Raw genomic sequence first — 72,089 nt, 5'->3', positions numbered from 1 at the left:
TAAAAAGAAAGCAAACCTTTCTGATTAGACCTCCCAACCCCTCCAACAAGGACAACATCTTAGAATGCTGATGCTTATGCTCAGCAACATTGTTCTCTAATGCATCTGGATAGCAGCTGGGATTTTTCACCAAGTCTGGGCTGGATTACTTCATGCTTAGAAAAGCTGCTAAATAACTTAGTGGTCACAGTGAATGGAAGATAAAGATGTAAGATTGTTTTCATTATTATTATAGATCTGTAAAGAGTAAGAGTCAGTGAATGTGCCTTTTACAAATTTATGACATGGACAAGTGACATAGACAAGGGACGACCTGAGAGCTCTGTTTATGAGATCCGTGCCTGGCAAAAGTGCCTGTACATGTACAGCATCTAGGGTATATGCACAAAACATGTGGCCATTGGAGCAGCGACATAGGTATAGATTTTTTTTTATTGAGTAGGTTTGGTGACTGAGGGCTTTCTGGCTGTTCCATTCCATGCATTGTTTCAAGCAAACTGGACATGTAATGGGAACCCGAGGAAACCCCCCCCCCTTACCTATGTCCCTGCATTGGGGGCAGGGCCAGTTGGCAGATTCTGCTCCTGCCCTACATGCGCTGATCACTTACTAACTAGTCATCCAGTCTAATAGGCCAATAAGACTCAGGCCTTCTATACAAGTTGTATACAATTTATCTTGCCATGAAGTGGTACATTGTTTGTTTTTTCCTTTTAATTCTGCCTGTTTTCTCTTTCATTTGGTTCTGGAAGCATTTTCCCCTCATTTTTCTTTCGCTATTTTCCTGAGCCATTTTTCCCATCGATTTCCAAGCCAGCTTCCTTTGAGAGCATGATCATGTTGAAACGGTCTTTATTTCTCCACCCTGAGTATTACAGCACCAGAGAATGGCAGGATGCTTGGGTTCTAAGAAAAAAACCCCTTCCTTGTACTGCAGTCATTTCTAGCCACAAATGGAGACTAAGGAAACAACTGTGAAATGTAGAGGCTTTGGTCTAAGGTCTGTCAAGCTAGTAATCATTAGTAGTACTTACCCTTCCTAAAGGGACTTGCTGTGATACAGATGTATGACATAGTTGGCTCTGATGGTGCCAAGAAAATAGGCAAAGCTAATGATCCTGTGATCTGAACCAAGAGAGGTAGACTTAAGGATCTAACACTATGCAATACTTGAGTTTTGTGATCAGATCTCCTGACTGATAATTTAGCTGCAGAAAGCAGCTCTCTGTGTGTACATGTGTTTGTGTGGGTATGGGTATGGGGAAGGTAAAAGGGTACCTGAGTCCTTCTGTGCCATTTTCCTATTTTTGCTGACTGTCCTGTGCTCCCCTATGCCCTTTTCTTGGTGGAATGAGAAAAACAGGGGAGAAAAACAAAGATGCTTAAACCAGTCTAGGGGGATCATTTTTGATAGGAGGAAATGATGTGTATGAGAGGGGGAGAGTCAACTTCTCTTTTGTCAGCTGTGTTTTTCAACTGAAATATGTGATGGAGATCCATGATCAGACCACCAGCCTCATATGTATTTTGACGCAGAGCAAAAAAAATCCACTTGAACTTCCCCATCAAGCTATTTCACCAATCGACTTATGCCTGTATAGCAAAAGAAATGCTACAAATTATGCATTACTGTGTGCCAGTGGTTCTATTAATTCTTAAAGGCCAATTTTTACCAGCTTCTTTATTTAGCTAATTGGAGTGTATGTTACAAGCTTTGATAATGCAGAAATTTAAGGGTAGACAAGGAAGTTTGTGTCTCTTTTTTGAGAGTGGTTTTTAAGCCTTCATGGGAAAAATTAAACATCTGCCAATGTGAGAACTCTTGACAGCTAAGACCCACCTTGGTCAGGGCTTCCAACATTTGTAGTACCTCTTATCTCCTATTTGTTATTATGTATTATTTTATAAAATTTGATATCCTTCCCTATCCCAGCACAAGACCTGTCTCAGGGTGGCTAGCATTAAAATCAATTCATACAAATATCACAACAATGTCATACATCTGGTTAAAAAACTATTCCCCCAGATGGCATTCCTCAGACTTATTAAAACAATTATCCAATTCCCACTCCTGCCTTCCTAATTTGGATTTATCTTAAATAAAAATAAAGGAAGGGGGGGAAAGGCCCAGGTGGGGGAGGCCAGCAATGTTTGAAATTAAACTGTAGCCATGACAGTAGTCATATCTGCATCTTCCCCTTTGTGTTTGCATTCAAAAAATGCACATATATACATTGTCTGGTACAAACTGTTGCCCCTCTCTAATGAATGAGCAGTATGTGTTGATATAATATCAAGTAGCAGATTAGTGGTGTCCGGGGACAGAGGGTACCCCCCACTGTCCCTAGGCAGATACATCCCTGCACCATGGTGTCTCTGAGTCAGCATGTGGGCCTTTGGCTAGAGTTCAAAATATCAGAGAAGTTATTTGGGATGTCTGGGACAGTCATTCCACCAAGAAAAGGGCATAGGGAAGCACAGGACAGTCAGCAAAAATAGGAAAATCATAATAAATATGAAACAGTGTTAGATCAACAGAGTATTAACTCAGTGTATAAGTCTGCTTCCAAACAGGTGTGTTTCTCCCCCCCCCCCCCCCCCGAGCACAACAATTTGCTCTGGGGGCCTTTCACATGACTTCCTTTTACTGCTGTCCCCTCTTGGTTTTTTCCTCGCTCTGCGGCAGATTTCCCTAAACTTGTAATGATAGATCTTTCCTGAAAGATTGTGATCAAAGTTGGTTTGGGGAAAGCGTGGATGGAAAGATATGTATTTCTTTACCTCCCAGCTCACATTTGGCACCATTTCCCCTCTCTGCTGCAGGCAGGCTTTTTGATGGCTATTGTTTATTTATTTATTGTCAGTCAAGTCACAGACAACTTACGGCAACCCAGTAGGGGTCTCAAGGCAAGAGACTTTAAGAAGTGGATTGCCATTGCCTGCCTCCAGGTTATGACCCTAGTAAGTTTCCCATTCAAATTCTAGTCAAGCCAACCCTGTTTGTGTTCTGAGAGATGATAGCAGGCTAGCCTGGGATTATCCAGGTTGGGACATGTTTATTGCTAGTAGATATTCCTACCTGGTGTGTGTGTAAAGTGTTGTCAAGTCACAGCCAGAAGAAGAAGAAGAAGAAGAAGAAGAAGAAGAAGAAGAAGAAGAAGAGTTGGATTTATATCGCCCCTTTCTCTCCTGCAAGGAGACTCAAAGGGGCTTACAATCTCCTTGCCCTTCCCCCCTCACAACAAACACCCTGTGAGGTAGGTGAGGCTGAAAGAGCTCCGAAGGACTGTGACTAGCTGAAGGTCACCCAGTTGGCATGTGTTAGAGTGCACAGGCTAATCTGAATTCTCCAGATAAGCCTCCACAGCTCAAGCGGCAAAGAGGGGAATCAAACCCGTTTTCTCCATGTTAGAGTACTCCTGCTCCATTACGCCACTGCTCAGGCGATCCCAGCAAGTGGCTTTCAAAGCAGGTGAGAGTTTGCTAGAAACTTTCCATTCATTCTTTGAGGACAACTAGGTGTACCATTGCGTTGTGGTGGTTTGCCATTGCCTTCTTCTGCAGAGTCTTCCTTGGAGGTCTCCCTTCCATGTACTGACCCTGGTTGGCTTACAAGATCTGTTCAGATCAGGCTATGCCATGCTGCCTTCCCTCTGGAGGCCCATTATCCATTTCTTCTTTATCCCAGGGCTGTTTGCTGCAGAGTGAGATTTCTTCTTGACTGCTTAGTTAACGTTTGAGCCTCATTTTGAAAAATTAAGAATGATGACTTTTCTTCCTGCTCCTGAAATTTACATTTTGATCAAAATGCTCCGATGAAGTACATTAGGTGAGAGACTTATGAAAGAAGGAAACAGCATCAATCGTTCAATCTAGTTCTGGCATAAAAGCGGTTAAAGAGATAATCTTCAGGCTTTCTCACACAAAGAAAAAGTGGGTTTTCTGATCCATAAAGGATCAGGCTGCAGGGAACCCCATCAGACTCCTTGGCATGAAATTACACAGCAGCAGGGGCTCCATTCCTCCCGTTGTACAACATTAGGGAGATGAATTAGAACTTGACATTCATAGTCTTAACAGGCCCATAGGCAGTCTTAGAAAGGAAAGGCCAATCACAAGAAAGAACTTTTAGCTACTGGCTCTGGGAGGTTACCTAAGGCATCCTGCTCCTGTTGCTTCAGTATGGAACGGGTGCCTGAAACCAGGAGCTGTGTGCCTGGATAATGTGCTTGTGCCAATACAAGTGTTTAAATTCAGTTATAAAAGCAGAAGCACATTCACACCACTCTGCTTTCTAGACACACACCCCCTCCCGAGGCGTATCTAGGGAAAATGTAGGCTGGTGCAAAATCTGAGTTTTCCACCCCCTCCAGATTGGGGGGCCGCCCTCCCCCATGATGACCAAACAATATTTTTTTGAAGTCAGTGTATGGACCTGGGGGGAAGGAGGAGGGGTGTGAGGGGCAATTTTCCGCCCCTTACGTGACCAAATGGCCGCAGTCCAGGGACATTTGACCCCATATGTCCCCTTAGGCAGTATGCCCCTGGACCCCCCCCCCCCAAATATAACAGGACCATTGTACCATGTGGGATCATATGAAGCTAGTGGAAGTTGGTATGAATCCCATTTCAAACAAGCCTTGCAAAAATATCTCTATTATCAGTGTTTTTCCAATAGTGAAATGTCAAGATGGAGACAGAGCAATGTCTGACTAGCCCAGAAAGTGCAGTTTTGTGGAGAAAAGTCAGCCGAGTTCCCCACCACCACCACCACCTCCATCTCTGTGAATCTTAGCACACACCTAACCTTTCCTAGATATTCTGCATCTTTTTTCACATTAGAAGTATCAGTGGAGTCCCTTCCCATCTGCATTTCCAAAGGATGGGTTCTGCAAAGTCCTCTAAGGAGCTCATTCTTCCTTCAGATGTTTACTAAAAAGCCAAGCTTTTTATGGTATGACCATAGCAACTGGATTTTCTCCTTTCTAGGATCCAACCAAGTCATTTGTTGTATTAAGCAATTTAATACAATTTACATTCCAAAATGGTATATCATAAATCCCAAACTGCTATAACCACTGCTGCATCATTTAGTAAGGCAACCTAGGTCAAAGCTCCAACCTTCTACTTCTTTTTTCCTGTTCTAAAATATTATATTTCCCAGAAGGCTCTGTTGTTTATAGCCATTGCTATATGTAAAACTATTACATTTGCCCCTTTCTCAAGAAACTCTAATATTTCTAAAACTTGCTTATCTAATAATACAACAACAATATTTATACATATCTGTATGTACATGTCTACCACTGTCATATATAACACAGGTAGCTAAATATAATAAAAACAGGCTAATAAAATAAGACAACTGTGAAATATTACATAGTCTCAATTCCATACCAGTGGTCATCTGATTCTGGTAGCTCTTTCAGGCCCAAGTTCTGATGGCTCATTTTTCAGACCCAGCAGTGGGGTGAAGTCATCTATCAGAGGCTGATGATCTAACCCAGTTCCATCTAGTGTATGATAAACTACTGTAGGATAGAAGATCTTTTTTCCCCCTCAACACTTCTGTGGACAGATTCTGGGTTTTCTTACCCTAACAAGAGAACATAGTCAAATTTTGGTTCCTTTACCCTTGATAGTTGTCTATAAAAGCTTCGTATTTTTCTTCCCCCCCCCCCCCCCCGCAAGATTCTTTCACATTAGGTTCTAATAGTGCGACAGGCCTTGATTTGAGAAGTTCAGCAACATACAGTAGGGTATACTTTTGAACTTTGACATATGTGGAAGAATCTTAAGGAGTTAACTTTGCACATTTGGTGGGGAAAAGTAGACATTTTAATTGTGCAATCCAAAGGGAGGGGCAGAATTTGCATTGGAAGAGGCAGAAGGGTTGTGCTGGCCCCCGTGTCACCAGCATTATGCAAAGTGGAACAGATGCTGATGCAGAGAGATTTGCCCCCAGCATCAGGGCACTGCGATGCAGGAACCAGGAAGTGTTCTCCAGCGCATGGAGAGCACAGCGCAGGAGGAATCAAGGGCTTATCTGCTCTAAGGCAACTGTATATCTGGACTTACTGGTTCTTCCTATGGAATTCATGTTTTTAAATGTCTGATTGTATGTTCTATACATTTTCTATATATTGTCTTGAATGTCGTTCAACAGTTCGATAGTCTATAGTGATTCTAAATGTTCGTTATTAATATTGAACCAATTTTTGTTGACTTATTAAATTGAGCACAATATTATCGGTTGGCATTGTAATTTTGAGAGCCAAAGTGTAGTAGGTATTGTATTGTTTGATTTCTCTGTTTTTTTTAGGGTTGCCAGCTCCAGATTGGTAAATACCTGGAGATTTGGGGATAGAGCCTGAGGAGGGTGGAATTTTAGGAGGGGAGAACTTCAGTGGGGCATAATTCCATAGAGCCGTTTTCTCCAGGCGAACTGATCTGTTTGGAGATCAGTTGTAATTCCAGGAGATCTCCAGCTTCCACCTGGAGGCTGGCAATCCTAATGTTTATTAAAACCATCCTTATTTTCTGATCCTGCAATCTTAGGCCCTTTCCGCACACGCAAAATAATGCGTTTTCAAACCACTTTCACAACTGTTTGCAAGTGGATTTTGCCATTCCGCACGGCTTCAAAGAGCACTGAAAGCAGTCTGAAAGTGCATTATTTTGCATGTGCGGAATGAGCCCATGTCTTTGAAGCAGACACATATATATTGCTTTATAAAAATATTCTGCTGCTAAAATGAAAGCAACTCTTAACTGAATAAACAAAACCTGTGAGAGAGACTGTAAAACTCATCAGAATAATGATACAACTACCCTGCTCAGATGAAAACCTAAAGTGACCTTTTAAAAACGCATCAAGCTTTTCATCTGCTACCTAAGCTGAATCTGGCAGTGAATATTGGGTTTCAAATACAGGAAGCAGTGTAGATGGAAGATCACGCTGTAAAGCTTTGCCTGACCTCTGTTTTTGTGGCTGAATGTTTTCCAAGTGGATTCTATTATTAAACAATGAGGAAGATTTGGGCTTGAAAAAGTATGGCCGTTTCCGCACGGCCCTTAAATGGCGCCCTGGGGACGGGATAAACGCAGTCCCCAGGGAGCCATTCGCACAGGCGGCGCTGCTGCTAAGCAGCAGCGCCAACCTGGCGTCGCTCCCCCTCCTCCAGGGCGGCGTCAAGCCGCCCTGAAAAACAACCCTTTAAAGGGTTGTTTTTCCCTCAACAGCGTGTTCCCGGCGGCGCGGTGCGAACAGCACCGCCTGGAATACTGTTTCCCTCCCGTCCGACTCACTGTGTCCCGCCCGTCGGCCTGCTGGCCGTCGAAGCCCGCATACGCTGTCCTCCGACCCCTGGAGGTCAGGGAGCGGGCGAAACTTCGATAACCAATAGGCAACGGCTTAGTGACTCTTGAAATCCAGACGAAGAACGAAGCAGCTCCATGCGGAGCCGCCTGCCGCCTGCCGGCCTCTCCAGAGGCCGTTCGCATGCTTGCATGCAAACGGCCTCCGCCTCCACGCCGGCAGAATTCTTGCCGGCGTGGAGGCGCCTCAATGGCCGTGCGGAAACGGCCTTTGAGAGAAACCCTGTTAGAGTTAGAGCCTGCAGACTTCTGGGAAGGGGCTGTTTCTCTGGGGCTCACTTCAGTCCCCATAAGGACAGCACTAGCACAAGAAAGCTGAGGAGAGACAATAGCTTAATCACATGACCACTCAGTGCCTCTGAACTGCTTCGCTACCAAAAGATAGGTCAGAAGCTATGTGCCACTTGGCCTGGATAGGGAACCTTTCCTAATAAGGAGAATTACAACTGTCATTGCTCAGAAGAGTTTTCCTTGGAGGGTCCCCCTCCCCTTGAGTTGCTGTAGTTTCTATAAAGACATCTGCAGGAATATCAGAGAGCCATTTTAATGTCAAATATCTGACTTTCTTACCTGTTCCATCATTTAATGATAAATGTGTTATAAAGTCATTTTTTTTGCACCGGTAAATTTCTTTGAAGCCCACCTGATCAAAAGATAAAAATCTCTTAAACAATATCTAACCTGAGCTTTAGATAACCCTTGTAAGGTCTGCTACTAGGTCTATTATAATAAATGCTGTATGTTGGCTACATTTATACAGTTTGTAACTTAGGACTATTCTTTTTCAACTTGCTTCAATGTCTCCTTTATGCATTCAACAGTTGAAAAAGAGAATAATCAGGCAGGTCTAGAAACACCTGAAAGGTTTTCTGGATCCAATGTAAATTTTGTAATCAACTCTCACCCATGTTCTGTGGGCCTGACCTGTGAAAAACACTCTGAGCTCTTAGAAGGATTGAATAAAAAGTTAGAAAAGTTCAAAGGTATGATAGAGGAGGGAAGCACCAGAACAAGGGCATGATGACCTATATGTCTGTAACCTAGCATTGCCAACTTATATTTGGCAAGGCTCCTGTGCCTATAAGAGCAATATGACAAGCTTCACCTGCTGAATCTCTGCTTTAATCTGTGTACAGAAAATGTCACCTAGTGGATTTTTGCTTGTCACACATGTATTAAAAGTCCAAAGGATCTGGCTAGAAGTTGGCATCCCTCCCAATGGAGCTGTGCATACTAATACAAGCAATAGTAATGTAACCTTGGAGAGCCCAAAAAGTTGCTGGGGAAGGAAGGAAAGCTTTGGAATGCACTAAGCACCTCTATCTTTTTATTAGCTTCACCACTCACCCTCTTTCCCACAGCTGTGTGAAATGAGTATTTCCCTGCTGCCATCTGATGGTTATCTGCCCATTCATTCTGTTTGGAGGCTTTGCTTGTATGACAGGTGGAAGAAAACAGCACAGAACAGAGAGGCCAAGCAATGGGGCGGGGGGGGGGGGGGGGAGAGTGCTGGGAATAGGATTAGGATCATATTCTGCTGGTGCTTGTCAGCCTTTGAATAGGGTTTGTGTTCCTTTTGTCTTGATGGTATTTTGCCTTTTGCCCTCTTTTACATATGATACAGGAACACAGGAGTGGAGTCGAAGGCCCATTATGCAAGGAGCACTCTCCTTGAGGCTCTTCACTCTACAGTGGGTCGTAGTGAGGTTTCCTTGTGTTTCTCTGTTTATATGTGAGGGAGTACCCAATGCCTGCTGCATGGCAGCCCTTTAGTTTTTAAAGTCATTTTATTGAGCCATCACTACTGCAATGGTTCATTAGTGTTAATTGGGGGGGGGGGGTTAATAGAAAAGCTGGCCATCATTCCCCTGGAAATGCCTTCAAAGGGTGAGTGGGGGAAGATGGAGAGGAGTGGAAACCCGGAAGCCAGGGAAAACATCAGTGTTTGCCTGCTTTCTGGGACCTGTCACACCATAAGAATGAAAACTGTAATGAAAACTCTGCCCCAAAGGACATGTACCCTCACTGCTGTGTCAGAGCACCAGTGTATAATTGGCCATATACTCAGGAGCCAGGTGAACTGTGGCTTTGTGATTAGAAAGGAGCCATAGCAAGAAATCTTCAGCTTGACCAGTGTTCAGAATGTCCCCATGAGCAATGCCCTACATACTTTACATAAAACAGGGTCCTTTCAACCAGTACAATCCTGTGCCTAATTATTCAAAAGTATACCCTGTTTTGCTAAAAGGGCTTATGCCCTAGTAAGTGAATGACATCATGCTTAGTATGAAAGGAGCAGCACTCGGGACCCAGGCTTGGGACTTTATCACCCAAATAGCAGAATGCAGCAAACGAACAGGAAGAACAAACAAGGAAAGCCATACCAGAGATGATTTCATGGGACAGAGTACCTTTGGAGTAATGCCTACGGGTAGTTCAGGCATGTGGGCTCGTTACACACACCACTGAGGAAGGACCCTTCACCACAGCTCAAATACCCACACAGTCACCAACCAAATGCAGAATAAATTTCCTTCTTGAGCTCAAATAAATAGCCATGTAAAGAACAACTTCATTGGACATGTCTCCCGCCCTCAAAACAAAATGAAACAATAAACAAAACTGTGGTCCATTTTATATTCCAGATATCTCTTAGGAAAAGGAAGAACAAGTCAAAACTTTGACCATAGAAGAACAATGTGGGTTAAAACACCTTCTTGGTTTTCATTATTCTATCCCATAGATTGCTCCTGTTTAGTATGAAACTGAAGTGATCCTATTTTCCTATAGACAATTGCACTCTTGATGAGGAGTAATGTGCTTCTTTATGCAGTTTCCAAATGGTCAGAGAATTAGGAATATCTGCTCCCTAGTCATGAACTTCCCAAGCAAACCTGCAGTCTTCTGCTGAAATGTTCAGAAAGTAAATATTGTGATTGTATAATGACCCAATGTAGATCTCACTAGAAGAAGAGTCAATAAATGAGAGGGTATCTGTATGGCATGTGGCATACCTGTGGTTGGTGTGATTTTAAAAGTTGGTATTGTATTGGGTGGAGAGGGCTAAGCAAGTTCAGTACTTGGAAAGGAGACCACCAGGGTGTAACAGACTTCCCTCTGTGATACATCTCTGAAGATGCCAGCCACAAATGCAGGTGAAATGTCAGGAACAAGATCTATCGGACCATGGCCACACAGCCCAGAAAACCCACAACAACCAGTAATAAATACAGTTTATTTGGGAAATCTTTTCTGTTTTCGAAACAGTATTTTATTCAAGATTCCCCCCTCCTGAGATTCCTCTAGTCTTTGCTGTGTGCTGCAGATTTTAACCCATTACTTTGTGGTCTTTGTTGAATCTTAAAGAACCATCATTTTAATTTGGGTGTGACCACATCAGCCAATTTTCCCATTTCCCCCTATGATAATTTCCTATTGCTTGATTGCATAGTTTATGTCCAATATTAGGAAGTCTGTAACTGTTAGCAGTTGCATTCATTGCAGGTGTGCAAGAAACACACATGTTGCTATTCCTGAGAAAAAATATCACTTATACTTGTTTGGGACAGAATATAGTGCTAAACATTACCACACTGACTTTCAAAAACATTTCTCCACAGCCCGCAATCTGATTGCCACCATGGAAAGATTCTTTTTTCTTTCCCCACTTCCCTGATGGCTGTGTGTAGAGGTAATGCAGTGTGAAGCAGCTTTCATTGATGCTAAATTTTAGTCACTGCAAAGACTGCAGATTATGACTTTTTAAAACAGAAATGGTGTCACAACCATCCCTTTACTTGGGGTGGGTGATAATACTGTGGAGATGCTTTGAGGATTGAAGAATCAGGTAGGATTTAAAATAAACATTTTTTAAAAAAACAACTACTCTAAGGTGGTATTTATCTTGGACAAGCACATCAAGAAGGCTGCTGAGGGTATGCATTCCCACTGCAGCACTAGCATTAGAGAGACTCTTCCCTGTTAGTACTTCTGGAGCAGAAGACTGACCATATCTTGGTGGAGGAGGATAAAGAAAGAAGCCATCCATTGTAGTGAAGAACAGATGTGAGAGTAGGAAGAAATGTAGCTTGTGATAAAAAGATTAGTCTAGCTTTGTAAGTGCACCAGCTGCACCTCTTTCTTCAGAGTACCCATCAGTTTGCATTTGGTATAATTCATCTGTTTCTACTCTTCTATCTGAGCTGCCAGAAGTGAATCTCACCACAAAGTATTTTCTTGGTATTTTAGTATCTGTCATTCAAGAACGAGGTATTGAAGTGTATTTTGAATATTGGATTGGCTTGCTTGTACATTGTTACTGTGCCATAAAAAAGATTTGTGTGCAAGACCATGGGGCATTTAAAGAAAAGGTCTTTGTAGAACTGGCTGTGAACACAATGGTGAAAGTGCATGCATCATTCCCAAATACCTCTGATCTTGTTTGTAATCTTGCTCATGCTTGTTTTCTAGCAGTGTAACGCACAGAGTTCAGTGGGGTTATGTACAAGGCTTTGCGAGAGCATATATTATATCAGATTCTAAACACATGCTTAAACATGGTGTTGCTTTGTCCAATTATCTGTAAAATCAGGCAAGAGATATTAAACAAAATAATAGATTATATGCTTGGCTTTAAATTGGATGCTTTTTATTTTATTTTACTAGAATTTATTCAATCTGACAAACCATGATGCTTAGAATATAATGGTGGCATAATCATAGCCTCAGGCTGTCATTCCTCAGTGTAATGGGATACTTATTCATCTAAGACAGGGACAGGTCTGTCCTTGGTTTTCATTTTACAAGATTACTTGTATTTCTGTCTCATTTGGCATAGGCAATAACCTGTCATAAAGCAGATTCCATGAATCTGCAGCCTTTTGTGTTTGGAACTGTTTAGTGTCCCACAAAACTACTCTCCATAGATTAGGCATACAAAGGAAGAGTTACACAAAATAATGTTGTACAGTTCTTCAAAGATCTATTAGGAGCAAAATATTTGATACATGCCAATCCTACTGATATTTGTGCTAGAGGTTTCATGAATTTAGATTTGCAAAAGTGGGGGGGGGCCTTGCAAGGACTTGTGGGGGACAAGTCCTCTTTCCTTTCACTGAAAACCCTCTTAGCCTCTCTCCTCTTAATGCTTCCTTCTCTCCATCCCACTCAACCTGTCTTTATCTGCTCCCCTGTCTTCAGATTTCCTTCCTTCCCTCGCCCTGGCAGCCTCTCCATGAGAAAGCTCTGGCTGAACCGAGCTGTGCAGTGCCAACTGCTGAGCCAGGCCCAATTGTGCAATGTGCCTTACTTTCCCCTGTATCCTCTTCCCCATGTTACTTGATCTTTCTTTCATCCTGGCAACCCCCATATCTTCATCTTTCTTTCTTTGCTTGCTTCTTCCCTTCTCATCCACCAACCAACTTGTTTTTATCTGCTCCTATCTTTGGATGTATTTATTACTGATTTTACTTAATTTATACCTCACCTTTCTCCACAATGAGGATCTGGAGTAGCTTACATCAATCTCCTCTCATCCATTTTATCCTCACAACAACCCTAGGAGGAAGGTGAGGCTGAGTGTATGTGTGTGAGTGCAAGAGCATTCCTAGGGGTGGAGCTAATGTTAGTTGGCTTCCACCGACATTCCAGCTTGGGAACACCAGCCCCTGGACCTGCAGACTTATGCCACACAAAAGTGCGGGGAAAGCCTGTGTTGCCAATAGGGCAATTTGGGCAGCAGGAGGGTTTTTTGTTTTCTCTCCCTTGTGTACCACCTGAAGCTTCTTTGCCACATCCAGCCACTGCAGTGCTCCCCCATGACTGGATTGCAGTTAGTGTCTCACAAAGTCTGACAGTCAATAAACATCATTAATTCAAGATATGTACAGTATTTAAAATATATAATGTTTTGTGGTGGTTATGGGTTTTACATATAAGTTAGGAGAAATTGAATAAAAGCATCTCAGGTCTGGGAAATGCCAAAATACTATGAAAAAGAGATTTAATACAGCACCAGTCCTCTGATGTTTGTGGCACATTTTATCAAGTTTCCTATAACTTCCAATTACATCGTTTGCCAAGTAATGTCAAGCAGAGTGTACACAGAAGGCAATAAATACTTATTTACTTCCATCACTTGCCCATTAGACTTCTATTTCTTTGTATGTTTGCATGTTTACCTTTATGGAAACTCTTCAGATCTGTTGTTAGTTTGAAGTTATGACTTGTTCAGATCCATTTTCTTCTCGTTCCTCAGAACACCATTTTCTCTCTCTGCACCTGGTTTGTCAAGGTAACCATGGCTTTGGTAGATATATGGGTAGCTTCACTGGCCACTGTGAAAAGAAGCTGGATTGTTGCTTCAGAGATGAAATGATACTTACTGGAAGCCAATGCATTTTACTGCATAAGACTTCACAAAAGTGTTATGGCTCCTCTTGCCGATAATATTGTTTCATGATCTGTGTTTTCTGGGGTTTCAACTGGCTGTGTCCTGGGTGAACTCAACTAATAGGGAAAGAGATAACTGGGAGTATAACAGCCTCATTGCTCATGAAGGAGAACTCAGTTTAGCCTTGATCACTTTTTTATTATTATCCGAACAGGAAAGCAGGCAATAATTTTACACAAATTAAGACGCACACAAATTGAGTACATGGCATCATGCTGCAGCCTGTTTCAAATGAATACAATTGTATTTATTTTTAAACTATCAGAATAAATAAATATTATACATGTTTGCATTGCCAGATAGTGAATTCTACAGCACAAGACTGTCACATTACAGCTTAATTTTTACAGTAAATTGTATGGTACATAGCTTTGACCCTCCCCCCTCCCCAAGTCATTTGTTCCATTTCATGAAATGGCAGACATGCATGTTTGTGGTTGGAAATGCATTGGTAAGTTTGTCAACTTGAGGCTGGAAAATCCCTGGAGATATGGAGGTAGAGCTTGGGGTGTGCCATCAGTGGTGTATAATGCCATAGAATCTATACTCCAAAGCAGCCATTTTCTTCAGGGCACCCAGTCTCTGTAGACTGGAGATAAATTGTCATTCTAGGAGATCACCAGGCCCAACCTGGGTGTTGGAAACCGTACTGCTGGTCAAGTTGAATTAACCCAAAAGTGGCATAACACAACAGATTCTAAAATGTAATTAACTCTGCAGGAGAAATCCAGTCTTATTAATCTTACTTCTAATTGCCTAACAACAGTTTCACAAGCCAGAGAGGACCATAAGGTATGATACTTTGTTCATTGTTCATGATGGATTATATTACAGCATATCTCTACAGGAGATGATCACACTCACCTTTTGTATTGTACCCCAAGGGATATAGAGCTGTCAGTACCAGTAAGCATTACAATTTTCCCCTTTGCCCACAGAAAAGAGATCCTTATAGGTAATTGTTCTACTAAATTCTGTGAACTTTTCTTCACAAATATCCAGACCAGAGCTTGTTGCTTTTCCTCTTTATATAAAATAGCTGTATCAATCAGTTTATTTTAGTAGCCATTGTGAAATGGTGCACCACAACTATGCCTCACATAGTTCTCAGGCTGCTCTGCATGTCTTCCACAGGCCTTTTCCCCTGGAAGAAGAAGTTTTTGGGTTTTGTTTTGTTTTATTAGTGAGCCACAACTATAAATACAGTAAAAGCCCAATTTAGTTACTGTGAGTTACTCTTGGGGTTTGTTATCCAACACCTTTAGAAGCATGCAAAAAAAAAAAAGCTTGTGTGAAAAATTCAGTCCCAAATGACTGGTTGATTCCCCCTCTCACAAATAAATCTGAAATAAATATGTTATATCACGTTTGGTAGAATACCCTTGAATCTTTTATATTCATATTTTCTTTCTTTCAGGGTTTCCCTTTTTTCATTTTTCCTTAATGAGAGTTTTTGGACTTTTTGTTCATTTTGGTTAAATATACCTTTAGATACGAGAGAGGATAGTTGAGTCAAGCAATAGTTTCAGTAAGATTTGCAAACTATATGCAGAAGAATGACTGTTATTATTTTTGCTATTGAACAAGGAACTAAAAATGTGAAATTTAAATCTGCGTGGGCTGATAAGAATTCCAGTGCTACAAATAAATGGCTGTAATTTTTTTTGAATTGTTCCAATATAAATAATCAGCAATGGATTGTGGGAAAGGGAAACAATTTTGAAATTCTGCTGACTACCAAAGTCTCCCCCTCCAGAATTTTATAAGCTCTTTTTTCCCTTTAACTGATTCTCAATATCTCTCAGTATTGCATACCTTCTGGAGCAAACGCAGACAGTTTGGGAGGGGTTTTTTTTGGTTGATTACAAAGGCCATTTACACACAATGCTTCTGCATGCAGCAAGCGTATCTTCTTGTCAGGGCAGATTTTCAATTACACAACATATTCACTACATTATCCAGGTGCGATTTTCATTTATGCAGTGCTCCCAATGCCACTGTGGGAAAGCATGAATCTTCCCAATTTGGACAAACTGTGACCTTTTCCTCCAACTGGCCAGGAATCTGAGCCTTCACATGTGCACCATGCCTGCCTTGGGTTTGTTTTACTTCTTCCTCCCCACTTTTTCCCTCCCATGATGCCCTTTCCCTCCACCAAGAAAGGAGGTGGCATTACTTGGCTCTCCTCACACTCATGCACTGGCAACCAACACAAGGGTGTAGCTTCAGAGTTGTGTTCACTCAACTGCATGCATTTTTTTTAAAAAAAATGCCCCTATGATCAACATCACGGGGACTAGGCGGAAACCTGGGCCATCAAAAGCCGAATCCTCTGCAGAGTGTAATTGTCACCCTGTGGCAGATGTGTTCAATTCTGGTCGCCACATCTCAAAAAGGATATCGAAGAGATAGAAAAAGTGCAGAGAAGGGCAACAAGGATGATTGAGGGACTGGCTCACCTTCCTTATGAAAAGAGGCTGCAGCATTTGGGACTCTTTAGTTTGGAGAGGAGACGTCTGAGGGGGGATATGATTGAAGTCAATTATGCATGGGGTAGAAGATGTTGACAGAGAGAAATTTTTCTCTCTTTCTCACAATACTAGAACCAGGGGTATACATTGAAAATGCTGGGAGGAAGAATTAGGACTAATAAAATGAAACATTTTTTCACGCAATGTGTGATTGGTGTTTGGAATATGCTGCCACAGGAGATGGTGATGGCCACTAACCTGGATAACTTTAAAAGGGGCTTGGACAGATTTGTGGAGAAGTTGATTTATGGCTACCAATTTTGACCCTCCTTGCTCTGAGATTGCAAATGCCTAAGCAGACCAGGTGTTCGGGAGCAGCAGCAGCAGAAGGCCAATGCTTTCACATCCTGCATGTGAGCTCCCAAAGGCATCTGGTGGGCCACTGCGAGTAGCAGAGTGCTGGACTAGATGGACTCTGGTCTGATCCAGCTGGCTCTTTCTTATGTTCTTATGTCTGGGAAAAGGTGAGGGAAAAGCAGGGAAAGGGGAGTGGGTAATTGATCTCATGATGTCAGATCAAAATACTACAAACTTGCAGGGAGTCTTTAGTGCATAAATGGCCAGTCTTTTTGGGGGGTAGGGGTAAACCTAAAGAATCCTTTGAGTCAGTATAAATTCATTTGATTCTCAGGCAGTGCTGACCTTTCCTGTAATCAACTGAGATGCTGTGTAAACAGCCCTGATTGTAGTTGACCATCACTATGTTCCATTAATTGTTACTACAATTAAGAAATATTCTTGCACCATCAGTTCAGTTTTTAAGTAAGGAATAATACAAAAAGAAATGATTTAGTGAGCTGTGTGGAACTTCAATGTCCTGAAATCACAGTTAATATTTTTAAAATAAAGAGCACCATATACTGGTAGACAGTTTTAAACTATGTATAAACATGAGTGGAAACCTAGATGTGTATTTTGACCTAAAAAGCAGCTGGGTGGTGGGAGGCAATATGAATCAAAAACCCAGCATTAGGAAAAGGGGAAAAGGGTTAATTTTTCCTTCCTAAATAATTTTTTCTTGTCAAAACTCTACTCTTGGCTGTTTAAAACTTTGAAAAGGAAAAAAAAGACATATTTCTCTTTTATTTCTGCCTTTTCCCCATTTCCAACGAAGAAAACACTGTGAGGTCCAGAATTAAGTCTCATCTTTTCCCTGTGTGGCTACCTTCTAGGGCCGAAAGACAAGCCTGGAGTTCCAGTCTGAGAACTGTTGTTATGTGTGGCTTATACTAAGACTATTCATAAAAGTCTAGTAAAATGTACATTTTTCACAAGCTTGCTAGTGAATATAGGAACATAAGAAAATCTGTTCACACAGTGGCCAACATGGTGCCTCTAGGAAGTCCACAAACAAGAGGACTGCAGTAGCATTATCCTGCTGGTGTTCCACAGTACGTAATGTAATAGACATGTTCCTCTAACACTGGAGAGAATTGCAATGCCTTATTACTAACATCTATTTTTACTAGTTGCCATGGATAGCCCTGTCCTCCACAAATATGCCCACTTCCCTCTCAAAGCCTTCCAAGTTGGCAACCATCACTGCATCCTGGGGCAGAGATTTAGACAGCTAGACTTACAGTTACAGCGAATACCCTAAGGTGGTAGGTATATGATTTTTTTAAAGAAAACAAACCAAAGCCTTGGTACTGCAGCAGCTGTGTTTTCATGTATCTTTCCATTTAGTATCTATAATAATTTAAGGGTGGCCAAATTGGTTGCATGATGCTTTTGGTTGCCCTATGATAGTTGAGTATCACCACAATCACTTAGTTGCATCAACATAAATCTGAAAATGTATAATACCATTTAGCTGAGATTTTTCTCTTCTTGAAAGCTCTATTGTAAGCAATTATGGTAGTATGAAAGATAAATATTTTTTAAAAAATATTCAGGGTTATTAATTATGAAATATGAGCTTTGACTCTGAAAGAAGCTTTGACTGAAAGGAGCGGCAGTGGTGTAGGAAGTTAAGAGCTTGTGTATCTAATCTTGAGGAACCGGGTTTGATTCACCGCTCTGCCGCCTGAGCTGTGGAGGCTTATCTGGGGAATTCAGATTAGCCTGTAGACTCCCATACACGCCAGCTGGATGACCTTGGGCTAGTCACAGCTTCTCAGAGCTCTCTCAGCCCCACCTACCTCACAAGGAGATTGTAAGCCCCTTTGAGTCTCCTGCAGGAGAGAAAGGGGGGATATAAATCCAAACTCTTCTTCTTCTTCTTAATTACAAGTTTTCAAGATGTCAGTTTCATTTTAACTTTTTAAACAATCATTTCACCTAGGTCTTTTTACTATTGTTTAAGAAGAAAGATAGAGGCTAATTTTTTCTCTCCCAGAAGACTAAATAATGTATTGTTGGACTGACAGGAAAAAATATTTTGTTAACATTGTACTGGGTTATGAACTACAGAGAACCATGTTCTAAAGTATGAAAAACTAAAAAATTAAACTTTGGCATCTATTCCATATGTAATAAATTTTGATGGATTGATAATGACTGGATCAGCTGTCAGATCCTAACCCTGTTCTTTGCTCAAGGCCCCACAGGCGATCTTATTCATCTGGTTCTTCCTGCTGCCACATGGTTGTGTGAGCATGTTGACATATGCAGAGTTACTGAGTCCACTGACTTCTGCATCTTAGAACTGGGCTAGACCAGCTCTATGTCCTCCCCTTATCTTCTAATATACTGAATTGGCAGCATAACACCAGAAGAGGAACCGGGAGTTTGACTGTTGTTGCATGTTCTGGTTAGGTCACCCATCACTGATGCCATGCAGTGGCATGGGCTTTTTAAAAAGTTTTCAAATCCAGTCAAAATGTACTTCAGCACTGGGACATTCAATCATTGGATTGGGACACACATCCCATTTTTCCCTTGAGGGCATTTGTGTAATGTAGGCATATACCAAGCCAAATTTCTGTGTTTTGGGAATGAAGATTCACTTTGGGTCTTAGCTTTTATTAGAATCTTTATAGGTTGACTCAGCCTTTTCTGGTGCTAAACTCTGAAGTATGCAGATTGTTCTCAGAGACACTTGCTAAGCATAACCCAATCAGGCCTTGGAGGAGTTTATACTTTTCAAATACTAGCCGAGCCTTGTGATTCTGGTTGATTCATTTGGATCTGAGTCCTTGTACTTGTATTTATTTTATTTTTTAAGTAAACTGAGTGAACAGCTTGGGATTTTGATCTGAAACTGAGCATAATTTTCCATGGGAAAGCCTTTGTTTCTCATTCTGTTTTAAATCTATCACTCTGCTCTTCAAAGAATTGTAACAGCTGGCATAGCAACATGTTAAGGCAATACACAATTTTTTAATTATAATTCATTATCCAAATTAGTCCCCAATGCTTTATGCAAAATTTATAAATAACTGTGTGAAAAGAGAATTAAAAGGAGTTAAACTGGATTAGAATCTTTGGGAATTTATTTTTAGAAAGAAATTCCAGTACTTTCATACATTGTCTTTCACACATTCCATTTGAAGAAGTGTTCTAGAAGGTAACGACTATCCAACTAGAAGTGCTTAAACGGGAACTAAATCTTATTTATCTCTTGTTATAACATTGGGAAGTTACAGATAATTTGGTGAAAATATAGTATGGGGAAGGGGCAGGATCTTTTTCTGTAACATCACACGTGGAACATTGACTACACAAAACCAGCTTGACAAGGAGTTTGGCTTTTGTCTGTTTACAGTGTTGATTCTGTTTCTATCTACTAGATAATTATGAAGGTAAAAGTAAAAGGAAGGGGAAGTGCTTCATAATTCTGCATAGGGCACAGTGACATTAACACACAATTGAAAGAATGTTTTCCAACATTATACAAAATATATACAGTAAGCAGGAACTTCTCTTTCCACCCCCATCCCAGAGAAACAAAGTAGTCAACACATTTTTTGTAGCATAATCTAAATAATATTTTGGATATTACATAGTAGACTCACAGTTTTGATGAGGATTTCACATTTTAAACTTCTCTTTTCTGCAAGTGATTTTAAGTGGGTCAGTGGGAAACAGACAGAAGCAATACCTGAAAACCAGAGCTACATAAGATAGAAAGAATTCAAAGTTTCCCCATATGAGTGCCTTAACACAGTACAAAATGAGGGCTGTATCACAAGGCAAGGACATGACATATTGTGTTGTGGTCATCCATTGGTTCAGCTTTTACACATTTCTGGCCTTGTGCTCAGTTTGGTAAAGTGTCCAGTCCCAGAGAGGCAGCGTGTTGCTTTGCTCTCAGCCGGAGGTTCTCAATGCTCGTTGTTTTACTGTTCAGGCTTGGAAGAGAGGATGAAGCCTGCAGGATAGGAGAGGACCACACTTGCTGAGCATGGGAGAGTGACTGGTAGTAAGACTGGCAGTGCAGGGAGCTTAGAGGTGCCATATTGACATTCATGCCCAAATAAGGCATGGTAGACGGGTTCCCCATTTCAAAAGAGGAGTAATGGACCAAGTTGTTTGTGGCTGCCATGTGTTGACGGAATTGCTCTTGCAGGCGGAAGAGGCTGAGGGGCGATGAAGAGTAGGAGTGAGTCTGAGACATACTACTGCTGGAAGATGGTGTGGCTGTGACACTGACAGGAGAATCTGCATAAAAATAAAGTTAATAGCAATTATTTGTTATGGAAAGTAAGCTCATAACTAGGCAGAATGAGTTCATTTGCACTGCAAAAGACAAACACACAACTTACCCTAATTAAAAGCCATTTTGATACCCATAGAAATACCTGAAATACTCAAGGGGCAAAAGATAAATCAGTCACTTGCTATTATACTCCATTCATACTTAGGCCCTTTCCGCATGGGCCAAAAACGACGGCCTGGGGGCGGTGAAAACGCCGCCCCCAGGCTGCCGTTCGCACAGGCGGCGCTGCTGCAACGCAGCAGCGCTGACCTCACTGCGCTTCCCCTCCCCTAGGGCGGCGTCAGGCCGCCCTAAACAACAACCCTTTAAAGGGTTGTTGTTGGGGGGAAAGCGTCTTCCCGGCGGCGCGGTGCAAACCATCACCGCCCGAACTCGCTTATCTCCCTGCCCGTCCCACTCACCTTGTCCCCGTCAAATTAGCCTGCTGGCGGTGAAGCCCATGCCTTTGTCCTCCGACCCTGGAGGTTGGAGGGGCAGCGATGAAGCTTCGGCGACCAGCATATTAAGATAGGTCAGGAAGAACGAAGCGACTCCGTCGCGGAGCCGCCTGCCATTACCGACCTCTGCTGAGGCAGCCCGCATCTTTGATGCATCGCGAGCGGCCTCGCCTCCATGCGGTGAATTCCTGCGGCGTGAGGACAGGGAGGCCGTCGCGAGCTTGACCATAGTGATTTCCAAAGCTGCCTCAAAGACATTTTTTCACAAGAGACATAAATTCTTTCTTGCTTACATTTGTCAGCAAAATGTTCACTGACAAACATGACACAAATAGTGAGAGATGGGTTCAAAGGTGCATTTCACTTTGATGTGCAAAAACTAAAGTCTTTCACTTCTCAGATGATGGGAATGGTTTCTTCTGAAACAAGGAACTTTCTACTCATGCACTTGTGGAATACTCTTCAGTAAAGGTACCTGAACTACTGCAGGTTAGATTGCATCATAATCACCAGCTGTATATATATGCCACTGATTTAGTAATGCCTGGATTGAGTATTCACCCAGCCATTTGTAGGAGTTGACTGTAGAATGTAGAACAATAGGTTTTTGTGCATGAGTATTGTTTAATGTATGCATGGTTTAACAAAAAACCAAGGGAACTGTATTTTCCCCATAAAAGTAGTTTGCATCTTTCTTTAAACTGCCCCCCATCACTTTTTTTCCTACTGAGGGGAGCACACAACTCCTAGGTTCATTTTGAACTATAAACCTTCCCCTTAGTTTCCAGGTATTTTACAGGTAGCAAATGTACATGCTTTGAGGTCATGCTTTGTGGTTCATAAGGAGATTATTGAGATCACTTAGGCTGGATTAATATATAAACAACTAAGAAGATTTGTTTATTTATAGGTTGGTTTTAAAAGAACAGACCAGCAGCACACATCTCCCGGTAGACAAAGTAGAAGCCTGGTTGAGGCACAAATTTTTTTAAACTGGTTATGATTTCACAGAATAGTTAGACTTTTCTGTAATGCTTTCAGGCTCAAACGGACTTTTATTGACCAGCCACTAAATTGGATCTTCTCTCAAAGACAGAATTCCATCCACACCAGCCTCCCCTTTCCCCAGATTCAGGCTAAATTATACAAGGTCTGCTCATCACCACAGACAGGCCTCACATGTGTGTACTCTGAAGCCCATTCTACACAGCACAAATAAGATATCTGGGGGACATCTTAAAAAAAGAGGACATCTGGGGGACATCTTAATTTCACTCTCCACACTCAAAATAAGACATCATGGGGACATCTTTAAAAAGTCACCTCTCATTTGTTTTCCAGACAGCACAGGTGATAGAGGAGGGAAGAGCCTTTTTCCCACCTGACCAGTAAGCTGTCTGGTCAGTTTCACTCTCTGCTTGTAACCCAAAATTTTGTGTGCTGTTGAATTCTTCCTGCCTCCATTTGCTGAAGGTTGCCCCAGGATATTTGTTCTATAGGCTCCAATCCTTGGTGCCCTTTTAGCCTTTCTGATGGCATTAGCCTTTCATTCTATTTTAAGGTGACCAGATTGTCACCTTTCTAAACCGGGACCAGGGTGGGTGGGCGCGAGCACGAACAGGCGGCTGCAGGAGCGCACTGCCTTTTGGGGTGCTCCCCGGTTTCCCGCCCTGTGGCAGCCTTCCAAAAATCGGGACAGTAAAAAAACCAGCGGGACGCAGGACAAATTGGTTTAAGGCAGGACTGTCCCGCCAAAAGTGGGACGTATGGTCACCTTGTTCTATTTACAATTTGTATGCTGTTATTGTATTTCTGTTGTATTGTTTTTTGCCTTCTGTTGTGCTCTTGCTTTGGATATATGTATCTCCCCATACTCTCTAATATATGTTGATGCAGTAGCCAATTGTTTCTGGTGTTGTTTGTTGTTAATAGGTATTTATAATGGAGGCTGCTGGGTCCTGAAATTTAGGTTATGCTTTAGGTTATGCTTGAGCCTGAGTACCCTTAAAGCTGATCCAGAAACCTCATAGAAAAGTAAGTGGATATTGGTCCTCACCAGCTTTGGGGCTTGCCCTCTTGCTGTTCAAAGTCTTTTCAGCTCCAGGGCTCTTGTCTGGTTTATTCTCTTCCAATGAGATTTTGAACTCTTCCTCTCGATCTGTCTGATCCTCAGCTGCTGATTCACTTGCTGATTGCTCTGACAGAGTCAGGTTGAGCTCTGTATTCACCTCACTTGGAAGGCTGACAGGCTTGTCTGCCTCAGGAGTTGGAGTCTGTGTTTCTAATATGGGGGCATCTGCTTTGCTATCACTGTGGTTGACTTCAGAATCTTTCTGTTTCTGTAGCTGCTCCTTTTGTAGGCTGCGTTGCTTCTTCCGGAACTTAGCTCTTCGGTTTTTAAACCAAACCTTCATTCATCAGAGAAAGAAGAAAAAAACAGATTAAAAATCATCCAGCATCCCATAATGATATAGGTTAGGATTATTAAGGCCAGGATGAAAAGTGATGCAACAGTAAGCACTTCCATCATAATCAATATACCTTACTCATCTCCTTGTTTAAAAAAATGGCCCAATGGAACTCTATGGCTACTTGGGAGCTTTGTAATTTTATGGGAAACCGATAGCAAATATCAATCCTACATTGGGAAAATATCCCTGTAGTTTGTTCCTAATCATGTTTTGGACCCATGTTTAAAGCGCTTTTGAGAGGAAGGGCTCTCTGATGGCATATTTTGAATATGAAACTCTACCCAAACAAACATATGATTATATTTGCAGCATAGCCTGTAATAATAGGTATCAGTTCAAATTCCAACAGTTTATTGGACCAGAAGAAATATGTCCACAGAAGATTAGTTTATAGATCTGTCATCAATTTTAGCTTGACTTAATAAAAGCCCTGGGGAACACAGTCAATGCTGTGGTGTCTGAACTGAAGGGGTTTAACCCTTACCCTGGCACTTACTGATAAAATTGTGCCCTTTCTTGAAACTCTCTCCCACAGGTATCTGCAAATACCTCCCCACATTCCCTAGCTATCATATATCAATAAAAACATTATGGAGATCCATTATTAAATTTTTCATGTGGCTTGTCTAATCTGTTCCCAAGAAGCTTCTTGGGAAAATGGCATGACCAAATCAAAGCAAATGAATGGCATTCGTATCTCAATCTTACTGTGATATGAGGACATAGGCTACACTCTTCAATACATTTACTTTGAAGCCATGTCAACGCTCCATGAAAAACAACGCAATAATTTGGATAGTGGTGCCATCAGACTGTTATGACAGCTTTCATGATGTATGCAAACCAAACTCCATGCATTTAAGTATCATATGAGCACCAGCAGAAACAGGTGTTATTGGCACTACCTTGCACAAAAATGTAAATTTGGACAAACTACACTGCTGCACACAGATAGACTATGATACCCCATCAGAATGTATTTAGTAGTGGTATCAATATATTTGGATGTACTTTATAATTTTATGTGATTCTGAAAAATATGCATAACATACACAACACAAAAGTAAAGTGGGAAGAAAATGTACATGGGCTATCCAGGAAAAGGCCCTTACCATTAGGTTCAAAATACTAACATGTAGACTAAGAGCAGAGTTGAAGGCAAAAGTTTTAAGTGTAACAAAAATAATTTGAACAGACTTTTTTACATTCAGTATCATTCTTTTCATGACAATGAGTTTTCAAATCACTGCCATCATGTTGAAGATGTCGTTCTTCACCCTATGACAATTAGCTTAAAATTACAAATGTAATTGATATTTGTTGTGATGGGTTTTCTGGGCTGTGTGGCCGTGTTCTGGTGGATCTTGTTCCTAACGTTTCGCCTGCATCTGTGGCTGACATCTTCAGAGGTGGTATCACAGAGGGAAATCTGTTACAGTGTGTAACAGACTTCTCTCTGTGATACACCTCCGAAGATGCCAGCCACAGATGTAGATGAAACGTCAGGGACAAGATCCACCAGACCATGGCTACACAACCCGGAAAACCCACCACAACTAGTTGAATCCGGCCGTGAAAGGCTTTGGCAATACGTTAATTGATATGTCTGGAAATCAACACATAAAGTAATATTTTTAAAAAACCAGTTAGCTTGAAACATCTTGATTTAAGAGTACCTGTACTCTAGCTTCTGGCAGATTGGTACACATTGCCAGCCTTTCCCTCATCACCACATCTGGATAGTGGGTCTTCTGGAAAGTCTTCTCCAGAGCTTCCAGTTGTTGGGCTGTGAAGGCTGTGCGGCTCCTTCTCTGTTTGCGATGCTGGGAGCCATAACGGGCCTCCAAAATGATGTCTTGAAACGTACAGCCGTTGGAAGACAAGAGAAGTGGCCAATTTAATTAGTGTAATTTGTGTGTTTTATACAAAATAAAGCAAGTGAGCAGCTAACAAAGTAATAAAACAACAATGTGAAAACGTCTAGCCCTGAGATTTGAAATAGTTCTATGCAGGCCTCTCCTATTAGTTTGACTTGTAGGAGAGGTACTGGAATGCAGCATTTCCAAAAGATCTCTTAATGCCTCCATTTTCTAATATAGGAAAAGAGAAATAAACAGCAATTACAGAATTTTCTGAACATGACTATTTGTTTTCAAATTATGTAATTGTTTAACTGTACTGTTTAATTTTTTTAAGCCCCACTACATTTCAGTTTCCGCTGTTAACAAACAACCATTATGTCAGTACCACAGTTGTCCTTCAAAATAGAAATATAATAGGAAGTTGGGTCTGGGGTAAATGAGAATAACACAGCTTTTATTTTTGAGACTGTTCCTGCTCTTCTTTTTCTGAGGGCCAATGGCACATAAAAGGCTGCATCTACAAGGTAAGGATTCATCATGTTGCTCTCATCACAGCAGCAAATGCAGAGGCAATGAAGTTAGTTACATTGGTAATGGAGTTTCCACACAGGAGTCTTCTGCATACTTCATGCCAACAATCCCTTGCGGCTGCCATTTTCCCCGCTATACTGCTTTTGAGGGTCTTTTAAAAAAAAAACCCTCAATAATTGTTTTAACAATTATGCATTTTCTTTTTTTAAGAAGCCCTTGAGTGGCTTTGTGGGAAAAGTTGTTGCCATGAGGTGTTGATAGCAGGAAAATGGCACCAGTCCCTTCAAACTGTGCACCTTCTGTCTGATCACCATAACACACTTAGACAACATTAGTAGTGTGGGTTTGGAAATGGCATGCTGAGTATGGGGAAAACCTAGAGACAGGTTGTTTAGAGGACAGCAGCATGTGCTCAAGAAAAGATTTTGATATATTTTAGTTGCCCAAGCATTCTGGTCCCTTCTATTATTTTTGATTAATCCTTTTAACTTCAGATATTTTCTATTTTAATGTGAGTTGTTTTACCTTGCCAGTATCCTACGAAAGGCTATGTCTGCTGCTCATATTATTGTAAGTCTTATGGCAGATTTATTGTTTTTAATTATTAGTATTTGTTTTAATGCTATGAACCAAGCATTTTAATGGAAAGAACAAATAATATATAACTAAATCTAAACAATGGTAAGGTGATAATGTATGATGTATTAGCTAAGCACATGTTTAACACACAGCATGTCTCAGATTCAGTTCTTGGCATCTCCAGTCAAAAGGATCTTGGGGAAAAAAATCTTCTTTGCCTGAGACCCTGGAGAGCTGCTGCCAGCTACAGCATAGACAGTACTGATCTGGATTGGCTGATCAGTGGTGGGATTCAGCAGGTTCGCAGGTTCGCACCACTTTGGTAGAACCGGTTGTTAAAATGGTGCTTGTAAACAACTGGTTTTTAAATTATTTGAATCCCACCACCGGAACCAGTTGTTGAACTATTTGAATTCCACCACTGAGGCTAATGGTATGACTTGAGGCAGCTGTATATATGTTGAATAAGTAGTCAATTGAAAAGTGATGGAGGGGTTGATTTTGGAATAAAGAAGTTTTAACTTGAGTATCTGCTGTTCTTTGAATAATATATGATGCATTTCATAGTTGCATGTTCAAATGTAAACATGCAGCATGATTATAACATCTACTGTTGGTGCTTTCATTTGAAATTTTGCACCTGTGGACAAATCTTCAGATTGAAAATGGTGTTTCAACTTTAGAGCACTGGCTTTCAAGAGGGTCGTTATTACAGTATTGTTATTCTGGCATAGAACCCCTTGAACTGGGACTTACAGATTCATGTCTAATTCTGTCAACTACAGCTGGCTATTGTGAAATATGTTGGGGAAGAAAAATATCTAACTGCAAGATTACAGTTTAGATATGTCCAGTATTGATTCATTAAGTTTGACTGGCTCGTGTTAAAACCTACATATTTGGCAGAACTTCCATTGTGCACGTGCCTGTTCATGCAACTGGGTATACTATTTTTGCTCTGATTCCAGACTTTATTTCCAGAACCTCTGAAACCCAGTGCTAGGAAGTAGCACCGGGGAAGGCCTTGGCATTTAAGACCTCCAGGGCAAAAAAGTAGCTGGCCAATCTGGGAAACAGGATGCTGGATTTGATGGACCAAATGGACCACTAGACTGATCTAGCAGAGCTCTTTTGATGTGTCAGGCTGTAGAGATTTTTAAAATAACTGCAACCAGCTATGCTCACAATTCCATTTTAACAGCATTCAGACTGCAGTTCTGACCATTCTCCAAATGCAAATACAAAATCCACTAGTTCTTACCAGCCAGTCTCTCTGCCAGTGTGAGGGCATGCACAGAAGGTCTATAGTCTGGGGCATGCTGAGCTTGCTGTGCTGCTTGTTGGTGAAGGTTATACATGGCACTGAGAGAATTCATGGCATGCAGAGAGTAGCCATTCACTCCATAGTGCTGCATGATGGCATAAGATCTGCAAGAGAAAGAGAAGAGGCCGTAAACATTATGGTTACAGTAAAACAAATAATCTTTTTGAAGTAAGATTGATCCCACATGGACTGTAAAAAGGTGTATCCATCCATTCTTTCAATTCAAGGAGTGAATAATTACTGCATCTGTTTATTTAGTGCAATGTCTGCTTTTCACTTTGTGTCCAGGTAAGCTCTGGAGAGTGCTGATTTTATACTTAATACTGGAGTCTACTTGTCAAGGTTTCAGTTGCATTTCTTTAACTGTAATAACTACCTCTGTATTATCATTCTGTTAGCAAGCAACACACTCAAAATGCTGAATATATTAGAAATTGGTAGTGACAAAACACATCTGCATACATGCAGTTTCTAATTTTGGTCTAATGACTTCTAAGAGACATATTTTGAAGATGAGTTTTCAAAAAGTCTTTAATAGCATATGTCACAAGGCCATATGGCAGCAACTGGCTTCCCTGGCTTGATTATAACCAGGCCACCAACCATTTCTACACTTAATGTGAAATGGTTCTTGTTATATATAACTTTCCTGAGCTCACCATTTGTTTTGAATTGATACATGTGGTTGATTATTGCTGAGATACTAATCTTCTAAAGTTCAATGTTTATGTTTTTGTTTGTCATTATAGCCTATGGGTTTGATAAATTAAGGCATTGAACAAGCTAATGTAAAACTGGAATAGTTATTTTCCTCGGTCAAATACTGCATCTCAAACACTGAGACTCTCAAACTGGCTCTTACTAGGTGCTGTCTTCAGAAGAAAAAGAAGAGTTTGGATTTATATCCCCCCTTTCTCTCCTGTAGGAGACTCAAAGGAGCTTACAATCTCCTTGCCCTTCCCCCCTCACAACAAACACACTGTGAGGTAGGTGGGTCTGAGAGAGCTCCGAAAAGCTGTGACTAGCCCAAGGTCACCCAGCTGGTGTGTGTGGGAGTGCACAAGCTAATCTGAATTCCCCAGATAAGCCTCCATAGCTCAAGCGGCAGAGCGGGGAATCAAACTCGGTTCCTCCAGATTAGAATGCACCTGCTCCTAACCACTACACCACTGCTGCTTCAGAAGCAAAGGTGACATATTTTATTTCTTCCTAAGAACCGTGGAAGTTGAGGTATAGACATATGATTGCTAAATAATGGATCCAATAAATTCTAAACTAAACGCATAAATAACCTTGAATAAAATAAAAGATGTGTAATAAAAAATAACAACATACAAAAACTGTCCTGTCAATTATTAAAAGCATGGTAAAAGTGCTCAAGAAAACAACAGATGAAAAATGAAAGAAAAATGTTTCTGGAACCAAACGGAGGGGGAAAATGTGTAGAATTAAAAGAAAATGTGTAGCATTTGGTGGCAAGGTACATTGTAAACCATCTGTGCAGAAAAGGCCATAGTCTAATCTAATCTCACTAAATTTCAAACAAAACAAAGTGGTTCAGTTTAAAGACCACTGAAGATTTACAGGCCACTTAAGCTGGTGCCCCTCTGTGCAGGTCGCCACTATTTTCTATAGAGAAAATAGGGCCTTGCAGAAAAGCACTAGAACTGGTATAAACACCCCACCCCACAAACCCTGTTTTCTTTATATACTGTTACTGTGACTAACAATACGAAAGAAAATTACCATTCCACTGAAAACTGTGCATTCAACATCCTTCCTAGTGGTAGTTCATGGTCTCCTTTTACAAAGTAAGGAAGACTTCCTTTGCAGCAAACTATCCCCCTCCCCCATCAGTGCAATCTTTAAAATAGTTTGAATTAAAAAAACAATAAAGCATGGGTGCATGCAATTTCATGTGAAATTTCTTTGAGACCCATGTCTATGCTGAGCTTCTATTGTAGGGATACCTTAATTACTAAAATTTGTTTTGGAATCTCTCATTCTTTTGGAAGGTCGTCCAGCTTTGATCAGCCCTGTGTCTTAAAAATTCCTTTTCTGTGGCTTTTCTTCAATGGTGATTGGCTAGGGATGCTCCTGATCCATTTGGATCCACAAGGATCCAATTGAAAGGAGAAGTGCCACTGGTCAGGAAATCAAGAGAATCAAAGAAAAACAAGATGTCTGCTGCTGCTGGCGATGGTGAGCACCTGAACACAAAAAACATTGTAGATTTGGGGTGGAGGAGATCTTTATAATGCCTAAGAATCCCAGATTTTTATTTACTGTTCTAGAAAGCATGGTAACATCTCAGAATAGCTGTTTTAGTATGTATTGTTTGGTTTGGGAATTTTAGGATACACACCTACAGAAGATATAGCTGATTCCAATGTAAGAAAAATACATGCAAACTGTTTCATACAATATACACAGAATTCAAATATCAACAAAATGAATTGTGTATATAATGCTGATCAATGTCTAATAAATGTTCCTTGAAAGGCTCATTTTCAATAACCTAAACATACAAATGAAATAATCTTTATTTTAATTGATCTTAATTTTAATATTTATTGCTTATATTAAAAATTGACTAAAATATATTTACCAAGCTAAAAATATGGTCAACTGGCCATAACTTTGTTAATCTATTCATTTGATAGCTTGGTAATAGCACCTACTGAATTCTTAGATAACAAAGAAATAAAACTGCTCAGCAAAATTACTTCTGAAACCTTTAAAATATAGTAAAAATAGTAAATCCCATGGAGATTTTGCTGTCTCAATATATTTTAAAAACCTTTAGCAAGTTAAAAGATATCAACTCACTATCAGAGGTATATCAGTTCGGTAGTGGAATCTTTCAGACTGTTAGAAATTGATCAGGAACAACCTCATATTTTGTTTGAAAGTCAAATCTATAGAATGGGCTACAAGAAACAAGTTCACAGTTTTTGAGTAGTAGACACATGGGAGACAACACGGCCCTCTTCTTCTCTTTTAAGATGATATTGAAAATACACCATGATAGTATTACAGCATCTCTGTTATGTTGCTGTTTCAGAGGTGCCTTAATTACCTAGCTAACATCTAAAATAAATTTCTGCAGTACACTTTGCATGATGCTGCCCTTGAAAAGTATTTTTTTGGGAAATAAGTCCCAGATTGGTACAAGAACATTGTAATACGGGATGTTGACCGGTCCATGAGGGACATGGTTTCACTCAGGCAGCCCCCATCTGTACTGGCTTCTACTTTGTTTCCAAGCCTAATTCAATATGCTAGTATTGATTTTTAAAAACATTATCTGGTTTGGGACTAGCATACTTAAAGGATTGCCTACTCCCTTACAAATATAATTTCTGAGATCATCTTCTGAGGTTCTGCTTTGGGTGCCCCCACCTTCTGACATGGGAAAGTGGCAATTGAAGGGAAGGTTTTCTTGCTTGTGGCACCAAGACTAAGAATAAATCTTAGCAGAGGTGGACAGTCTCATAAGCAGAGGTGTACCGCCCATGGAGACATGGAGTAACCCATGTCCCCAGGCGCACGCCATTTCATCACATGGGAGGGTGCTGGGCACTGGCCGGGTCCCCGCACCTGGCCTCTCCCATGGCACAGTGACCCAGCCGGTGCCCAGCGGCTCCTCCCAGCCAGGGCACTGCTAGCTGGCTGAGCTGCTTGCCGCAGCCACAGGCTAGCTCCCCCTGGGAGGCTGAGGAGGGCAAGAGCCAGCCTGCAACTGTGGCGTCCACCTGAGCCACTGAGCCCTGCCCCCTGGTCTCCCTGCAGGTCGGGGGAAGGGCTCAGCAGCGGGTGGCAGGCCGACACCGTACCCCAGGAGCCAGCCAGCCTCTGCGAAGCCTGTCCAAGCCACCCCCAAGCCCTGCCCCCTGAGCCCTGCCCTTCCCCAGCCTCCCTGCTGGCTCCCATAAGTGGGACATGGAGGGGGCGCATGGGGAGCTGGTCATGCCCCCGGGCGCCATTTAGGCCCAGTATGCCACTGCTCATAAGCAATAAGCAAAAGTATGTTCTGAGTACACATTTTGTTGGACACCTGGAAGTACTGGTGATGTGTCAGGATGCACAAAGAAATTAACTTTCTTTGGAAGTTTTGAAAAGGAAAATGCATATCTTGGGGACTATTTACATCTAGTAAACTGCTGTTTTGGGGATTAAAGATAATCCTTGAGTTCCATTCAAGTTCTAGGATGCTATGACAAAAAAAATAAAGAGAGCAGTTTTTAAAATTGTAACTACAAATACGTTGTGATTAAGACAGCCTTTTAATCTTAAAATATCTCTGTTAACCAACTCACTTTTAAAACTGACAGTCCTCTTAGCAGAATGTCTTGCTAAAAGAATGCCAGAACGGCACTTTTTTGTGGTTTAGAAATCTGATTGTTATTGATAACTGAGTTTAATAATGAACAGCATAGATCTATTCATCTGGGAGATACAGGCTAACGGAAGCACACACAAGCACAGTTAGTTTCCCATTTACCTCCCTGCATGTTCCAAATAGAATAAATTAAATATTTAAAAGACACTATGCAGCAATTTTCTTTTGTAAATGGTAGAAGCCATTTGTCAAGCTGCAGCAGTGTTTTGCAAGCTGTCGAATTGTGCTTACATTGGTTAAAATAATCTTTATATTTCATTAAGCAACCAAATAAGCTGATCTTCCCCACTGGCTGTATAGATGGCTTTAATTTTCAAAATCTGCAAATGCATCTTTTATGTCGTTTGGTGGCTGGAGGGCATTGGTAATGCTGCCGCCAATTGGAGAATAAGCAGCAGCATTTGATTAGGTGGTTTATTTTATAAATTAACATTGTGCAGTGAAAAGAGCATATCTTAAGTTGTCCTTGATACGGTGGGGGATTGAACTTTCACCTCCGCTATTAATAATGGTTCCTGTATGCACTTTGCTGCAGACTTCAGAGTGGTGAGAAGAACCAAAGGAGCACAGGAACTGAAGCACCTGCGATTAGCACAAAGTGAGATTAGGATTAATAATGTGATGCTTAATGAATGCTCAGATTTTCCACGAACTGAAGTAACCAAGTCCTTTTATACACACACACACACACACACACACACACACACACACACGTATATATATGTATATATGTGTATATATGTATATATATGTATATACATACACACATATATATACATATATACGTATATACATATATACGCGTATATACGTATATACGTATACACGTATATACACATACACACATACACACATACATACATACATACATACATATATGCAAAAACCTGTACTTAGATAGGACTTTTTTTGGTAAAAAGATATCATTGTGGAAAACGTCTCACAAATTTCAGTGATGGATGAGGACTCCCATGTTCAATCTAGAACTATTCAGATTTTTGTAAACATCTCTGTTTCAACATGCAGAAATGCTCAGCAGACATTTGTTCATACACTCACATACACGGGGTCCCTCCCCCCAGTCATTCATCATCATCATCAACCTTTTATTGGCATGAGTTTATAATACAACAGAAGGGTTGAGGAGGGTTAGGTTAAGATAAGTAAGTTCAAAGATTATGATTAATTAAAATTTGTTAAAAGAATAAAAAACAATAAATACTAAGATCTGAGACAGATCTGTTGTGCCAGCGCCAAGAATTTGGCAACGTCTAATGATCTCTGAGGGCATTGGTCACAGAGCAGATAAAAAATTTTAACTTTATCCGGAGAGAGGGCATAGTTCTCAGTATGAGGATCTATATACTGTCTTCTGATTGAAGCATATAAGTCACAATCTAGAAGGATGTGCTCGATTGTTTCGATGTCTTTTCGTGAACAGGGACACGTTCTTTGTTGATAAGGGATCTGATGAAATCTGCCACTCAAGACTGCTGAAGGAAGCACATTCAAATGGGCTAGCATTAAGGTATGTCTAAGGTACAGCGAAGATAAGTTGTAGAAATACATCGGTAGTCCTTTACTAGTGGGGGAAAGGTTGAATCCCTCAGGTAAAATGCCCTTCATGTGCTGGGTAGATAATAGTTGGGTTTCAGTGTCTAACAGCCTTTGCGACAGGAAGTTGATTATTTGCGCTTCATCCATGTTACTAAAGAAATCTAAAGCTGATTTGATTTTGGTCTTAATCTGAACACTCCAAGTGGAAAGATAGGAGTCAGAAAGCATTCACTTAGTTAAGCTATCCTGTTCTGATCGGAAGTGAAGACACAACCAATATCATAGCAAGTAAAGCCATATACGAGTCTCGAGAAGATTTAGGCCTATTTCGGAACATAAGGAGAGATATGACACACTATTAGAAATGCCAAGGAGTTTGCGGAAAAAATTGGATTGTATACTCTAGAGAGGTTTTAATTTGTGATTTAACCAAATTGGGGCACCATACAGAGCTTTTGGGATCAGTCTGCCACCAAAGGCTCTCACAGCTGCTAGAACACATTGGCCCCCATGGGAATAAAAGAATTGCCTAATTGCTGGTTGGTAGAGAGGGAGATGTGCTTGTACTGAGCAGTACAATTCAAGTTATATTGGAAGCGGATTCCCAGGTAGTTAAAGCTTTTGACCTGGTCAATTCGATTCCAATTGATAGACCATGCTGAAGGCCTCCACAATTTTGAGAAGACCACAGTTTTGGTCTTCTCATGGTTGATTGCAAGTTGATTACGTTCGCAATAGTCAGCGAAGGCGTGGAGTAGGCGTTTCAGGCCTACCCCAGTCATTCTTTGCCCCACCAGTTCTCTCTCTCCACTCAAGGCTATAACCCTTGATTTCCAAGACTGATCCACAATTTGGGACTATATAAAATATAGTTTTTGCAGCTTCTTAAATTCAATCAGAAGGCCCAAAAAAATTGTAATTCTCATCAATCCAGAGAAGTCCAAACACGTGTAAAGAATAACTGTCATCAGTCGTACCATCACAGCTACTGAAGTATACCCTTACAATCCTACAAAGATTTAAATTTTGTTCATAATTTGAATTGCACCCGTAGAAGTGAAAAAACTTAGGTCAACAATGGCCCTTTCCATACAAAACTCTGAAAATGTTTTGCAAACTTTTTTTTTAAAAAAAGGTTATTTGCATTCACCCCCTCAAAAATGCCTCCTGGCTGCAATTGTGTGGTTATTCCTTTTTTAAAAAACTTCTTTTTAGATCCGATGTTACCAGGCTTCAGAGCCTCGGGCCATGATTCTCTAGGGGTTGTGTCTATGGAGCTATGTAGACACGAAACCCAGAAATTAAAAAAACTTTTTGTTAATACGGCATAACACAGCCAGCACAAACTCAGAAAATGGCACCCATGAGGAACTCCGGGAACTGCAGAGCGGCATGGGAAATGTTTTAAAGGGATCTGCACAGCAAGATTCACAAAAGAATCGCTTCCAGAAAACACTTTCAGAAAATAATTGCTTGGGAACAGCATGCAAATAAAATATTTTCAAGCAGGAAATAAAATGTTTTGGGCTATAAACCATGCAGAACTTCACAGAGGAAACATTTTATTTCCTGCATCAAAATGCTTTATTTGGTTTGTGCGGAAAGGGCCATAGATGACAGGAAAAATTACATTTTGAAGTGCATATCCACTGATGCTACAAATTGTACAATGAATAAACACAGTTCACAAAATACAAATAGAATGCTGTTTCAATTTATAGGTTTGTTACCACGGGGGGGGGGGGGGGATTGAAACTATTTTAAAGTGGGAACTCTTCATTCTCTATAACATTTTGTCTTTTCCCCTTGATCCCTGCAATTCATGTTTTTAAAAGGAGTGATGTCACATGATGACATTTACTAGGCAGAATTTGTTTATAGGATGGTTTGCCATTGCTTTCCTCAGCCACCTACAGTTTGCACCCAGCAAGCTGGGTACTAATTTTACTGTCCTCGGAAGAATGGAAGGCTGAGTCAATCTTGAATTGGCTGTCTGAAACTGACTTCCTTCAGGATAGAACTGCAGCTTACCACTCTGCACCATGGGGTCCTAATTCATGTCTTACACAGTTACTGATTTCCCATTTATATCATCCCCTGCGCACCTTGATTATCAACATCAAATTTTGAAAGAGAATTCAAATGGACATATATTTTAAAGGCAGATGCTTACATCCATTTTCATATATAATTCAAACTGGCTAAATATGAATGGTTATTCAGGTTTCACCTCTTCCAATTGTTTGCAGTGAATTTTCTACTTAGTACAAAGAGCTTCAAAGATTCCCAAATCAAGACAGAAATAGCTGAAAAATAAGGGCCAATCAAAGCACTCCTCTGGACACAACCAAGTTAACCTTTATTCTTGCTTGTCATTTGAACAACCAGGAAACAATAAAGTTCCCACAAGCTATTCAAGCAATGAAAAAACTACGAAATGGTTTCCTGAAGGTAAATGACAAAGACATTGAAACATTGATCTTATCAGTCAGTGGTGTGGACCAAGAATATATTTTTGTTGACTAACAATAGGCATTTCATGAAACCTGCTATCCTATATACTACTGAGAGAGTTGCTGGATCTTGAGCTACCAGATTTTTACCAGATTTTTTTTTCACTTTTAAAGTTTCAGTGAATATAATTTTGTCTCAGCCTCTGAAGAGCAGGTTGTAATTTCCTTAAACAGTGTTGTTGAGCAAGTGCTGAGTAGGTATTTCGGGCTGTATGGCCGTGTTCTGCATCTGTGGCTGGCATCTTCAGAGGATCTCTCTGAAGATGCCAGCCACAGATGCAGGCGAAACGTCAGGAGAGAATGCTGCTAGAACACGGCCATACAGCCCGGAAACCACACAGCACCCAGGTGATTCCGGCCATGAAAGCCTTTGACAATACATTTCCTAAACAGTTTTTCCCATGCAGTTTGAACCCTTACAATTTTTTTTAAAAGTATTCACCCTCCATTTCATTCACTTTGCTCTTCCAATCCCTGTCTGGGCCCCTAGGGAACAGTTGTTGTTGGTAGCTTTTTAAATAATCAGAGATTGTTATCAATATTCTTGTCAGGTTTAACATACCTACACTGCTTAACTTCTCAGATGACAAGATCTCTACTCTAATGTTTGCTGCCTTCCTCTGAATTATTTCCAGTTTGTGTACATTAGAATGTAGGTTGACACAGCATTTCTGCCATGACAGAACCAACACAGAAGAGAATGGAGGAATTACTTCAGGAATTACTACTAAGTAATATTAAAAAGGACTTGGCCCAGCACCGATCCACTTGAGATATTTCAGTACTACATTTCAATTTGGCATTAATCAGTTAATTACTCCTTGAATGTTGCTTTTAATTAATTTTTGTATCCTTAAGCTAGTGTTTATATCTAGCATGCATTTTTTTTCTGGTTATGAAAAAGTAATAAGAAACTTGGTTAGAAGTGTTATTGAAATTATTGAGTTAGTATTTACGTAAAAGTAGTCCCCTGTACTAGCACTGGGTTATTACTGACCCATGGGGTGACAGTTGCTAGACAGACTGTATTTATGGGATGGTTTGCCATTGCCTTTCCCAGTCATCTACACTTTATCCTCAGTGAGCTGGGAGCTCATTTCCACCTTCAGTTGGCTACCTGAAACCAGCTTCCATCCAGATAGACCTTTGGCCATGAGCAGAATTTTGACAGAAGTACTGCAGCTTACCACTCCATTATCATGGCGCTCCCTCACCTTAACTTGCATGACCAATTATCTTGAGTGAATGTCAATACATTAAAAACAAATTGTGGCAGACCTGTCACTCCTTCCCTCCCATTTCAGCATTTAAATTAATTCCAACAGGCTGAAGAAAAAAACCTTCCTTCAATACTTCTGCTCTTCAGAAATGTCATCATTTCTCCAATGAATGGTTTGTAAGTGACTTTTTTAATATCACAAAGTGTAAATTTTTTTTAAGTTACCCTTCTTCATTGGGGCTTAAAATGTTTCTTTGTGCATTTTTCCCTGGTTGCCTAAAATATTTTCTTATTTGCTTCTTTTTCACTGGTCCCTCACTTTTGCTAGTCTCTCCCCTCTTAGAAGGACTGTGTACAACACTAAAGCACAAACCAGCTTGTTTTTGTATCTTTCTGTAATGTGCCTGCCAACCCTTGCCAACCACCAGTTGCATCGTTTCTTTGTTATCTTCTGCCTTTTAATCTTTCAGAGCCTTTCTTCTTGTTCCCAGTATCCTTTCTAGATGTACATTTGATATTTAATTTTGAATAAATCCAATGGCAAGCATTTTAACATTTACACGTTTGTATCCCACCAATTAAAATTCTTGACCCTATCTGTAAAGTCACCATTGCCTCCTACTGCCAACATTTAAGTTACCCCTGCACCACATGCTGCTGTACCCAGTTCTGCTCCCATCACCTTTATACCACCATTTTTATTTACTGGGTTTTTAATTGTGGTGCTGCTATTTCTAAGCCCATTGGCCTGACTTTTAAGCCAAGCTGGCAATATACCAGTATTCCGCAGCTACTCAGTTGCAGCTCAGATGGCTTTGGTCCACGAACTTCCAGCTGCTGAACATGATTATGATGGCACCTCAGGCACACAATGCTCTTTCATGTTCTCTTCTGATGACACTTAATCTCGACAAAATGACCTGATCAGCTGAGAAGGCCATGTGTATGCATGCGGGATGGATATATATCTTGTTATATTATTCTACTCACCAGTGACTGAAAAGTACACTCCATCTGGAGACAGGAGTCTGGAGTTTATATGCCTGAAATGACAGTTCCTTCTATACAGGGCTCTAAATAAATGATCTCTTCAAGGTTTTCTCCCCACTTCCCACTTTTATTTCTTGAATCTTTCCGATCCGGAGGCTTCAAAATTCACATAAAATAAATGAATGCCAACCCATAAATCACTTTTGTTGTTCCTGAGAGGACATTTGATATCTATGGAAATATTCCCCTTTTTAAATAATTGATGGGGATATAAATAAATATTGCAACTTTGCCTGAACATTCATCCAAAACTTGTGGACTATAAATGTACAGTGAAAGAGGTTTCAAAAGATTTCCTTAATATCTAAATCAAGTTGCTATAAAAAAAAACAAGGCTAGTTATCCGTCAGTATGCACCAGACAAGACATTTGAGATGTTGCTTTTAGTTGATTCTAAGGTAACCACAAATAAGACCTAGGTAAATATAAGCTGGGCTGGACTTTTTAAAAAGCTGAATACCAGTGATATAACATTCTACTCTTTATTGATATTTTGAAATAGTTTTAGTTATTTGGTGCTGGCTGTTGAAGTTTTGTTTTCAGGAAATGTTGTAGTATCTCATTTGACTCATCAGCCCAATTCGGGGGGGGGTGTGTGTGTGTGAAGCAGTTCCTGAAATCATCGCAGGATCATACCAGTGTGTTTGTCCACCCCAGGCACCTACGCAGTTGGGGGGGCAAACATGGAAGTGGGCAGGCACCGAGGAGCTCCACAGTGCCCGACCTGGAAGAGCCTGCTGCCAACCTAAAAGTGGACGCCAGCATGGCTAGGGGCAAGCTAGGAGGTTCCCCGAGACAAAGTGAACCTTAATTGGCTTCCACAGGTTTTTTGGCTTGGTAACACCCCTAGCGCAGACCTCTGACTTACGCCACCCAAAAGCCCAATGGAGGACTTTCATGTGGCCTGGGTTTTTCTGGATTTCCTTGTCGCCCTGCACCACCTGGAAGCCCTCTGAAGACTGTGCAGCAATGCAGGTGTGGTGCTGTCCCTGGCTGTCACAGTCTCAGGATTGGGCTGTTAATTATTTATCACAATGTGACAATGGTTGAGTCACAAAAAAGACTATCCTTCCTGAGACTTGACCTACAGATTGCATTTGGAACGAGTCTGTTTGGGACAGTGACAATAAAACAGCCCACAGGTTTCAGTTAGCAGAGGTGAAAATTACATTCTCTGGTTTAACTCTTAAAATGCAACATCTATGGCTGTCATCAATGTTTGATGTCTTAATGAGAAGCATCAGGGGTCAAGGCAGCTTTCCAGTGACATCCTCTTCTCTGCAGCTTAATCCTCCTTATCACGGTTCTATAAAACTACGTGGCTTTATTACTAATGAAGGAGGCATTCTCAACATAGAGGTTTTCTTCTTACTCATTTATTTTGGTCATTTATACCCACTCTTCCTGTTTTAAGAGGAAGTTTTCCTCTTAATCATAATCACAAAACATTAATCAAATATCAATAAAATAATGTTTAAAATCATAAAATGCAGCAAATGAATCTAATTCCAGCACAACCTTTTAAATAAACAGCTGTTACAGTCAACAGAAGAGGACAGATTTTGCCTGGTGCCTAGATGAAATCAGTAACCATAATTTCAAATTGATATATTTAATAACCCACAGGAGAAATCTGGCAACATCGCAATTCAGGAAGCCTTTCTCTCAAGTCACCTGCCTAATCTCAAATGCAGAGGAACCTGGAGTAGGGACTCAGAGGAAAGATCTCATTTCCCTGCTCAGGTTTATAAGGGCAGAACTATCCTGCAGACAAACCTAAGCTGCCTGACCAAATCAGCAGCTTTACATTGAGCTCAGAAACAATGGAAATGTCTCTATATTGGCATGGTATAATCATTTTGGCATGCTCCAACCAATAACTTATCCTCCCATGTTCTGGTCAACTTTTAATGTGGAAGCACTTTTTAAAGTGCAGTCTGCCTACAACACAAATCAACTCTCTTGTTTATTACTTCTTCATATGTTCTTAGGCTGAGCCCGAGAATTCAAAACCAAGGGCTCTTGTCTAAAACTTGGTTTAGCCTGATGGGCAGCCCCATACAAAAGGGGGTGGATGCCCAGATGCACCATTGCAGCCGTGCTGACTCACTACTCCCAAGGAGGCTTTCTGGTGGCATGAGGTGGCTAAAAGCACAAAAGACCCTGTCATGCCCCCACAGAGGCTTTTGTTATTTCCTCATTAAGATTCAGTTTTCCTATAGTTAGCATGGGGTTAGTTCATTGTTAAGTCTTCTAAGGGAGGGAATTTATTTAGCCCCTGTTCCTTTAAGACATTTCCCAAAAGGCAGTCTTCCCTCTTTACTCAGCAATCCCCTGTTTTAGCTCTTGTCAGTCAGTCAGAGTGAGGTGCCAAGGGTAGCTGGAGACTGGAATATTCGTGAAGTATATGGTGGTCCATAGGGCACCAAAAAGATTCACTGGGGAGGCAGAACAGACCCTCCCCACCACCGAAAAGCCCCCATTGGGGTTAATAGACTTATGCCACTGAAAAGGTGACAAAAGTCTCATGTCCTGACAGCTGTAGCAACTGGGGTAATAGCTGTGCAGAAGCCAACTAGTGTCAGCTCCTCCCCTGGCCACTCCACCAGACTGCCCTTATTATGCTGACGGCAGGGGTGCAGGGACACTGACACGGTGTTCAGTGCTGCATCCCACTGCCAAGGAGGGCCTTGGTGGCTCCCACCAGAGAATTTGTTCCTCCACCAGGGCAAGTGCCCTGGGAGGGTGAATCTGCTGGTGGGGTCCCATGCCACTCCCAGCAGTGGATTACCCTCGCTTTGTATGGGGCCATCAAACTGCCAAGTCATTGTCTTTTATATTTAGCATAATGCTGCTGCTTGATCAAGCTGCTGCTTGTCCCAGCCACTCATAAGTCATGTCAAGGCAATAAAGATGGCATATTGTTGTGAAGATGGGGTAGATGAAATGCTTAGCACTGTGAATGCACAAACAAAATGTTTTTTTAATGAAATAAAGATTTCTGAAACGGAGTGAGACACGGGGGAGACACAGAAATGGAGGGAGACAGAAATAATATGCTGCTCTGGGAATTCTTTGTGCTGTTATTTCAGCACTATAGTGTTTCAGTACTGAAGCTGTAAAACTGTACATTGGTATCCTGTGGTGGCAGCTACTGTCAAACCAGTATGCGGGTTTTTTTTTAATTGCATAGCCAATCAACTCCGTAAGAGTTAAACTGAAACCTTACTGGGCAGAAGCTCCACCTTGTCCCATTCAGTTTCTAAAACAACGTGATGGTCACCATTCAGAGAATGATATTGACATAAATGCACAAGGGGAAAAGTTGTCATTCATCACAGCTGAAAATAACATTTAGATACCTGTTGTTCTTGTGCAACCATATGCCATGTGGCAGTCAGAGTAGAAAGGGATATCAGGACATCCTGGCCTTAGACAAATGTCCAAGATGGAGCCCCAGAATTACTACTGCCACTACCCCTCACTGGGCCATCTTCTGCCAGGGCTACGCAAAAAGTCAAACATGGGGTCTCATATGAGACTGACAGAAACCACCTGCAGAAGTGGGGGCTGCTGTTCTTCTTTTCCATTTTTCCACTGGGGAGATGGGGCTTAGGGGAGCTTCCCAGTTGCCCATCAGATAAGATTGCCCCGGATCTATGCTATCTAGCATATTCAGTTCAATTTTATTTCAATATAAGTAATCCAATATGTTATCATAGGTATCTAACGTACAATATAGTGTTTTAAATTCAGGAGGAAAGTAATATCCCTGCAATTGATGCATGACATCACAGCTCTGATCCAAAAAAGTTAGTAGTAACTAAGTGCCAATAAAAGTTCATCATGGTCTGTTGTCCATTGCTGTGAAATAGTTACAACTAATTTTACCTGGGTCAGGAGGACCAAAGGCTGCAGGCCAAAATGCACACTTGTTATATAAGGGCCTTCAGCAAGAGTCGTTTTTTCAGTTAGTGTCCTGACAATAAATTCACAGCTCCTGCTTCATTTAATTCTGAAGCATTGTCGAGTCAAATAATTGTGAATGAACAATCAACATAAACATTTAGCCAGGCCATTTATTTTGTATGTCTCTACAAACCAAGTCAGCAATTACATTTTTCTGCTTCGGGAGACCAGTGTGCTAGTAGATGCTTTTGTTCCATCCCGAGGGCAATGTATATCTAGTTTTTTAAAAGCTCTGTTTGAAAAAAAAAAATACAGTATTTTTTTAAAAGCATCACAGAATCACACTAGAAGAATGGCTGCAGTCTGAAATGTTCTCTCCCTTGAAATTCTGTTCTTGCAGATCCCCCTTTTTGAGACAGCTAACACATTGAGATGGTAATACATGTACATTTCTGCTCTCATTTTCTGTGCGTGACAGGGATGTCTTAGGTTTATGGCTTCAAAACTGTGTTCTAGAGAGCTCTGAGGTCCCTTCTGCACATGCAAAATAATGCACTTTCAATCCACTTTCACAATTGTCTGCAAGTGGATTTTGCTATTTTGCACAGTAAAATCCAGATGCAAAGTGCATTGAAAGTGGATTGAAAGTGCATTATTCTGCATGTGCGGAAAGGGCCTGAGTCTTCCCCAGAAGTTGTCATAGGGCAGACAAATGGGCTGGCAGATTATTGATCTGCTATTTCCAGTCTTTTAGGGTCACAGACCAGCCCATTGCATGTTCTGCAACACATGCTCTTTTTTCATGGGCCAACAGTGAAGGTTCCCTGCAGTGGTTCATAGGAAAATCACTATGGAAAGGGTTTCTGTAGGGCAGGTAGAATGAACTCTGCTTCCATAGGGAACTACGTAGAACAGCTGCTCCTCACGTAAAAACTGTTTAATGTGGTGGGCAGAAATGTAGTTGTTAGAATGGTACCCTTCAAACAATGTCTTCATATATTCTCATAGTTCAGTGATGTATGTGCAGATATTCAAACAAATTGAAACCCACACCCTGCAGAAAATAAAAACATTTAATGCATGCAGACCAGTGTCGCTTTTTAATTTTTTTGTGTCCCCATCGCCCACATTATGACTGTGCATGACAGTGACAATATGCTTATTTCCTTTTGTAATTTCCATTCTTTAAAAATTCTTTAAATATTTATTGCCAGTATGATGAATGCACAGATATCCGGGAGTATTGTGCATTTATACTTTATTTTCTTGCTTGTGTTAAGAAAAGTGATGCTTCAGAAAGCGCATACAACAATAAACACACTAATATTTAACAGATGTCTGGCACACATGTGACAATAGGTTTGGCTGATTTCATTTCCACAAGTGTTTAGGATCAGTGCTTAAAGTGACTCAGGTAACATTGCTCCAACAAATATCCACAAATAACACCAAGCAACGGGACAATAAAAATCTTAGGGAGGCATGGTGAGTAAGTCTACTCAGAAGTAAGTCTCATGTTAGCCAATGGGGCTTATTCCCATGAAAATGGTCTTAGGATCACAGCCTGAAAGTAAGTAGGCTGTGTCTGATTCAGACTGCTGATGGGTATGAATCAAAAAGAAAGAAAGAAAAACATATTGTCCATTCATTGGTACTACAGGAATTCAACGAGAAAACAGAAATCAAGTCTGCTAGTACAGGCTTGCTTGTTTGTTACATATTGCCTGATAATTCTTCATGGCTCAGTTTTAAAGCAATTTCTTCATCGTGCTGATAAACGTTTTACTTGGCTTGGACCACGAAAGGGAGGGGTATAAAGCAAATAAAAATAAATACTTTGCACCAAAGCACTAGACTTAATTATTGTGAAAGTTGGAGGTTCTTCTCTTGTCAGCCTATGATTATGATACTTCTTGAGATATATGTCAGTGTGAAATACCTTAGGGCCTACTAGGGACATGGTCCTCATGGGCAGAATCAGCATTAAACTGTTCAACAGATTTGCTTTATTTCTGTTACAAAGTTCTGTTCCTAATCTCTAGCTCCAGTTCCGTTTAAGTCAATTTACTTGGAATTCCAATGATTTCTCCCTGTCTTAATCATTGTCAGATTTAAGGTGGCTCTGTGCATTTAGATTTAATTTTTCTCTTTGCATATGGTTCCTAACAGTGCAACATGCAGCAACACATTAACATGTTTTCACTACAAACAGAGCTGGTGAGTAATAGCATGTTGCATGGTGTACAAAAGCTTGCCATGATGGCACTTGGTAGGCCATTTTGCACAAGACCCTCTCTGTGAACTGACACTCATCTCACAGAGGAGAAAGTAATGATTATGGTGTGTTAAATCCCACTGAGAGAAATGTGCTGTTAGCCCATGTTATTTGGTTTAACTGTCATTAGCTATGGTTGATTTTTGCAACATTTTGATCAGTACAAGCCTGAAAAGGTAAACTTTTAAATGCAAACTTTTGGTACTTGTTAAAGTACCGATAACAGAGCCCAACCTGCTGATAATTTTTAAAGTACATACATGCACACAAAGTTAGCCTGTGCTGTATCAAACCAATGAACTCAGAGTTCCAAAATTATGAGATTTCTGACTTTTAACAATGAAATCTACAGGCATGCTTCTTAGTTATTCAATTCACTACTCTCCAAGGTGTATATTGTTGATAATAATTTTGCTTATTTTGCCCTTGTACATTTTAATCAACATAACTTGTAAAAAGCAGTTGCTTGTAAATCCTGAGGTAAGCCACACAAACAGCTACTAAATGAGTGATAAACAACAAAAGTGCTCCCACTTACGTGAAGGTATCTTAAAGCTGTCTTTAAGAACCTAACTTCAGGCAACTCATCTGAAGATGTTGTTCCAGCAGCAATGCTAATGCAGATGCATTTGCTGCTTTGGCTTTGATCAATTTGATCTTCCCCCTTACACAAGGGAACTGGCTGCTATAGCCAGAAGTCTTCATTTTGGTCTCCCTGCCTTTTGTTATGATGTGTTTGGTGTTTAGGAGAGATTGATGACTCTGGGGACAAAACCCATTACAGTTATCCACAGGCTACAGAGACCAACACGGTAGTAAAAAAAATGTTCCTGGGCTCTCCTGCTTCTGTCCACTTTTCCTGACCCTGAAGAAGTTCCCCTCCCCAGGAGTTTTCAGTGTGTCCCTTGAGGGCACAGCTAATAGGCCTTATGTTGTGACAGGTACTATCGACTCCACAAAGTGGATAGAGCCCAGCATCTGTTCCCTGGAGCCCACCTTCTCATGCAGCAGCATCACACCTAACTGCAGCTAGTTATTAATGGCTGCCAGTGAGTTGGATCCAAGCACAGAAAGAAATTCATGGTTATGGATGTTCCTTGGACTCATCTCCCCATGGGGCCAGCATCCTTTCTGAGGAGGATTCCGCATGGGTCAAAAACAGCAAAAACAGTTTGAAAACAATGTAAAATGGTGTAAAAGGGTGTAAAAGGGTTCACACCGTTTTCACACTGTTTTCATACTGCTGTTTTTAGCCCATGCGGAATCTGCCTGAGTGTTAGAAAGTTTACTTCTGGGGTCATGGGACTTGTGAGGACAGTCATATGGATTGGGAAGCTGCATGGAAGAGTGATCCCTTCCTGCCTCTTCCTTGAGATCTGTTTTTTTTTCCCTTTTCTCCTTTCCCTCTGCCCACCAACCAGCATCTAGCTCCCCTGACCCTGGGAACAATTTTTCCAGAGGTAGGAAAGCACTGCCAAGGGGAACCAGGGTGTGTGTGTGAATCTGCAAGATTTGCACTGAGTCCAACCTAGTGTCTATTGTGCATCTTGCTGCTGACAAGGCCTGAGATCAGACCAGGACATGAGACTGAGGGCACCATGGACTTTCTTTAAAGGCAGATTTTATGTTATTAGTGGAGTATATGATTTCTTGTTAGTCAGGCCCACGCAAACATAGCAGCACATTCCATTTCTGCAAAGGTAGTGCAAGAATAAATGATTGCGAAAGAAGTCAATAATCACCAGAGTTTGTATCAACACACGCAATATAGCCTCACAGCTTCTCTCACTGCACACAGTATATACATCCTTGCACACAAATGTGAATTTGTAAAGACTGCAATTTGCTATTTTATATCAGTACAACACCCTGCAGACAATTTCTGCGATGAGTAATCATGCCAAGGGGTACGGAATATTCAGGGTGATGACTCCAATCCCCTTACAGATACTCACTTTGCTGATGCACATAAATGTTGCTGTTGTCCTCCAACATATCAGGAGGGAAATGTAACCAGTTTGCAATTGATTTGGGTGCCTCTTTCTGGCTGCTTGTGACATAGTTTCAGCCAGGAGACATGTTTGGACATGGAGGAAGTTTTCACAGCGCAGGGAGTTCAAACTAGGGAACCAGCCTGTTACATTAAATGACTAACAGTGTAATCCAGGGGTGTCCAACCCTGGTGCCCCAGATGTTCATGGACTATGATTCCCATCAGCCAGGGGTGTAATCCTCAAAACACTTTCCTATAAGTAGAATTCTGGGTAGACCTCCTGTGGGTTGTTTTGGAAGATAGCTATAGTACCACAGTGGAAAACCAAAGACTCCACCAAATCTTTCAGCTTGCAGGCCATCAATGAGCATGTATTCACTTGGTGGTATTCTGTGCTATGATCCCATTTTTGTCCTCAAAACCTGCCTTGATCCCCCAAACACTGTAAATTGGGAGATTGGGAGAGGGGGCAGAAATTAAGTGGACACTGCATTTCAGTCCATTTTAGCAACAGGTACAGATAGTGGGGGAGGGGGATAATGTAAACTTATTAGACCTGAAAAGCAGCAGTCACTTTCAGCCCAGAATTTTACGTAACTTAAAGGATTCACTTCCAATCCTTTATGTCTACAGATTGCCAGAATGACTACAATCATTCTCCTTCCCATCCTTTGCAATTATATGGCTCTGGCTGCTGCAACTAACCGCAGATTTATTTTCTCATTGGCTTTGAGCAAAAGAAGGGGCAGGAAAAGCAGCTTGCCTTAGGGAGACCTTGGGGCTAGTTCCAGACAAAACTGTTATCCATTAACATCCAATTATCACTCGGTCCAAGCTATTAATTATAAATCAGCCTCCTAATTGGGATAATTAGCTCTCTGCTGCCTAATGTAGCGTGACTGATGCGTTTGGAGAGAATGCAATCACTCCATTTGTTTAGCGTTAGGAGAATAATACCAACTAGTATGCTTTTAATTTCAGGCTTCTGTCCCCCTCCCCCTCATTAAGAGCGCTTTATGGGTTCAATTAATTGTTTGTGAGTCTCCCCACTGACAGACATGTGTCACTTTTCAGAAATGAAATAAACAAGCCTGCAGGGGACATGGTGGTCCTATTTCCTAATGTGGTCCTAAGAAGCACTGAACGGTTTCCTGTCAAGTAGTTCCTCGAACCAGCTCTGTATTTCGGCCTGGCAAGCAAGCGCCAGTTTTTGACCCGAAAACAAAAGAGGAATTAGTTGTCCTTTAGTTTCAGTATTGGGCACTTTCTGAATCTCGCTTTCCTTTCTTCCAGCATATCAAATTCCCTTCCGTCCTTTCCCTCCTGCCCTTAGATTCCCCCTCCCAATCGATGCCTGTCTGTTGGGGACGGTGTGGGTCCGGCTCGCCTGATGAAGCGTTCTGTCTTACTCCAAAGTCGGCGTCTCCTCCCCCTTCGAGACGCACAACATCAACGTAGGTGTTTTGGGCTGAAGAGGGGAGACTTCAAGCCAGAATTAGGCCCTTTGACTGCATCGAACTCCATTTGTTTGGAGAGGAAACTCTCGTGCCGAAAGGAACTTTCGATTTTGGGAGGTCTCATAGGTGGCTACAGATGTGTCAGCGACTCTTTCGCTGGGTATTTTATTTAAAGCAATAAATGCACCGTATCGGTCTTGCAAGAACCAAGGACCTGGAAGTTCTCCTGCATAGGGCCGACCGAGCGAGGGAAGGGAGGGGCGCCCCCCTGGAGGAACGGAGCCTGGGGTCTCTGCCTCCCTCCCTGCCAAGAAGTCTCTTTTGCAACCTTCGTTCCATCCTCCGCGCTGCTGGCACGGAACCCATCGACTGAATCGCTCCTTACTGGTCGTTTTACAAAGAGGCCAAGGGAAGAGAGGCCGAGTCCCTGCTCGGCTTTTCCGGCGGCGCTCTCTTGTGAACGGGGGTCCTCCCTAACCCGATTCGCTGCCTCCCCCTGGACGTTGCCTTAATGAGGGCTGCTCAGAACGCCGTCGATAGCTGCGGGACATGATTAGATATTTATTACTGTCATTTACATGGAAAATTTGAAGACTCAACCAAGTGGAACCGAAAGCGGGGCGGGGCTCGGGGGTGAGGAGTGTGAAGAGGCAAATATACGTAATAATAGAAGCCGGGGCAAATCGTCCCAGCTGCTGCGGCAAGATGAGGGCAGGACCAGCGTGAAGTTCCCAGTGACCAGCCTCAAGGGAGGAAGACCGGCAGCGGCGATGCAAAAGTAGGGCAGGAAGGCCAGGAGCGTCGGAAGGTGGATCGAAGTGTGACCAAGTTCCTACTAGCATGGGATGTTTGGGGAGGGGGGGTACACGTGTATCTAGCACGCCACGGCCAACACGCCTCTTACTTCCGTAATGAAAGCCTCTCCCCCTTCCTATGGCACCTCCTGGCAAGAGAGAATTCACTAAAAAATAGCGTGGATTTACTTTCGAGTCAACGCATTCAAAATCGGCATGATTTTAAGAAGTCGCGTTTGTTGCCGTCCAGTTTTCCAAATACCCTCTGTACTTAATCGATCGTCGTATCTGCCTCTTTTTAAACAACAACAACAAAAAGCTAGTGGAAAATGAATACCCCAAATGCCAAGTTAAGGTGCGAATCAGTTACAGCTCTGGAGAGAAAAAGTTCACCTGGCCAGGTGCGCTTATTGTGCGGGCGAGAGGTGCAGGAAAGGGGCGAGGGGTCCATATCTAAACCGCAGAATTAACAGGCGGGTGTAGAGAAGGCGAAGGCCAGAGGTTAACCACACGCGGTCATGGGCCCCTTCCGCACATGCAGAATGATGCACTTTCAATCCACTTATACAATGGTTTGCAAGTGGATTCTGCTATTCTGCACAGTAAAATCCAGCTGCAAAGTGCACTGAAAGTGAATTGAAAGTGCATTGTTCTACATGTGTGGAAGGGGCATGGTGTGGAGTATGCATCCGTTAGATATGAATGATACAAACGAGTATGCCTCAAATGTTTTATTATTGATCTTTGCAGCCTCCTTAAAACTCCTGCTGCGAGGCAGCTGAATATTGCGCCATTCGCTTTGGAAGCAGAAGTCTTCCAGTCTTCAAAAACAACTTTTCCTCGTCTACATAATATTCGGTAAATACTTTGCAGCACCAGTTCCGTTTTACTGAGTCAACAGGCTAGTGAAGCTGAGATAGTGGGCCTCATTTGAGCTTTTGATGTAAGCGGACCTAGATCCAAGAACCACTGAATGATCAGAACGTGCATTGGTTTTCTTCTAGTCCAGATAACAGAGCATATGGGGTGACATGTGGGTTTAGGGGAGGAGTCCTGTTACTGTCTAGGACGTTTGCGGATATTAAGTCAAAGTTTGGAAAGAAAGATCTGATTTCCTAAATTCATTCTTCAGTCAGGATCTTCCTTCGATACAGACCCCCAAAACTTCATCAGGGCAGAACTGTGGGGGATCGTGCTATTTCCCAACTGAACTAACTCCAGGAACCATCCTAAGCGCTAATGATTGGGGCTAGGGTTCTGCCGAAATCCATAAACTTGCTTTGTTGAGGCTTACTTGTAAATACAGTCTTCAGATATCGGACTCTGAGACTGACTTGGAGTTGCGGCAGTCAGACCTGCATTACAGTTTGGGCCGGTTCCCCTGTCTAACCAAAACGAAGCCTCTAGCCAGACTCTCGCTTTGTTTACTCACAAATTCCTTGTTTACGTCAACGGAATTTCGAAGTAACAGAGAGCAGGGTTGCAATTTCAGGTGCTGCTCCATGAATAGGTATCGATTCCATTGAAATGAATGAGAGTTACTTCCAGGTAAATGTGATTAGGATCGGAAAGAGGGGAATTTCCCAGAAGGTTTCTAAACCAGCCTGAGTTTCTGAAAGCTAACCCCTCCACCACCCCCACCCCCACCCCCCACCAGACCGCCAAGGATGGGGAGAGTTTTGCCTCATTCCGGTCGGGTCATTTGAAAAGAAATTTTCCTTGGGGAACTCTGCAGGTGTCCCAGTCGCCTGCACTCATTCCAAGCTTCACAGACGCCCGACAAATGGTCTCCACCGGTTTGAATCCGAAACACCCGCGCAGCCTCAGCCTCACGGTGACTTGGGGGAAAGTCCCACGGAGTTCCGCGGGACTTGCCGATAGGGGTGCTGCGTGGATCATCCACGGGATTGGCTTCCAAGGAAGGCACGGAAGGTGATGCAGGAATGCGGCTGGATTGTAGGGGCGCCTGGCGACGTGTAGGCTTAGGGGGACTGCGGAAAGGATCCTTGGCCAAGCACGAACTTTTCTGGCTGATGGAGAAGTCCCGCGCTCCTCCTCCCATCCTCGCCCCCACCCCATCGCCCCGTTACCCCCTGGCCCGAGGGGAGGCGTCGGCTGGGGTGCATGCAGTCCCCGGCGTGAAAGGGGGCGGCTGCTCTCCGTTTGGGTTCGCGGCATAATGGAGGCGCACATAGGTTTCGGCCGCCCTGGGCCGCCCATTTATCAAGAGCCACTCTTGGCGCCCCTTTAACTGGGAGTTTAGACCGGGAGGCTGGTGGCGCCCGGGGTGGAGTGAGAATAGGGCCTCATCCTGGAGACAAACCTTAGCAAGCGGCACTACCCCACCCCCACCCCCCAATGAAGGCGAAGCTGCGGGAGTCTCTACTACACCTTAAAGATTTGCGCCCCGAGGTTTCTCTTTCTAGGCACGCTTATGGAGGAATAAGCCCACTGACTTGCTTGTCCATAGACAGCACTGGTAGGATCTGGGCTGCTCCGGTGCGGGATCGTCCGCCCCTTGAATTCAAAGCGGGCCGAGCTGGAGTGCAGAAATCCAAAAGCACAGCGAACTGACGTTAGGAAAGTTTCCTCGCACTAAAGGGCGGTCTCGAGGCCATCAGGTCGAGCCCCCTGTTCCGAGGCCCACGCTTTTGCAACTGCTCCTGTCCACGTGGCTTTCATCCAGCTACGAAGTGGTTCCACAGACAAAAGTCACCTCCCCCGCCCCCGCCCGATGCTCCTGCTAGCTACAGGAATATTTTGCCCCCAGGCTTTCCTTCGCCTCTTTGCCTGGAGTCTCCAATCTGCCTCCCTTCGGCCTCACCAGCCTGCTTAGCTTATTAAAACATCATTATGTAAATTTCCCGTCGCCGACTTTGATGCCTATCAATGAAGGGATGTGCTGCTCGCTGTGCATGCCCTTTGGCGAATGAATGGGACCCAGGCAAAGGGGAGGGCAAATACGGACAGAGGGGAAAGTTTTCGCAGTGAGGAGAAATGAATTGTTTTCTTTTAAAGAAACCCCCACAACACTTTTAAGTGCCCTGCTTCACTCTCCTCGCCAGCTTGCATCAGAAAAAGTTCAGAGAGGAGAGCAAGAAGCGGGATCAGTTTGACTATTCGAATATTAAAACCATTTGTGGAGCATCGCCGCCTCCTCGCAAGCAAACGAATCTGAGCGCCTTTCGCCATCTGCTTAAAATTACATTTCAAAAACTAGGCAAGAGATTTGTCTACATTCAGTAAAGGAAAGGTGGGGAAAGAAACATGGACAAGGCAAACTAATATATTCCAAATGAAGCAAAGTCAGAACAAACGAGGACAGCGGACGGCCTCCAAAGAACGAGAAAGGAGTCGGCGGCACCATGGACGGCAGGCCGGCCACGATCTGGCAAACGACACCAGACCGAACCATGGATGATGGAGTTGCTGCCGGCGAAGGCAGCCCCGGAGCAAATCCGCAACTTCTGTAGAAACTTTGCGGAAGTGGCAGAGCGCAGCCCAGCAGCGCACCCGCGGTTTCTCGGGATCTTTCTCCCCACCACTTCCCCCTGGCCAGTGCAAACGCTCCTTACCTCTCTACAGGCTCGCCAGGCTCTGGGAATCCGAGCGCCTGCGAAAGAGAAACCCTTTCCCCAAAGCCAAAGAGAAGGCGGAGCCAGAGACCTACCTTGCAAGCGACGCCTGGGATCTGCAGCCGGCCTGGGGGTGGGATTCGGGCTGTCACCCTGGAGTGACCGGAGAGGGGAAAGGGCGCGAGCGCCTCTCTTCACGCCAGCCTCCTGCCTGGGTTCCCAGTTGACTGGGGGTCCTGCAAAGCTGCCATCTACTGGGGGAGGAGGATTCAGGAAGGAGTTTTAAAAGGAGCTTCAGACAGACCTGGGCGCTCCCCTGCAAGACTGTCAGTGGTCCTCTATGCTGTCAGTCAAAGGAGCGACTCCCCCTCCCCTTTTCCCTCCCCGCCTAATCGCCGTAGAAGAGGTGGTTGCCTCCCCCCGCCCGCCCGCCCGCTCTCGAGTCATTTAGTCCCAGCCTCGTCCTGCTGACTGGCGGGCAGGACGAGCGGCCCAGGTGGCCCGAGCTGCTGCCCCCTGTCTGCAGAGGCGCCTTGCTTAAGGCTTCTGGAGGGCTCGAGGCGGGCTCTTCGCAGCCGCTGGGTGCGGGGGACCTGACTGGGCGCCTGGCTGCGGGCGGGCTCCAGCCCTGGGTCAGAGTCAGGCCGGGAGTTCCAGAGTTTCACCCGCTAAGTTGTTTGTCGCGGCTCGGCCTTCCCGCTGACTGACAGGCCCCGAAGTGGGAACATCCGCGCACTCGTGGCCGGCCGGGCAGCGGAAGGAAACTTCCGCTCCTGCACTGCTGACGCCCGGGCAAGAAGTCGATGAAGCCGAGGCCTCGTCCCTGTGCCGGCCACCCCAGGCAGCGAGAAGGCCGCGCTCGGCACTCACTCGGGAGGGGGCGCCGGGAAGCCCGCAGTGCCTGGGCCGGGCCCAGCCGGGAAAACAGGCCTGTTGGTCAGGACAAAGTGTCAAGTTGCTGCGCAGCGGCTGACCCCCCCCCCCCCCCCGCGCCCGTGACCTGGAGAACGAGTGTGCCGCGGCTGCCTCTCCTGTTGCCATCACACGTGGACGGCGAGCATGCTTCATACTTGTCAGTGTCTGGAGAGCTTAATTGGAAAACAACAACAACAACCCCAAAGTATTATTAATAAACGGTCATCATCTTGAAACTTAATTAAACTCAACCCGTTCTAAACACGTTTTCATACCAGTTCTAAATAAAAGCGTTCTAAATGAAAGCGTTTGGGCTGGAAAGGGAAAGTGGGATTGTGCAGAGGTGCCTCCGTCTGTCTGATTTTTACGCCGCCTTTCTCCTCAAGGGGGAACCAAAACCCGGTCGCCTCGTTTCCTCCAACCGCACAGAAACCCCTGGGGAAGTCCCAGCTTCTCCAATGCGGGGCTTCTGGCCACTCACACGACGAAGATGGGTGCTGCTGGGTGTGTGAAGGAGGCTGGGATTAAGGTTCGACGGCCATATGTAGCCCCAGACATTAAAAAGAGGGAGGAAAGTCAGTACAACGGGAAGGAGAAATCCCAGAACGGGGAGGAAGTTTTCGAGATTCCCATTCTCTCTCTCTCTCACTCACTCACTCACTCACTCACACGTACATAGAGACACGGAGGCCCTGTTGTTTTGCATGAAGCTTCCTTGGCTGCCCCTCCCGGCATCTCGGGGCTGCCTTTTTGGCAGAGTCGACGAACTGAAGCGTTGGTTTTATTTGCTTTTCGGCTTTGTCCTACGTTTGCAGCCGAAAAGGGCAGTTGAAAGCCTTGGCGGGGGCTTGCTAATAGATGCCGGGGCCTTGCCTTTAGAGTCGCTCCCATCCCTGAAGGATTTAGGGTGGGATCGGGGAGGACAAGACGCCATTTCAGGCACCAAAACACCCTGTTTGAAAATGACTGCGGATAAGAGGATTAAAACAATAATACCCTTCTCTTCTTGAGGGCTTCCCCCCCCCCCGAAAAGATTTCTTCTCCCAGAGCAAAACCGTTTAGGCAGGAATTAAAGGAACAAGAAAGATGGGGCGGGGGCGTAAAGGGGTGGGGGGAGAGGCAGTACCTTTTAATTTAACTCTGCATATATTGTCCGGACTGTTTTCCCTGCGCCGACCTACTTAAAAAATCCGAAGTATGAATTTTAGGGGGGTGGGGAGAGAATGCATGAACGTTCAAAGGAGGAAAACGAAATAGATTCCCGGGGGTGAAAGGGACAGGGAAACAGGACACAATATTCAATGGAAAGGGAGGGACACTGAGTGAGGGGGTGGAAGTTACTTTCCTGCGCCCGATTCTCTGGCCTCAGCCGACGCCCCGAAAGGATCTGGAAGTTTTCTCACCAGGCGCGCTGGTGCCATGAAGGCCAACCCGGCCGCCCTTATAGAGCGAGGCATTGTGCTAATACTGGGAAAGAGAAATGGCCACTGAAAACCTCGGGGGCAGATTTCTGGTCAACTTCCCCTCTCTCCCCCCCCCCCCCCAATCCTTTAGCAACAGTGTGCGGCCGCGCAGGAGTGCACCGTTTACTCAGAAGGAAGTTCCACTTGATCCAGTGAGGCTGGCTCCCAGCTAAGTGGGGTCACTCTGGGTCACTGTCTCTACTGTCCCACCACAGCAGGGGGTCAGCACAGACCCCCGAGGAAGGCTCAGGGAGAACCGGGCTCCAGGGCAAAACTCTGCATCAATTCCTACAACCCGCGTTTCCCACAAAGGATGTGATGGGGAGGACGACACCGCTTTCTGGGTTTTGACGCCGGATCGTTGCCCTTCCGTCTCTCTCCACCGTGTGCGCATCTTCTTTGCCGCCTCCAAATGGAGCCTTTCAGCGACAGGCGTTTCTGAGCAAACCTGTAGCTTGCGTCTGGAGAAGGGAGCCACCGTGGCGGGTGGACCTGGGGCTGGCGCTGGCACAAAACGAAACCCACCCCCGGTCCGCTTTGGGACGGGTCCAAAGTGGCCTGGAGAACTTCTGCGCGCCTTTGGTGCCGAGCGCGGCTTGTCCCGCGGCTAAACCCGGGGTCGTGCGCGGGGTTCAGGATGGCGTCTGAAGCGGCCGGACAGCGACCCAAGAATTCCCGCTGCTCTCCCGAAAACCTGCGAGATGGCTGGGAGGAGGAAGACAAGATACTACATTTATAGACCATGTTATGGCCAATCACACTTTTCATGTAACGATTGATTAGATCGTTCTGTTCGAATCTGAATCTGGCAATTAATCTGTAGTGGATCTATTGCTATTTAAAAAACAGATACGCTAGACTCCCGCACACAGTGTTCTTTTCGGGAAAAGGAGGATAGGGTGTGTGTGTGTGTGTGTGTGTGTGTGTGTGTGTGTGTGTGTGTGAGAGAGAGAGAGAGAGAGAGAGAGAGAGAATAAACTTTGGACTCACAGGAAGGAAATTCTTCATTTTTTATTTTTTCCCAAAAAAAAATTATGATTCTTTTTCAGCTTTTGATTTAGTCAGAAAAGTTCACCAGCTCGACTACAGCTATGTTTCTTTAAGTCTTGTCAACCTGAAAGTCAAAATTATGTAGATTTTAAATTAAATTCCATTTAATCAACCTTACTACTTGTGGTATGGAAACCCAGTCGGGTATTAACGGTCAGTTAAAAAAAACAACAACCCAAAACATTCGTTTGGCTAATTCTAATGAACCCCTTTGGTTCATGAATTTTAAACGCTCTTTCCAAAAATAGGAACGCCCCGATTCTAGATCTGAAGGAGTGTGAATGTGGGAATGCCAGCTCTCAGGGGACCATTATTCCCTAGGATGAAATTATTCTTTATAATTTCCATTTCGTCAAATTTAATGTTCGATGGAACATTAAATCCTTTTACAGTGATTTTGCAGATCACTCCGTAAATATATTGCAATAAAATATTATTTCTTGCTCTAAGACTGTTTTTCTTCTTTCTTTTTTTAAAAAAAAGATATCTGCTGTTTAAAAATAAACACTCCTTAACTCCCCTTATAAATTGCACCCTGGTTAGTTTAACAACTAGCTTTTTAAAGGGTGACATTTCTGTGCAGAATTAGTCTGAACATTTCCTTTTAACTTCCAAAAAAAACTTGTCGGCATCTTTAGCGAGATAGGGAAGGGGGGGGGGGACCCCTCAAAAATCAGCCTCTTGCCTACATCATGATGTATCAGGACGTCTCATATTCTAATGATAACAATATCTTAAAATACTCACTTAACCAAATCAATACCCTGCCGAGTTTCTTCTCTCTTTTTCTCTATGGTGGCAATGGAGCCTCTGTGTGTGTGTGTGTGTGTGTGTGTGTGTGTGTGTGTGTGTGTGTGTGTGTGTGTGTGTTTGGGGTGTGTGTGTGTGTGTTTTGGTTTGAAATGAGCCCCCCTCCCCGATTGTCCATTACTTTGTCCCTTGTGCCAACTGCATTCGTGTGAGACTGAAAGGGGATTAACTTGTGAACTTTTAAAAATCAGAACTTAAATGAGAGGCGAATCTAGGCCACCGCTCATTGTGGGAACCGTTTCTTAAGCAATTAAAGCGAGAAGAAATTCTTCTCAGCCTTTTTCCTTAAAGCAGCTTTCTGAAGGATTTAAGAAGGACTAATGTCCAGTCCATCAAGACAGATTTAAACTGCACAGTGATATAGAAAATCTCCACTTGCTGTTATTTAAAGGGGCACTATCACCATTTCCATAAGACCCTTGACATTGTTCATTTAATCTTGTTTATAAACTTAAACAGATTTTTAAAGTGTCCCCCCCCTCCATGAATTCATTGAAAAATATATTTGATGCACGATTTCAAAGGAGAGCAGGCTGACTTTTAAGGATTTTCTGACACCCAAAGTCTCAGTGGGCTGATCCCCCGCCCTCAGCTCCTTGGGGAGACTGAGAGGCGGGCCAGATTTGGCACAGATCCCCCTCCCGAACCGCGCTGCCAAAGGACCACTGGCTTACAAGACCTCCGTCCTCCCCGCCCTTGGGACTCCCGGCTCCGCTTTCCCTGCTGCCTGCTGTCTCAACCAACTTTCGCCCACATCCCAAGCGCCTTGCCTTGAGGCGGTCCTGCTGTCCTTTCGACGAGACGGGCTTCCTGCCCGCGGGGTGTGCGTGTGCGTGTTTAGGATGGGGATTCTGCAGGACCGTTTCCAGTACCAGAGAGGCTGCCCTGATTTCCTTTGCAAGGGACTTGGCAAGCTGCGCATCAGAGATTTTGGCCACAAGCTCAAATACCTGCTGGATCCAGGAAGCCCATTCTCCCTTAAGCCACACACACACACGCCCCCCCCCCCATGCGAATACCTTGGCATCTCCAGAGCGTGGCTGCTTACAGCTAATTAATAGCCCTAATGATATTTTGCCCACTCCATGAATATATTACACTTGCAAGTCAACCCCCCCTCACAAAAACTTTAGCCTCTTTGCCTCTGTTCAAGGGTACTTCAACATCTGCTCATTTAAGGGCAATTAATCATTTTGATATATGGTTTAAAATTGACTGCTTCCAAGGGACTTTTTTTTTCTGACAAGAATAACAAAGCAATTTGCCAGAAGCCATCTTCTGGACATGTTATTAGCACAGACTTCATCTTAAAGAGGCCCCCTCCTCCCTTTCAAGGTACCTGCTTTAAAGGGACCTGCTTGTTCTCTGACTTGCTCCTTTTACACCTCCTTGGATTCTGTCCCAAACCCCTATTTATTCATGACAGCAGCCGCTGATTGCCCTCCTTTGAACACACTCCACCGAAAGTGGGCACCTTGACTGCTGTGTCATGTGTTTTATGATTTCTATTTCGAACACAAGGTGAGCCCAGGGTCATCAAACAGAGCGGGGATTTGATTCTTCCAGTGCTTCTGAGCTTTTAAAAACGTCTCGTGACAAAAGGAACACATTCTTCTGCAGGAAGACCAAAAGATCATGAGTGGAAATTTGATTTCTATTTCAGCCGTCTTTGCAAGAGGCAATCATGTTCTTTCTTCCTTTTATACATCCAGGCCATCCTGCACCAGGCTAAAAAAAGCACTGGATGAGAATCTGATGGTCAGTCAAGGGTGCCAAAGTGTGTCCACACAATATTTCTATGCATGCATGAATGTGGGCATGAAAAGCAGAGAGGGCGATCCTTGTTTAAATTAGATGTGCCTCCTGATCAACAAAATCTGAATCATCAATGAGGCTATGGCCTTAGCTAACAAGTGGGAAATATTGCTTTGAAAGGTTGAGACTTTGTTTAATTTCATGGTAGCAGGTCATGCGAGTGTGCATACAATATAACTCATTCTTTCCCAAGGTACTGGAAGGCAGTCACTGCATGGGTTCCCTTCAGTGCATTGATCCTTGCACTAGCAGGTAATATCAGGGAAAGCAGGCAACCTAAGTCCCTTCTTACAATGCAGTGCAGTGGTTAGGTTGCTGGAATAAGACTGGAGAAGCCCATCTTCAAACCCTCACTTGAGACAGGCCCTCTCAATCTAACCTGCATCACAAGGTGGTTTGAGAGCCAAAATGGGTGGGGGGAACATGTTCACCATTCAAGGGCTCAACAAAGCTCCTGGGTAAATATGTCTTCACTTTAGGATGAGATTCTGATGGATCAGGCTGTTCTCATAAAGTGAGCATAACTCATATACAAAACTCATAGACATAACTCATAGACAAAAGACAGACATGTGCAACAAGTTACTCCTTTTGTTTTTGTCAGGTGCTGTGAATGTCAAGCCATCTCCCCTGAAGTTGTCCCAAAATGTATTGCATTGATAGCTTGCCATGAAGAAAGATGGGCTAAAAAATAGCACCTGAAATTGAAAACGATGTGCCCATTACAGTTCTTCTGGGATTGTACTACTTTGGAATGCAGATGGAAGATCCATAGGGAAAAAAGAGGAAAACTAACATGTTAGGTTTTTAGTCTGGTTTTGTAACTATGAGAATGCAGATGTGGGGAATCTCATCCAAATAATGGAATGCATCAACAAGCATTCTGAACTGTTAAAGTCTATGAGTACTGTACCATATGTTTTTATGGACATCTGGAGCAAGATTGCTAACATGGCTCATGCCACTAAGGATTATACCAGTTGTTGAGGGTAATTACTGAGGCCCACATTACTGGGCAGCTCTTTGCATGACTATGCCAATAGGGTAACAGATGAACAACCTTTTTCCCCAATTGTGTAAAAGGAAGAGGACATGATGCCAGTGAGCTGTATAAGTTGGACTGTCATACTATGCTGGAGAGGTTTAGGTTCAAATATAAAATTAACTGGGTAAACTTATACCAGAGTCTTTGTGAGGATAAGATGGGAAGAGGAGAACTATAGGGACCATCTTGATGTACTTGGCTAAATAATGGGATAAAAATGTGAGATATGGACAGATGAGGAAGCCAACACGGACTGCCTACCTAAAAAGGTACTCGTGTTATTCTTGTGATTCTCTGTCATGTTTAAAAATCTAAATTGAAGCTAAATAGATTTTGTCTTGACTGGTATTAGGGGGAAAAAACCCCTTATCATTCCAACAGTGCCATCCTAAACAGAATTGCACCTTTCTAAGTCCATTGAAGTCTGTGGATTTTGAAAGAGCAACTCTGCTCCGGATGGCAGTGTGGTTTTCCACCACTGAAAACCTCTGATTTATCTCTTGGCAGTTTTGGAATGCCTGGCTACAGTGTATCAAGAATCAGGGCTCTGTGGGAATATTACATTATAGCTAACAGCTACTCAGTAAAGCAAGATCTAGAACACTGATTCCCAAAAAGACTGCTTGGTAAAAGTTACCTGTAATGAAAGGGAAAAATACAGCTTGAGATCTCAATAAATGCCAGTAAGAACATGGCACAAATACTTTATCAGGAAATATTTTTCATTCTTGTTTTTCTCTCGTTTTCTCTTTCAGCTGCACATAACCCTATCTCTGGACTAATAGAGTATAAAATATATTTTACACGAGTTTTACCTACAGGTGACTTGCTCTTTATTACTGGATATGGGCAAAATCAATACTTCTGTAACGAGAAGATCATTTATTTTGTTTTTTGAAGCATTTTTCAGCAGTGGGGCTGCCGCTAAGCCTGCAAAGCCATGATGAAGAATTATGGTGCTCCAGCTTACTCTCCCTCCCTGCTACCAAGCTATTTATGGAATTAAACATGTGTGGATTTTCAAACACAGACTAGTGCACACTTAACTCTTTTGGTATTATTTTGTGGGCAGATAAAATTTGTACATTTTTAAATGGGGGAAGGTAGTAACTGTTCCGGATTGATCCGGCTTATGAGGCATGTGAGTACATTATGTTTCAATTCAAACTGCCCAAGAAATAAATGGAATTTGCACAAAAGCACTATTGGACAGAGGTGTTCACTATGGTTGCATGCAAAGGCACAGGATCTCTGAACATACTCAGCACTTTCTTCCTTTAGAGGTTTTCCCCCACTCATTGTAATGCACATTGCTGATTCTGTTTGCCCTGAGAAAACAACTGAGAAATCCCAAACCAGGAGTGGGTCTCTGAACTGAAGTGTTGGCGGGCAGGGGTGGTGTATCTAAAAACTTTTGTTGGAAAAAAATAATATAATTCCTTGTAAAATGCTGATATTTAGAAAGTCATAACTACAGGAGCCTGCAACATTTTGCAGAAAATATTTATTATATTTTTCTATAGTGTGAGATTTGCTATCTAGTCCTGACCACAAGTTGGATGGGGCAATGCCTGAGAATCCCATTTATTCCATTCAGCACTACCAAGCACTTGTCAAACAATCATTTGGAACACTCACAACAAGAATGCCAAACAGATACTTGATTTATTGTTGAAGGCTTTCACGGCCGGAATCACTGGGGTGCTGTGTGGTTTCCGGGCTGTATGGCCGTGTTCCTCCTCTGAAGATGCCAGCCACAGATGCAGGTGAAACGTCAGGGGAGAATGGTGCTAGAACATGGCCATACAGCCCGGAAACCACACAGCACCCCAGATACTTATTATTTTGGTTCTCTAAAAAGCTGGAACTGCATGATGGTATGTGACGGTAATTTGCATGAACTGCATGCATGCCATTGCAGCACATGTGCACCTTTTTCAAGAGCATCATGGCCCTTAGCATAACATTGACAATTTGGCTCATCGGGAAATAAATCCCAATGATTGCTGCATCTTTGAAGACACAATGAAAATTGCATGGAGTGATAAGGCATAGCTGTAGGGTATGTGAGGAATGTCTTATATCCAGCCACATTCTAAAGATGTAAGGGCACACCACATGATTTCCACTAATTTTCCCCTTCCCACTGCAGACCCCACTGTTCTGTTTCAAGCAGTCTGGAATTGCAAATTTATAATAGATGGGTGGTGAGGCTGTTTACAGAGTGTGTACTTGGTCGCTTCTGCAATCTCACTGGGAATCTTGTTGGTGGGTTCTTGTTTCATTCAGATATTTATTTTTATTGTATTTACTTTGTTAATAGTCTACCTTTCTCACTAAAGGTGGGTCACAAGATAAAGCAATGCAATCACACAGTATAAGACAACCAACGATGACAATGCAATAGGACAAGGCTTACAAAACTTGAAAACAGTGCAAACAGTGAACTATCTGGGTAAAGGTGGGTTTTCTAGACTGTGTGGCCGTAGTCTGGTGGATCTTGTTCCTAATGTTTCACCTGCATCTGTGGCTGGCATCTTCAGAGGTGCTTTTAAAAGCACATGTGACAAAAGTCACCACAGTCTCCTTCAGCGTCTCTGAAAAGTCCCCTGAACTCCGGGACAGATTGATAATGTCCATCACAGTGTCCCATACCCTATTACTACTGGCATTAATCAGCCAAGATGAGCACAGGTATAAGAGGCAAATAGTTGATTTCATAGCAGCCAGAATTCTGGCAACCTTGGCCTGAGGGAACCAGCAGCAATAGTAATATAGGACCTGAAGATGGCCAAGGAGACCAGAGGTGTAGCTACTTAAAACAGCAATGGAGCTAACCTAGAGGTGCTGAGTTCCCCCTCCCCCCACAGCTGCACTCTGTCTTTGATGGGACAAGGACAAAGTTGAGGCCCATTGAGCTGGGCTCACCCTGCCTGCAATCGCCATATGGAGGTCAAGTGGGGCCAGACTGAGGGTGGAGCCAATAGTGTAAAGTTAGAGGCCTGACAGCAGTCAGCTACAGTCTGAGCCTGCCTTCAGTCAGGATTGGATCCAACTCTAAGCCTGACCTCCATGTGGAGATGGGGGCAGGGCAAGCCTTGCTAGTCCTGTTCCCATGTGGAGATTGTAGGTGGGGTGAGCCCTGCTAACCAACCTTAAATTGTGCCCCTTTCCTGAACTCCTCAGGAAAAGGGCATGGTCATAAATGTGTTCCCCCCCCCCAATGGTGTCCAGGGCTCCAGATTCCTTACGCCCCCATAGCTACACCACTGAAGGAGTTTCCAGTTCAGTCACTATATCAATACTGGTGAAGAAGGATTGACAGGAGAGCAGGACTTTATACATGAAATAGCTCACAAATGTTTTACAGCTAATTGCTGAATCATTAATATTTTGAGGCCCCTTTGGAAGGAACTTAATTGCCCTAGGCCGTTTCCGCACGGTCTCCTTGCGCCCCCACGCCGCCAAGAGTGCGGGCAGCGTGGGGGCGCAAGCCCGTTCGCATGAGCGGGCGAAGCGGAGGCCGGCAGACGGCAGGCGGCTCCGCATGGAGCTGCCGCTTCCCCCTTCCCCGCCCCACTCACGGTGTCCTCGTCGTCGCCTGCTGGGCGTCGCAGCCCCGCCCACGCTGCCCTCCGACCCCTGGAGGTCGGAGGACAGTGTGGGCGGGGCTGTGACGCCCAGCAGGCGCACGACGGTGACACCGTAAGTGGCGGAGACGGGAGACAGCGTCTTCCAGCGGCGCGGTTTGCAGCCACCGGGAAGACGCTTCCTCAACAACAACCCTTTAAAGGGTTGTTGTTTAGGGCGGCCTGAGGCCGCCCTGGGGGGAGGGAAGCGCATCCAGGTCGCCGCTGCTGCGTTGCAGCAGCGGCGCCTGTGCGAACGGCGGCCTGGGGGCGGCGTTTTTACCGCCCCCAGGCCGTCGTTAATTGGCCGTGCGGAAACGGCCCTAAATAATTGTGCTGTGTGTGACTTAGCAAATGCAGTGAAGGTAATCCCCTCCCCCCCAAAAAATTTGGTGGCCTTCATTATCACCGCATAGGATTAAAAAAAACCCCTATCAGATGCTCTTGGAGTTTTGCCATGATTACACCACCAAATTCACTCTGGTCACCTAAGCTCTGGCTTTATCATCCATAGCTCCAGGGTATACCAAGGAGCTAAATTTATGTGGGGGCAAAGAAGATGCCAGGAGAAGTGATCTCTTAAATGGCTTCAGAAAGATGGCCATGCCAGTCAATTACGTGCACATCTAACAAGTTGCCAGGTGCATCAGGTCCCATAAAGTATTCTGGAACCAAATGGATCCATTAGTCTCTGCAGGTAGAGCATAAATCTGCTAAACACTTATGAAGGGAGGGACTGAGAAACACAAATGGGCCTTCAGGGTAAAATGATCTAATTATGGCGCTCTGTTGAAAGAGATCAGATCTACATCTACCCCCATACCAAAGATTAAATCTAGCATGTGGCCACCTTGATGTTTGAGACTTGACTTAACCAGATAGAGTCCCAGTGCCAACATGGAAAACATCAGATCTGAAGCCTGGGATGAAAAGGTTGCATTTGCATGGATGTTGAAATCTCCAAAGACGATCAGTCTGGGAAACCTCAAGGTCCATCCTGACACCACTTTTAGCAGTCTCGGAAGGGAATCCACTAGCGCACTAGGTGGCTGCTACACCTGCTGGATAGCCAAACTCTCTTTAGCATCCCACATCATGCCAACAGTCAGTGCTGGACATAGCTGGGACTGGGATTGCCCTGAAGGGGAAAGACTCCTGGATGAGTATCACTACACCCTCTTTCTCCAGCTTTTTGACCATGACTGATAAGGGACCAAGAAACTTACAGGAACCACCTATTGTAAAGCGACCATCTCGCTCTCCTTCACCCAGGTCTCAATTACCAGGTCCACCCCACATGGTGCAAAGTAACTCTGCAGTGTTGATGGACTTGGACAGCATTAGGCAACCATGGAGGAGGAGAGACCTGTTGTCATGTGGTAGTTGGACTTTCACATAGTGAACTGAGTTCTCCATATCAGCAAAACTGGATGTTTTCTTGTTAATTTTCTGTTTTTATGGCAGGAGAAGAGGCATTTCTGGTTCTAATATGTTTTCTGCATGTACATCAGCAGTAAGGTGTCATCAGTTGTCTGGCAGATTTCTCAGCATCACATGCATATGCATGATGGGAAAGCTGGTATTACTGAGTAGATGTTCAACAGTATTGGCATTCTGATCCCCTCTGATCCTTCAGTAAATTTGGTGTGTAAATAAAAGAAGACCAGAGTGTGTACCCTTGATGGTTCATCTGTTAGCTGTTGCCAAGTGTCACAGAGCCCTTCATGTGAAGTGAAGGAATCTCTTTCAACTGATTTGCATACCAAGCTAAATACTCACCTGTATTATGAAGAAATTTGAACAAGCTAACCAAAATTAATCAGGGCAGCTTTGATTTCGACTTTATTTCATTCATTATTGATTTGATGACACAGCAGTTTGTTTCTTTTTTTGCTCCATTGTTGGTATCTTTTCTTTCCTACGGAAATTTTTAAATCTATAATTGTAAAAATCCAGGATGTGATGTAGCTTTTGTCTGCTGTTCACACATTAAGGCCATTTCCGCACGGGCAATGAATGGCGGCCTGGAGACGGTAAAAACGCCGTCTCCAGGCCGCCATTCGCACAGGGGGCGCAGCTGCATCGCAGCCGCACCGCCCTCGCGCCGCCCGCCCGTCGCGGAGCCGGCGTTTCCCCAGAGCGCTTGGAAGCGCTCTTTTTGGGGAAACGCTGCCTCGAAGTCGCAGCCGAGCAAACGGCAGCGGCTTCACGACGCCTCCCCCACCTGGCACTTACCTTGTCCCTGGGCCTCCGGCGCGTCGCCGAGGCCTGGGGACCCGCCCCCCTGCCCTGTGCCGCTGGAGCAGGCACGCAGGGCCAGGGGGGCGTGTCCCTAGGCCTCGGCGACACGCCGGAGGCCCGGGAACATGCCGGGTCGGCTGGGTGCCGGCGCTCCGCTGCGCCGGCTGCCCGGCTGTTTCCAGGACCGTCCGTGCGGACGGTCCCAGCGTCGTCGGGTCGGCGTCGTAAACGCCGACCCGGCGGCTTCTGCCTTCGTGCGGAAACGGCCTAAGTAATGTTTAAAAAAGCCAGGTCCTGCTTGCATCCTTCTTTCTACATAAAATGTCAAACGCCGCAAGGAGTTATACAGGATGAAGAGCTATTCTCTTTTAAAATCAGGATAAATTGCTTTCTGCAATTTGATAAGTCTTTTGACTCTAGCTAGGATTGATACAAAGCTTCATCAATCAGAGATAAGCTTAAAAGATACAGAATACAAGTATTATAGCATATTTGAAGAAAAGGATGTCAAAAAGGGGGAGGGGAAAGCAAAGGTCAATTGAAAATGCTATGACCATTTGGTAACATTCACTGCTAGCTGGAAAAGTACCATTGCTGGCTCCAGGATGCTGGCAATATCCTGCTACTTTTCATGCCATTGCTGTATACTTAAGAACAAAAGCATGACCATTCATTTTCCTCAAATCAATATCTATTATGTGGCTCCTTCTCGTGGCTTGTTCCAGCTGTAGTGCATCTGCTATTTTCTCTAATGTAATAACTCATAGGTGTTAGGCTGGAACAGACAATACTTTTTAAAGTGGCTTGAGAAATCCATTGCTTCCCAGGGTATACATACACAATTTCTTTGTTCTTACAGTTGCTTCTTTCATTGTAGAAATTTGCCCAAACTTGTTTACTAGAGGTAAAAATGGGATGTGTGTACACCATGTTTTAAACCCAGTTTTAAACTCAGGCTGATTCTGCATGGGCCAAAAACAGCAGTGTGAAAATGGTGTGAAAATGGTGTAAAAGGGTTTAAAACGGTGTAAAAGGGTTTATACTGTTTTCATACCAGTTTCACACCACTGTTTTTGGCCCATGCGGAATCAGCCTCAGTTTTAAATCAGAGTATTAGACCATGGTACAGTTCATCCTTTTATGTTGATGCCTGGTCCTGACTTTTAGGGGTGCCAACCTCCAGTTGGGATCTGGAGGTCTCCTAGAATTATGCATGATCTCAAGATTATCATTCCTCTGGAGAAAATGGATGCTTTGGAAGGTTGACTATAAGGAAGTTATACCATGCTGAGATCCCTCCTCTCCTCAAACCCTTCCCTCCCCAGGCATCATCCTCAAATCTCCAGGAATTTTCCAACCTGGAGTTGGCAACCCTACCTTTGAATCTAGGCCAAGCCCAACAGTAGCAATCCAGTTCTGCCATATTGTTCCCCTTACCCTCTTCCTGTGCAGTGTGACTGTGAAAGGTTGTCAATGATCATAACAGCAGTCAGGATCATTAGAGTAGTCAGAGCTCACCAGTGCTGATGCAACACTGAGCCGTGGCTTGAGACCTTTTCCATGGATCTGTAATACAAAATAATGGCACTAGGATTAGACTCAGCTGTAGCAATGTAAATATCTGTACGGTCAAAGCCCCTTAAGATCTAAGTTCTCAAGTGCACCCCTGCATCAACAACCAACCATTTTTGTTTGCCTCTGATAAGTCTGGTCATATTGTTTTGCAGGGTCAAACACTCGGTATAGTGTGTGCATGTTATGTGCTGTCAAGTTGCACTAAGGGACTTTCCAGGCAAGTAAGAAGCAGAGGTGGTTTGCCATTATCTGTCTCTGCAAAGTTTTCCTTGGTGGTCTCCCATCCAAGTATCAACCCTCCACAGCTTCTGAGATCTGTTGTGATTGGCCTGTACCATGCCACCTTCCCTCCTACTTGGGTATAGATGCCACTATCAAAGTTCATAAGGATATGTCTCTGTCCAAGCACTGGAACAGTTACAAAGCAGTACAGAGCCAACATAGGGAATTACAAGATTTAGACTGGGTTGTTATGAGAATCTCACTAAACAAATTTCACTCACAACGTTGAAGTAATCTGAAGGCCAAAATAAAACTGAGACAAAGGCAAAATATGAAGCCACTCATCACAATTACCTACAGTTCAGGCAAAGTATTTGTGGTCAGTGGGGTCTAGTAATATACTTGAGTGACCTTGCTCTAGATTTCGGTCTGGGGCAACTTCCAGTATTCAGTTTCTGGGTGTCCAGGTCCCCATTTGGGGCCATATGATCCTGGAAACATAACTGTTTCATTTCTGAGTAGCTTCACGTAAGTTGGTCTTGGAGTACTCTCAAAGTTTGCGGGAATTCAAGGGAAGTGATTAGAGTCATCTGACAAAGATATTGAAAAATAGCCCCAGAATAAAGAAACATTTGAAAAACGATCTGCTATCCTTTTTCAAGGAAATTAAAGAACATGCCATAATGTGTTCTAAAGCAGCTTGAAAGTTACTTCCCACAAAATTGGCTTCCAAAATGTTGCTCTATGAATACTGAAGCCAAATGTTATTTTCATCTCCCTGTATTCACTAGGGTGTGCATTTGGCAAAGCCAAACTGAAAAAAAACTCCATCAAAAATACCTTATCTTTATTTTGGGGTTTTCCCCACCCCTAATGGTGGTGATTTAAGGGAGCATTTTTGGACCACTTTGGCCCTGCCATCATTTAAAAAAAAAGACAGGGAACCCCCTCCCCCTCTTCCTGTCTCCCTGCTCACGTACCTGTTGGCTGGCTGGACCCAGCACCTACTCTGCACTGCCACTGCTGCCACCGAAATTCATGTGGACTTTGGAGGTGGTGGCACAGAGTTGAACACTGGGCTCAGCCACCTCCAAACTTCACATGGGTCTTGGAGTTAGCAAGTGGTGAATGTTTCAAGCGGCTGGAAATTTTCAGATTTGGGTTAATAGACTAAAAAAAATTGAATTCTTCAAAAAAGGCAATTTGGGGACTCAGCTTTTGTTGTTGTTGTTCTTCTTCTTGACAATTTGCAGGACAATTCCACCTGAACCTGCAAATACCAATTTTTAAAAAGGTGGATATCCCCAATATTTACCAATATTTGACAGTGGCTTTGATGTTTGATTTTTGATTTCAATCTATAAATGCCTAAAATTTTGTCTCCACTGTTTCATCAGATTTGAGCATTGCCTAGAGCCAGCATAGTGTAGCGGTTAAGGTATTGGTCTAGGACCTGGGGACCCAGCTTTGAATTCCTACTTGAATCCCCAAGCTGTGACTTGATGGCAAAAAAAAAGAAGAAGAAAAAGGCAAGTCAATGAAGTTAAGACCAAGGACCAATTCAGTGAGCTCTGAATTCTATTAGATAGAGTAAATAGGTTAATACTGACAAGAATATGTGCTGGAAGAAAACGTGCTCCCATAGGAATTGGAATTCGAGTAGAATGCAAGCTTAGCAGCTAACCCAGCACTGTCCCCGAGTGAGTGTACATCAGGGTTTTTTGCCCAGTTAGAGAAGAGCTGCACTTATAGACACTATAGCATTTTCCATGCCCCATCTCTGTCATTGATGGCCCAGCTCTTTGGGGATAATACTGTGCAACCTATAACACACAAGCCCTACAGAAATGCAGTGCACATTCATTCACTGTCCTTCCATCAGATAATAAGCAGTCCACCTTTACTTGGTGAAATGATAGTTGTGAGTAGGGCTGGGCATCCGGAAAAAGCCAAACTAAAAAAAATGGCACTAATATGAAGGAGCTCCAAAGCAGCTTGGACATGGCTGGCACAGAGAGCTGAATGCTGGGCTTGGCTTGGCTGGGCCTAGCATTCAGCATGGTGCCACTGCCTCCAAAATCCATGCAGAGCTGACTGCTGGGCTTGGCTGAGCTAATCCCAACCTTCAGCTTGCCTCCAAAGCCCCCTTGGACTTTGGAGGCAGCTGAGGACACACATAGCTGAATTCTTGGCTTGGCTCAATTGTTCCAGGCATTCAGGTCTCCCTTGCTGTCTCTGAAGCCTGCTTGGACTTTGGATGTGGCAGGGTGTGTGTGTGTGCGTGCGTGCGTGCGTGCGTGCGTGCGTGTGGAGGCCTGGGATTTTTCAGGTTCAGCTTGAAAAGATTTTAAAAATTTCAACCCTCCCAACCCCTCCCCCCCCCCGTATGGGGCTTTGGCTTTTTTCAGCTTTTTAAAAAAAATTTCTGCGTCTTTTAAAACTGGATTCAAAGTGGTCCAAAAATACTGAAAAAATGGTGCAAACTCTTAGTTGTGAGGATGTAAAGATGTGTTCAGAACTGCAGGGACGAGAAATGACACGCAAGGAAAGGGTAAAGCAAGCTCATCCCCTTCACACAAACACTACTCACTATTTTTCCCTTAAGAAAAAGAAATGCAATTGGGGTTCCATTGAATTTATTTGCATGTAATTTGCATATTTATTTGCATATAATATAAAACAACAGAAACATTAGGAATAGAATGGAATGTAAGAGTTTGTTCTTGTGAGTATTACAAAGAAGTCTCTTTGGGGCATGGATCTTGTAGAAAGCAAAGTTACTAGCTGCTGTCAAAAACAAAAGGATCTTTGCAAAGTTTAAATGTATGTCACCCAGCAATTAAAATTTCCTGGGAAATTATAAGTACATAAATGTTGGCTAGGTGAGCCTTTCCTTTCTGAGGAGCTGTTTTATTTCACAAGAATGTGGCTTCGAGTCTTCTGTCTTCATCCTCTGTTTCATGGCTCTCTGGTTACCTTCTCTGGGAAAAAATTATTACTTTTTTTATATATAGCGTACATTAAAACAGCTGAGAGTTACATTTGACCTTGTCCTTTTGTTCCACAGTCTTGTTGCCGCTGAGGGAATGCAGTACAATGTTGGACTATATGACCAGTTTTTGACACAGACATACACATGAATTCTAACACATCAACACCTGAATCAAACCTGATAGGGTTATTTGCCACTAGCTCCCTGTCTATAACTGCTGCTGTTACGTGCTTCCTTCACCAGTATGACTTCCGTACAATCCCAGGACAATGTCATGGCTTGTATTATCACTCATGTGCAAGCAGGCACATCCTGGCACCAGCATTGGTGTTTCCTTCGTCAGGTTATTTTCCTGTATAAAATGTGATGTTGCAGTAGTATTTTTCCCCAGTACCATTCATTCATCCGGATTGGAACCCAGTGCTTTTATCGGCTTCCAAGTACAAGTAATTTCAAGTTAAATATTAGGACAGAATACATAAATCTGAATCAACTTGGCATTTACTAATGATGCTGCCATTTTAAAAAATGTTATTACAATCCAACCAATAACATTTATTACAAGCTGTATTAATGCATAGCATATTAAATGACAATACCTATCTAAGTGAATAAGGTTGGGTTGTTTGCAAACATCCAGCGGTTGAGAGTTCCTCGTAAGGGATTAGAATGATATACAAACATTCGGCGGCTTTGCAATGGTTGGGACTCACAGGCTACTATTAGCTGGTTCAGGAAACTGAGTCTGGGAGCCTTCATGAACCATCACATTTTGAAGTACCCAGACCTAAGCCCCACTCTCACAACCCCACTCTCACAACCTTACTTTTTCAGACTGTTTATGCTTTCTCAATTATATTGCTTCAATTCTGATTCACCCGTAGTTGTTTTAAATATGGCTGGTATTTTTTTACCAATATCAGACCCCCCCTAAAAACTCCGCCCCTATCTTCATCTATCCTTTCCTCAAGAGTTAGGATATCTGTTTTAGCCGTTCTTACTGAGTATTCTCAGAGTATTTCATTAAGCTGCAGAACAACTGGTGCAGTAAATAGCAGGGGAGAAAATACTTGCAGGGTACCTAACCAAGAAGGTAGGAGAGGGGCAATAGCTTAGTGGTAGAGCATGGGAAGCAGAAGCAGTTTCAAGGATATGAAAGACCTCTGCCAGAGACCCTGGAGAGGCACTGTCCATCTGAGGGAACAATACTGACTTTGATGGACTGATGGTCTGATTCAGTATAAGGCAGCTTCATATGTTCACATGTAAGAAGGCTGAGCAAGGTTGAAGGGACAGGCAGACCACTCCCCAACACTTTTGTACTGCAACCTTAGAAATATGAATGAGGTTCTCAGCAGCTCAGTC

The 72,089-nt window shown here is 43.2% G+C and overlaps 1 protein-coding gene across 2 annotated transcripts; it reads right to left on the bottom strand.

Moving 5' to 3' along the window:
- Positions 1–19,495: 19,495 nt before the first annotated feature.
- On the bottom strand, positions 19,496–53,258 carry DMBX1 (diencephalon/mesencephalon homeobox 1). Of its 2 annotated transcripts, none has more exons than XM_048495770.1 (5): positions 53,063–53,258; positions 28,161–28,327; positions 25,604–25,782; positions 23,513–23,864; positions 19,496–20,961 (listed from the first exon to the last, which is right to left on the bottom strand). In XM_048495770.1, exons 2-5 carry the CDS (start codon positions 28,312–28,314, stop codon positions 20,561–20,563), a joined length of 1,086 nt encoding a protein of 361 aa, XP_048351727.1. In that variant the 5' UTR covers positions 28,315–28,327; positions 53,063–53,258; the 3' UTR covers positions 19,496–20,560. The 2 variants fall into 2 exon arrangements, with proteins under 2 accessions (XP_048351727.1, XP_048351726.1); XM_048495769.1 differs by having other exon boundaries at positions 25,604–25,798; positions 28,162–28,327.
- Positions 53,259–72,089: the final 18,831 nt, after the last annotated feature.

This window comes from Sphaerodactylus townsendi, linkage group LG05, assembly GCF_021028975.2.
Source record: "Sphaerodactylus townsendi isolate TG3544 linkage group LG05, MPM_Stown_v2.3, whole genome shotgun sequence".
In the NCBI taxonomy this organism is placed as follows: Eukaryota; Metazoa; Chordata; class Lepidosauria; order Squamata; family Sphaerodactylidae; genus Sphaerodactylus; species Sphaerodactylus townsendi.
This window is presented reverse-complemented; position numbering and strand designations above follow the sequence as displayed.

Excerpts from the sequence above, each read along its gene's own strand:
- DMBX1 (XM_048495769.1), bottom strand. The coding sequence starts at position 28,314 with ATGCAGCACTATGGAGTGAATGGCTACTCTCTGCATGCCATGAATTCT. Across the intron at positions 25,799-28,161 it reads CACTGGCAGAGAGACTGGCT|GGCTGTACGTTTCAAGACAT; the intron begins GGTAAGAACTAG and ends TTGTCTTCCAAC. Across the intron at positions 20,962-23,512 it reads GAGGGCAAGCCCCAAAGCTG|ATTCTCCTGTCAGTGTCACA; the intron begins GTGAGGACCAAT and ends ATTTTTATGCAG.